General features: G+C 45.1%; 1 protein-coding gene and 2 long non-coding RNA genes across 9 annotated transcripts; 1 reads left to right on the top strand and 2 right to left on the bottom strand.

Moving 5' to 3' along the window:
• Positions 1–37,157: 37,157 nt before the first annotated feature.
• On the bottom strand, positions 37,158–53,982 carry LOC125079115 (uncharacterized). 2 transcript variants are annotated; one of them, XR_007121042.1, is made up of 5 exons: positions 53,746–53,982; positions 48,935–49,049; positions 48,079–48,254; positions 40,146–40,392; positions 37,158–38,214 (listed from the first exon to the last, which is right to left on the bottom strand). It is a non-coding gene; the product is annotated as an uncharacterized LOC125079115 (long non-coding RNA). The 2 variants fall into 2 exon arrangements; XR_007121041.1 differs by lacking the exon at positions 37,158–38,214 and having other exon boundaries at positions 39,476–40,392.
• Positions 53,601–71,005, top strand: E2F8 (E2F transcription factor 8). Of its 4 annotated transcripts, none has more exons than XM_047692510.1 (13): positions 53,601–53,856; positions 55,050–55,177; positions 57,378–57,656; positions 58,015–58,171; positions 59,884–60,198; positions 60,664–60,825; positions 62,866–63,003; positions 64,662–64,865; positions 65,170–65,257; positions 65,516–66,035; positions 69,570–69,702; positions 69,821–70,209; positions 70,542–71,005. In XM_047692510.1, exons 2-13 carry the CDS (start codon positions 55,163–55,165, stop codon positions 70,722–70,724), a joined length of 2,583 nt encoding a protein of 860 aa, XP_047548466.1. In that variant the 5' UTR covers positions 53,601–53,856; positions 55,050–55,162; the 3' UTR covers positions 70,725–71,005. The 4 variants fall into 4 exon arrangements, with proteins under 4 accessions (XP_047548466.1, XP_047548464.1, XP_047548467.1 ...); XM_047692508.1 differs by having other exon boundaries at positions 53,601–53,868; XM_047692509.1 differs by lacking the exon at positions 53,601–53,856 and adding an exon at positions 54,351–54,723.
• On the bottom strand, positions 60,470–65,520 carry LOC125079116 (uncharacterized). 3 transcript variants are annotated; one of them, XR_007121044.1, is made up of 5 exons: positions 65,344–65,520; positions 64,245–64,387; positions 63,758–63,894; positions 62,140–62,254; positions 60,470–60,803 (listed from the first exon to the last, which is right to left on the bottom strand). It is a non-coding gene; the product is annotated as an uncharacterized LOC125079116 (long non-coding RNA). The 3 variants fall into 3 exon arrangements; XR_007121043.1 differs by lacking the exon at positions 65,344–65,520 and adding an exon at positions 64,487–64,672; XR_007121045.1 differs by lacking the exon at positions 65,344–65,520 and adding an exon at positions 64,487–64,672 and having other exon boundaries at positions 62,140–62,250.
• Positions 71,006–71,358: the final 353 nt, after the last annotated feature.

Below are 71,358 nucleotides of genomic sequence, written 5' to 3'. Positions count from 1 at the left end.
TATCTAAGACAGGAGTTGACAAACCGCAGCCTGCGGGCTAAATCCAACCTGTTGACTTTTCGCACAGCCCATGAGCTAAGAATAATTTTTACATCTTTAAATAGTTGGGGAGAAGAGATCAAAAGAAGAATTTGTCATGACGTGAAAGTTATATTAAAGTCAAAGTTCAGGGACACCTGGGTGGCTCAGTTGGTTAAGCAGCTGCCTTCGGCTCAGGTCATGATCCCAGCGTCCTGGGATCGAGTCCCACATCGGGCTCCTTGCTCATCAGGGAGCCTGCTTCTCCCTCTGCCTCTGCCTGCCATTCTGTCTGCCTGTGCTCGCTCTCTCTCCCTCTCTCTCTCTGACAAATAAATAAATAAATAAATAAATAAAATCTTTAAAGTCAAAGTTCAGTGTCCGTCCAGATGGTGGCTACATTTGCGGGCACAGCATAACTTACAGAGAAGTGAATCACCGGTTGTACATCTGAAACTAATGTAACAGTGCCTGTCAACTATGGTGAAACAAACACTGTTGAAACACAAAGTTCAAATCCATAGATTTTGTTTGGAGCTCAGCCGTGCCATTCCTTTTTCAGTAACGGCAAAGCTGAGTAGTTGCTGTAGAGATCATAGGACCTGGAAGTCTCTAAATATTTACTCTCTGGCTCACTACTGGAAAAGTTTGCCGACTCCTGATCTGAGACAACAATCCTTTTCAAATGGGCTCTTTGGAGACTGGATCAAGGGCATCAGGGAGAAGTGGGTCTCCAGACTTTAGCTCTTTATCAGTTATACCCAACATGCTTTTGTTGGAAGAAAAGGATTATTAGCTGAAGATGGTTCAGGATACAGATGAGAGTTCAAAATGTTTTCCCTTTGGAGAAGCACGTGGTGGGCTGTGAATTATGGGCTGTAGGTAGATCTCCAGACCTCCAAAAGATCCCAGACTAGGCCAAAGGGGTGTGTGTGTGTGTGTGTGTGTGTGTGTGTGCGCACACGTGCCCTCGTGTGTGGACATGTGCATGAATTCATGTTCCCAACCAAGGAGTTTGAAGTCAGGGGCAAATAAATAATGAAATATATTATAATTGTCATGAAGCACATTCCAGGATTTTCCTATATACACAGACATCCCTTTCCCTGTGCCTAGCAAACACCTACTTAGCCATTTTTCATAAACTGGGATATATTACTAATTCAATTAACCCATTTGTGGTAGGCAAATATCTACATCAAATCCCTGGGACCCGTGAATGTTGCCTTTTCTGGAAAAAGGGTCTTTGCAGATGTAATTAAATGAAGAATTTTGAGAAGAAGAGATAGTCCTGAATTATCCAGGTGGGCCCTAACTGCCATTCCAAGTATAGTTATAGAAGAGAAACACAGAGAAGAAGGCGATATGACAACAGGAGCAGAAACTGGAATGTTGTGGCCACAAACCCAGAAGGGCCAAGCTTCAGGAGGCTGCATTTTCCTCAAGAAATTGCCAACCTCTTCAGCCCTCTGCCCCCCAAAACTGTTGGAGAATAAATCTGTGTTTCATTCAACTAGCAAGTTCGTGTTCATGTGTTACAACAGCCTCTGGAAACTAACACACCATTACAAAAGGGTTCTACTGTAAAAGGTCCCACGGTCCTGAAACAATTCTTTTCCTTACTTTGCGTTGAATACCCACATATCACTCAGAACCCCATTCAAAGCTCTCCTGCCTTATAAATTATGGCATGGGAAGGGAAGGGCAGGATGAAATGAGGGAACTTACTTAAAGCAGTTGGCACATACTAGACACTGTGCATGCGAATTCCCTTCTTCCTGTTCTCCCAGCAAAATCCGTTGCCCCTTCCTCTGAGGTCCCATAGCACTTCATACACATTTTTGTTTAATTGAAGTATAGTTGACATACAATGCTGTATTAGTCCCAGGTGAATGGTGCAGTGATTTGACAATTACATACATTACAAAATGCTCAGCATGGTAAATGTAGTTACCATCAGTCACCGTACAACAGTATTATAATATTATTGATGACGTTACCTATGCTGTACTTTTCATCTCTGTGACTTATTTATTTTATAGTTGGAAAGTTATACCTTTAATCCCTTTTATTTCCTGGGGCCCTTCCCTCACCCACACCAATCCTCTGAACTGATGAGTCTGTTTGGGTTTTTTATTTGCTTTGTTTTTTAGATTCTACATGTAAGTAACATTATACTGTATTTATCTTGGACTTAATTCACTTAGCATAATACCTTCCAGGTGCTTCCAGGTTGTCATGAATGGTGAGATATCATTCTTTTTTGTGACTATTAGTCCATTATGTACACACACACACACACACACACACACATATTGTATATATAATATGTATATATATAGCACATCTTTATCCATTCATCTATGGATGGGCACTTCATACATATTTTAATTAGCATTTACTTTCTCAAGTATATTTCTGTGGGTTTTGGTTTTTTTTTTCTTTAAAGGCTCTATGCCCAGCATGGAGCCCACCATGGAGCTTAAACTCCTGACCCTGATATCAAGATCAAGATATCAAGACCTGAGCTGAAATGAAGCCCCAGATGCTTATCCGACCGAGCCACCCAGAGGCCCCTATACTTCTGTGTTTTCAATGTCAGGCACCGCCTGGTGGGCTCTGAATGTCTTAGAAGCAATGTTCATACCTCATTCTTTTTTATTGTCTTTTATTAACTTTTTACTGAGGTTTAGCGTACATACAGTAAAGAGCCTATATCTTCAGTGCGTATTTCCAAGAACATTTAGAAATGCCTACCCCTGAGGAGCCAGCACCCAGATCAAGAGATAAAACACTGCCCACACTTCCGTGCCCCTCCCAGCCAATACCTCCCAGAAGAACCGCCGCTATACTGACTTCTTTGACCATAGACAAGTTTTATCTATTCTTGAATATTTATAACTGAAATTATACAGTATCTGTCCTTTGGAAGATGGCCCCCCTCACACACCATAATGATTCTGAGAGGCATCCATGCTGTTACATATGGCAATAACATTCTTTTTTTTGGGGGGGATGCCTGGGTGGCTCAGTTGGTTAAGCGGCTGCCTTCAGCTCAGGTGATGATCCCAGCGTCCTGGGATCGAGTCCCAGGTAGGGCTCCTTGCTCATCAGGGAGCCTACTTCTCCCTCTGCCTCTGCCTGCCTCTCTGTCTGCCTGTGCTCACTCTATCTGACAAACAAATAAATAAAATCTTTTTAAAAAAAAAACATTCTTTTTTTTTTAAGATTTTATTTATTTATCTGACAGACAGAGATCACAAGTAGGCAGAGAGGCAGGCAGAGAGAGAGAGGGAAGCAGGCTCCCTGCTGAGCAGAGAGCCTGATGCAGGGCTCAATCCCAGGACCCTGGGATCATGACCTGAGCCGAAGGCAGAGGCTTTAACCCACTGAGCCACCCAGGAGCCCCGGCAATAATATTCTTATCTGTTGCGTGAAATTACCACAACTTATGGGTTCACCGTACTGGGAACGGACTCCCGGGCATTGGGGGTATGACTGTCACCAGCAGGGCCACTAGGAGGAGATTCCTGTGCCCATCCTGTCGTGGAAACAAGCGTTTGTTTCTGGTGAGTATGAGCAGTATGAGCATGAGTAGAACTTCTGGATCACAGGGTAAGAGTATGGCCAGCTTTAGAAGATACTGCCTAATGGTTTTCTAACTAGCTATGCAGATTTTCATTTACTCCAGAAACATATGAAATCTGGAGCAATGCACCAAATCCTCAATCCTCACCAAACTCTGTCAGTCTTTTTGATTTTAGTCATTCTGATAGTAGTGACTTCCTCTTCTTTTTTCTGGCTTTACTGAGGTGTGATTGACATGCAAAATGGTAAGATTTGAAAATGTACATTGTGGTGATTTGATATATGTATACATTGTGAAAGACTTCCCCCATCTAGTTAATTAATGCATCTCATCACCTTATATATTTATCTTTTGGGGAGGGAGGGAGAATATCTACGTTCTACTCTGTCAACAAACTTTAATTATAAAATACAGTGTTATCAACTATCGTCACATTATGCATTAGATCTTCAGACCTCATTCATCTGATAGCTGGAAGTTTGTACCCCTTTACCAAGCTCTGTCCCCCTGACCATTCCTGGTCCCAGGCAACCACTTTCCTACTTTCTGTTTCTGAGTTTGACTTTCTTTCTTTCTTTGTCTCCTTCTCTATTCCATATATAAGTGAGGCCAAAATTTCTTCTGGTGATCCTACCTTCCTTCCTAGCCAAAATTGGCCAGATACAAACATTTGGCGGAAATCCAAGTAAATCATCAGTCAACTACAAACTGACAAAATCTTGCATGAAAAAATTAGCTGGACCAATTAGATTCCCTCTTGCAGAAAGTAAAGTAACAAATAAATAATAGAATATAACACAGTCTTCAACAGGAAAAAATAAGGAAAAGCTGGAATGGCTATGATAAATCAATACAAGCCAAAGACATGAGAAATTATGAGGAAGCAGAAACAATAACAGAGAGATGATATAAGGTAGAGGGCGTGGGAGCCTGCTGAGACCAGGACAGAAAGAATCAGGTACCATGAGAACAAGCAGTGAACCAGAGCATAGAGCCCAAGGCCAAGTTCTGGGGTCACTAGAGTAGCCTTGGACCCAGAACCACTCTCCTGCCTGTAGCTCCATAATGCCCTGGGATGGGGCCCATTCTGGAATCCTTGGGGGGGCATCTGGGTGGCTCAGTCAGCTGAGCGTCTGATTTGCGATTTCAGCTCAGGTCATGATCTCCTGGATCGTGGGATCCAGCCCCAGGCATGGGAAGTCTGCTTGAGATTCTCTCCCTCTGCCCCTTCTCAACTGGGGATTGGGCACACTCTTTCTCTCTCTCAATTAAATAAATCTAAAAAAAAAAAAAAAAAAAGGAAGAAGAAGAAGAATCTCCAGGATTGTCTACCTCCCTTTTCTCACAATAAATACCCTTAGCATAAACCCCTCCTCACTGTAGTTGAACTAACATGAGTGAGTGTCTGCTTCTTGTAACCAAAACCATCCAACTGCTTTACCCAGTAGGTACCGTCAGTGGTGTGCTGGGAGAAGTTTAACAGCCATCGCTCCAGGAAGGAAGGAGATATGCTTGCCCATATCTCTGGTGTAAATACTCTACATGCTTCTTCCAATGCTAATTGCCAGCTACCGGTATGATACCACTGAAAACAGAAGGCAAGAGATGGGAAAGAGCACACCATTAGACCGTCCTTTCACCACGCAGGTGCAATACATGGAAATAACCTCAAAAGCATAGACAGTAGGAAAATAATTAGTTTAGTGTTGATATTCAATGTGAACATCATTGTTACCTTTATTTTTAATACAGTTTATTTAGTTTTAAGTCTATCTAAGTTTTTAGAAATGCCTGCATTTAATAACTCGTTTGCAAAGCTCCCAAAAATTTGAGTGTTGAGCCCGCTCCAGCACATCCCTGAAATAGATGCTCAGTCAGTGTTTGAATCTTTTCCTGCCTTCTGTGCAAAATGCATCCTAGCAGACTCCTGGCTATGTAGGGTTCCGCCACGTGGTTCCCAAGCCAGTGAAGTAGCCAAACATGAGTAAAGCGAACCATGTGGTAAAAGTGTTGTACTCAATTTTCCAGTGTAGATCTCCACCGGTGATATTCTAAACCATGGAAATAGACATGTCATGGCTATATTTACCCAGACAAAAGCGTCACAGCTTTCTGGTTCGGAAATCTGGTTTGTTTTGTTTGTGCTTTGCCTAACAGCAGGACCCAAGAAAGTATGTACCAGAGAATGTGAAACACGCACGGGAACTTGGGACTCATCAGAATGGCTCCTGGAGCAGAACCCAGCAAAGAGCCAAGTTTCTACATGCCTACCACAGTGCTGGGTATCATGGTCGCAGGAAGTAAAGCAAGAACTGTAGCTTTGCTCTTAAAAAGGGCTTTCAACAATAATATTCTGATGATGAGAGTTAATATTTATTAAGTGCCCATCTGTAACAAGATTCCTTTAATTCTTGCCATTTGCAACGACATGGATGGAACTAGAGGGTATTATGCTAAGCGAAATAAATCAGTCAGAGAAAGATAAATACCATATGATTTCACTGATGCGTGGAATTTAAGAAACAAAACAGATGAACATAGTGGAAGGGAGGGAAAAATAAAATAAGACGCAATCAGAGAGCGAGACAAACTACAGGAGACTTAACTACTAGAAACAAACTGAGGGTTGCTGGAGGGGAGGTGGGTGGGGGGAGGGGGTTACTGGGTGATGGACTTTGAGGAGGGCACTCGATGTAATGAGCACTAGATGTTATATGTAACTGATGAATCATAGACCTATACTTCTGAAACTAGTAATATACTATATGTTAATTACTTGATTTTAAATAAAAAGAAAAAAAAAGATTCTTTTCTAAGTGCTCTATGTGGATAAATCCAATTAACCCTCACAACCACCCTTTGTGGTAGGTGTTATATTATCTCCCCAATCTTACAGATAAAGAACATGAGGCACAGAGAGGTTAAGAAGAAGTCTGAAGTTAATGTCTGAACCCAAGTATCCAATTTCAGAGCTCATGCTGCTACCCACTGGGCCACCTCACCTTAGGAGAATAAGATACAAACACAGTTGTACGAGTAAACAAAGAGGACTTCAAGAAGCTATTATAAGTATGTTAGTATCAGAAAAGAAGTAGCAAGTGTAAGCTGGATTCTTCTCAAAGAATAACTTTTTAACGTCCCATTAGCTATTTGGGGAGTTAAAAGAGAGACTTGAAAGATAGGCCGGGAGTGGGCAGACCAAAAGGACAAGGTGGGGTAGCTTTGCAGGAGGAAGACTTGAGAGTAGGAACAAGCACCAGATGCCAGGGAGGGTGACAGGATCAGCGAGTGCGGCCCAGGGCAGTCGGGGTGGGGGGTGGTGGAGCTGAGGAAGCGGCTGAGGCCAAATGACAGAAGGGGAGGATCACGAGGGAGTGTGAGGACACTTCACTTTTAGGGTGGTGACTATGTGCCCTACCTTGATGTGGTGATAATATCAACAAATGTATACATACATCAAAACTTATCAAATTGTATACTTTAAATATGTACAGTACACTGTATGTCAATTATACCTCAGTAACACTGCTTTTAAAAACTGAAAAAAAGATAAAGATTACATACTATATGATTTGATTTATAGGACATTCTGGAAAAGGCAAAGTAGAGGCAAAAAACAGACAATAGTTGTCAGGGGCCAGGGATGGGGGAAACGGTCAGTGATGAAGAAGCAGGAGGGACTTTAGAGGAGGAAGGGTTAATAGATGGGAGAGCCGATCTGTTCACCTCAGTAGTTTTCCTCCCCAAAACCCACAACCCCAGTCTAAGCATCAGACAAACCCGAACTAAGGGCCATTCTCTTAAATACCAATACTCCCCAAAGCGATCAAGGTCATCAAAAACAAAAAAGACTGAGAAATCATCACACACCAGAGGAGACACAAGGACTAAATGTATATAGTAACTAGATGAAATTCTGGAGCAGAAAAAGGTCACAAAATGGACACACTAATGAAATCTGAATAAAGACTTCAGTTAACACTAGCAATGTGCCAATGTTGGTGCCTTCCTTCCAAAGAATGTTGTAAGATGTTCACAGCAGGAACACAGGGCAGGAGCATATGAGAACTCTTCATACTATCTTTGCAACTTTTCTGAAAACTGAAATTATTCCAAAAATTAAAAGCATATTTACAAACATCTTAGTGGAAGCAGTAGATGCTTTGGTTCTTCTTGTTGAATCTTCACCCAAGCAGTAAAGAGCATAGTTTATTTTTCAGCCACCAATTAATTTCCAAGCCAAAGGTGGGAGTTTCTCTGCTCCATAGTTTCTAAAAACTCCACAGAGTTTCTAAAAACACAGTTTCTAATAACTCCACAGAGTTTCTACCCTCCACAGGGCGGCCTAGCAGAGTCTGTCTTCCAACTCCTCCCCCACTCCCAGAACCCCTCTGCCTTCTCCCCGCTCAGCAGCCCCAGTGGCGGTGTGAACTCAACAAAGGCATCCTGGTCACCCATGGATCCAGACAGCCAAGGGTCAGAGGGCAGTGTGCATCCCCCCCAACTCCTTGAAGCCCCACTGGTCAGATCTGGGCTGGGTGGCATGGCTGCTGGGGGGAAGGGGTGTCCCAGATGAGGCCAGGGGATTTCCAACACTCCCTGTGTATGTGTGTGTGAGAGACAGACAGGCAGACAGCTGACAGAGACAGGGAGACAGAGGAACTGAGAAAGGAGCGAAGAGGTTACAGCGAGTGACCTGAACCAGGCTCCTGGAAATAATCTCTCAGCAGGGAAGCAGTGAGTCCCTTTGGAAACCACTGAAGCAAGAAAGTGGTGTTGACCAGCCTATTGTGCAGGCCTTTTTTTATTATGTGTAAGTAAATGAAAGGCCGAAACTATCCTAATAATCTTCAGGATGCCCTGCCTCTCCTCACCTCCAGCCTCAGCCAGCCCTTGGGGGACAGCCTTCCACCTGGTCTTCTGTAACACTCCCCCCCACACCCTCCCCGAAACTGTCATTTTTTACTCCAATGATCACAGCAGCTCTCCTCTCACAACCAGATTTCCTTCTTTCCTCTTCCTTCTCCTCTACCCGCCCTCCCAGTGTGGTCCTTCACATCGTTGCTTTAGCTCTGCTTGCCCCCAGAGCAGCCCTGGCCCCTTGGAGCACAGTCAGGACGCAAGTGATCTCTCACGCAGCTGTTCTGCACAGGGCATCAGGACGAAGAGCAGACTCCCGGCATCCCTTGTTTAGGGCAACGCTGACATCTTTGCTCATAAAATGAAGGTATCCCTCTCAAGTGACTCATTTAGGAAAAACCAAGTTCATATGTAGTATTAGACAGGGTCTGGTAAAAAAAAAATTAATAATTTTAATAGAGATAATCTAGTACAAAAAATAGTCCTCAATTTATTGTGGTAATCACGGTAGAATATATACATGTATGTAACCATTACATTGTACACTTTAGGCTTGTACAATGTTGCATGTCAATAATCTCAGGATAAAACTGGGGTGGTGGGTGTGGGGTGGGGAATTGTTCTGTCCACCGGGAATTGGAATATTGAGACAGCAAAGAGAGAATACCGAAGTTTCCCCAAACTGGATGCAGGAAGCAGCTCTGGCCACCAAGGCTAGAGGAGCAAAGGGAACAGGCTGGGGCTCTAGGACCCAGAAACAGGAAGGAGGTCCCCAGAGACAGAACCCAGACCTCTGAGGAAGGTCTGCCAACTGGCTGGGGATAGGGTCTCCAAGGAGGGACAAGGAGACTGGTTTTGAGATTGTGAGGAAAAAAATGAAACCAGTATCAACTGTTATATTGAAATCAACTGCCATTGCCAAGGTGAGTGGAGTGATGGTGACAGGAACTGAGAGCAAACGGGAAGAAGTACTTTTTTCCCTCCTCCTCCTGCCTTCCAATCCCCAGCTAGCACCCCCTGCTGGCAGAGCCTAATACCGTTCCCGCTGGCCAAGGAGATAGGGGTTTACCAGTCCCAGCCCAGCTTTCCAAAGCCAAGTATAAAAGCAGCATTGAGACACAACAGCATTGTAATAGTAACAGAAGGAAGAAGAGATATAAAGTGATACTTAATCAAGTGACTGTTCCGCAGATCAACAGTGTGAATGTCCAAGCATGTGTGAGTATATGGGTAGAAAAAGTAGCTCTGATTATGAACCTCATATTTGACAGCAGCTTCCCATTTCTAATAATAGTATCTAATATTTACTAAGAGGTTGCCAGGTACAAGGCAAGTGCTAAACTCTTCACATCAGTGATCTAATTTAGCACTCACAAGAATCTAAGGAGGTTGATACCAAAAGAATCCTAATTTTGCAGATGTGAAAATTAAGGTGTAGAGAGGTTAAGTCGCTTTCTCATGAAGATCAGAAAGTAGCAGTTTCAAGATCTTGTTCCACAGAGCTCATGTGGTTAGTCCCTGTATCACCTCTTACCCAATGGGCACCAGCACCGCAAAATCTACCCTCTCCTCTCCCTTCCCCTGACATCGTCAGGACCTCTGGCAGGAAAGCAGGTAACAGATTCCTCAGTTCTCTTCGCTTAGATGTACGTACAACTCCAACCCTCTGGTTCATGAAAACACAGGATTAAAGCTTGTGCAGCCTTGAAGCACACACACAGTCACAAAACCAGTGGAACAGCAGAAAAGAGTGCTCACATCCCAGTATAATAGTGCCACGCATAGACAGTATAATTATGAGGTCAACACACATGTATTGACATGGAAAGGTAATAATTGCTAACATTTAATGAGAGTTTCCCATGTTCTGGGCACTGTATCATGGACTTTTTTGCACGGACATATTTAATTCTCACAACTAGATGTAGCAGATTCCATCACTAACATGTCATTTTACAGATGAGGAAATTGAGGCACTGGAGAGGTTATATAACTTACCCAAGGTCCATATAGCTAGTAATTGATAGAGTCAGTATTTGAAACAAAGCAGTCGAGCTTCAGAGGACATGATGTTGAGCCCACACTATTTTGACTCCAGCAGAGTGTAAAAATGACATGACAAGCTATTCAGCCAAAAAGAAAACCGATTACAGACTAGTGTGTCCCATATTTTGCCATATCTATTCCATGTCTATTTCATATATATATATATGAATTTTATGTATAATATATTTTTAAAATTTTAGTCCATAAGGGAAAGTGTGGAAGGGTTTATAACAACATATGAACAATGATTACCTCGGAATGGTAGTTTGACTTTTTTGCCTTCTTATTTTTATTTTTATTTTTTTTATCATTTGTTTTTAATTTATTTTCAACATAACAGTATTCATTGTTTTTGTACCACACCCAGTGCTCCATGCAATCTGTGCCCTCTCTAATACCCACCAGCTGGTTCCCCCAACCTCCCACCCCCCCACCTCTTCAAACCCTTCAGATTGTTTTTCAGAGTCCATAGTCTCTCATTGTTCACCTCCCCTTCCCATTTCCCCCAACTCCCTTCTCCTAACTCCCCATGTCCTCCATGCTATTTGTTATGTTCCACATTCTTATTTTTAAATAACTGTATGTTCTGGTTTTTTCTACAGTAAACATATTCTCTGTTGGAATAAACTTGCCATTTTCTTTAGGAAATGAGCGTCATTTCGGGGAAAACGATCTGGCAGTGTAAACAGCTTCCTAATATTTTGGGTGGATAAGGAAAAAAAACCTTGGGCTCCCACTAGACATGTATAAAAGGAAAGATTCAAAAGCATCTGCTTCATCCTGGCAAGGCAATCAAATGCCCCCTGACAATCATCCCATACCTGAGTAAGCCCAGGAGGCACGTCCATGCATTGTTTCGAGCATGTTCCCTTCTCCACTGCACTATATGGAGGGCTTGCAAATGTACAGAGCACGGGCACGATTATTCCGCTTTGAAACTCCAGCCTCCTAGATCCTAATCAAGACGACTTGGTCCCTCTGAACATCGGACATTTGCACGCAGGATAGCATTGTTGTGGTAGCTGTGATGTTATCCCTTTGCATCGGGAGTATTCTCTCCCATTTCCCCAAGCCATGTGTTGCCTTGGAAACATCATGATTCTTATAGAGATCTAAGCAAAGGGAAATAATAAAAATAATAAAATCTTACAGTTGAAGTCTATCTTTCATGCCATCAAGGCATGTTGCTAAACCCATCCTCTAGATAAAAAGACAGACAGGCAGAATGGCTCATACCATGTGTCATCCCGATAATTAACAATTAGAGAAAACACATTGATCTCTGTTCTCTGGATAATTCAGGTCAAAGTATTTTTCCACCTGAATTAAGCAGATTGTCAAGGCCAGCAACTTTATGAATAGGAAGATTGAGTCCCATATCTAAAGATGCTGGCCTGAGAGAGGTCTCTGAGCTGGGAGGCAACAAAGCCTCTTGCCATCCTGGCATCAGCTCACGTGGGAGAAAGGTCTGAAGCCATGCAGAGAATCTTACCTTGTAGAGCAGTGGTTGGCAAACTTTTCTGCAAAGGCCCAGCTGGTAAAAACATTCAGTGTTGTAGGCCCTCTGTTCTGACTCACCAACTTAACTCTATTGTAGGGTGCAAACAGCCATAGAAAATAGGGAAAGGAATGAGCACAGCCATGTTCAATAAAATGGATTTACAAAAACAGGTGGTGGGCTAGATGTGACCCTGGAGCCATAATTTTGCAGACCCTTATTCTAGAATATAGACTGAGGATCTTCAAGGTGTGCCTGTACTAGTCAAGGATTACCCTCAGAAGAAGTATGAAGTTGGCGAAGTTATTCTCATTCATTTATTCAATGGATGTGTATTATATTCCTTTAGTGAGCTAGGCTCCAGCTTAAGTACTGCAAGTCAGAAGTAGGAAAGCAAATAAAGTCCCTAGAGTTTGCAGTTGATGGAGGAAGACATACTAAGTCAGTAAACAAGCAAATGAGAAAATTCCTAGTATTGATGAGTTATATGGATATGATAAATAAAACAAATAGTGAGAGAGGGGAGAGCCCAGTTTAGCTAGAGTGGTCAGAGAAGGCCTCCTAAGGAAGGTGCTGTCTAGCTCACATTTGTCTGCAGAGAAGGAGGTCACATGCAAAGACCTGGACAAAGAACAGGCCATCAATGTAATAAGCAAGGAGAGTACGGTTTGGGATGAGGCTAAGAGGTGGTCAAGGGTCATAGCAGACATAGTGTTCTGAGGCCTTCTGAGCCATCGGGCCTGAACTTGACCTCACCTCGCCATTGTCCAGGAGTCCTGGCTCTTGCTGAAACCTCACCTGGACACTCACAGCCTCTGGGCCTTGCTCAGGTCCACTGCATTTGTGGTGAGCTTGGAGGTATTCTAAAACTAGTATGAGCAGGCTCCCCTGCCAAAGAAAACACACCTATTTTCATTGGCACCAGTAAAAGATTGATTAAAGCAAAATAAATATCATGCAGTAGTAATTTTTTAGGCACCTGATCAAGTGACTTCTTAGCTTCCCCTTTTCTTAAAATCAGTGTTCAGACTAGGAAGACTAAGAAGGTGACTGCTGAGTGTGTCAGGGCACACTCACAGATGAGAAAAAAAGAAGCAAAATCTACTTACCTCCTTTAGCTCTATCAAGGACAAAAATCTTCACACTAGAAAGCGTAGACTATACATGCTTAGGAAGGCACTTGAACACAAGGTAAAGAGAACTAATAAGACAGGTCTTCAGCTATTTTCAATGAGCTGGAGGCACCAAGCCCACACCAATGAACCCAGGGTAGAGAGGCATGTCCTGTCCCAGAGTTATAATATACCAGGATCTGTAATACCAGGAGAAAAGCCAGAAAAGGCAGTGTTGTTCTTTTGAGGAGTAAAGAGGCATATTCCAAAAGCACAACCCATGAGTTGAATATCCTTCCCTACAAAAATCCTATAAGGGATAATTAAATTATAACATTTCATGAGTGAGAGGAAAGTGGTGAGCATTACACCTAGAGAGGGTTCCTGGAAACAAATCTCACAGGATCACCCTCATTTCTTTTCTTTGATGTGATGGTTACATTCAACCAATGTTCATTATATAACAACTAAGTTCTCACGCATGGGCTGTAGCATGAACAAGACAGACACAGTGCCTAACTCATCAGTGGAGTTTTTAGGAATATGCCACTGGTCTTTCTTCTGGATCCTAGCTTATGCAACCTTCTTATCCATTAGTTGGATGAAGACATGGGACACATGACACAGTGGAATCCAAAATGGGTTAAATCTAATGAAAAATGAATAAATATTCAACCTTGTACAAGTTAACTCTGAAAGCACAGAGTGTAGACTTCTGGTTAAAAATGATCCATTGAGGGGCGCCTGGGTGGCTCAGTGGGTTAAGCCGCTGCCTTCGGCTCAGGTCATGATCTCGGAGTCCTGGGATCGAGTCCCGCATCGGGCTCTCTGCTCAGCAGGGAGCCTGCTTCCTCCTGTCTCTCTGCCTGCCTCTCTGCCTGCTTGTGATCACTATCTGTCAAATAAATAAATAAAATCTTTAAAAAAGAAATGATCCATTGATTACAAACATTTATCTGCTTTCCCTCCCAGGCAAAGAGAATGGGAAAGGGGGCTTCAGCAGACGAGAGATCTCATTAAATTTTTGAAAGGGGAGAAGTTATTGAAAGAGTATTGAATGATAGAGCAGGACAGAGAAAGACACAAATTAATTTGCAGAGGAGGCTAAGGGCAAAGATCCCCAGTTTGTCTCACAGAACACTAGAGAAGCTCTAGACTTGATTATAACTGCCTTGGAGGGGCGCCTAGGTGGCTCAGTCGGTTAAGCGTCTGCCTTCCGCTCAGGTCATGATCCCAGGGTCCTGGGATGGAGCCTACATGGGCTCCCTGCTCAGTGGGGAATCTGCTTCCCCTCTGTCCCCACCCACCACCCCCCAACCCTCCACTCCCCACTCCTGCACTCACTCATGCTCTCTCTCTCTCTCACAAAAATAAATAAATCTTTTTTAAAAATAAGAAGTGAAGCTGCCATGGAGAGGGCAGGGGCAGTGCAGAACTACAGACCTACTGTATCTGAACACTGAAATCCCTCATCCTTCTTTCCCACTGGATATGTCTTCCCCCAAGGAAGACATCAGGAAATTCTTCTCTGGGAAATCCAAACAGTCCCAAGGAAAAAAATTTCACAGGCTGTTACTTGGGTTTCCCCCAGTGCCAGCCTCCCACCCAATTGCCCACATGAGGTCTGAGAATTGACAAACCCCTATAACCATACTCATACACAGAGCTATCCATCAGCTTTATAATGTCTTATAATTAGATAGGAATGGACAGCCAACATCTTTGACAATGTGAAGAGAGGCTGAGGTCAATGAATAGAGAAAAGGAAACTGAAGGAAACAGATTTCATGCAGGAAACAAAGATTTAGCAAAAAAAAAAAAAAAATCTGGTCAGTATCCTCAAAATAAGTGATTATTACATACCCCCCCCTAAAAAAGCAAAACAACCAAGAAGAGAATATTATGAAAAAGAGGCAACCGAAAGGTAAGAGTGAGTTTTTGAAATTAAAACAATGACCATATAGGAGTGCTGGCCAGTCAGTAGAGTGTGTGACTCTTGATCTCAGGGTTGTAGGGTTGATTCCCATGTTGAGGGTAGAGATTACTTAAAAATAAAATCTATAGTATACATAAATGATAAATTATAGCCTAAATAAATAAATGAAAGCATTGGAAAATAAAGTTGAAGTTTCTTATAAGAAGTAAAACAAAAAGAACAGACTGAAAATAGGGGGACAAATAAAAAATTCAACATATGAAACAGGAGGACCAATATCCTAAAAAGAACTCCAGAAAAAGAGAACAGAGTAAAAAGAGGGGGAAGAAATTAATCTGAATGAATGAATGAATGAATGAATGAATCTCCAGGTCAAAGGACCCATAGCAGGCCCAGCACAATAAGTGATAAGAGGCCGTCACTAAAACTTCTCATAGTGAAATTCTGAACCTTAGAGATAAGGAGGAAACCCTAAAAGCTTCAGAGAGAAAAACTCACTGCTTAGAAAAATACCAAGGTCATGGGACACCTTGGTGGCTCAGTCCATTGAGCGTCTGCCTTCTGCTCAGGTCGTGATCCCAGGGTCTTGGGATTACATCCTGCGTTGGGCTCCTTGATCTGCAGGGAGCGAGTTCTGCTCACTGCCTGCTGCTCCCCCTGTTTGTTCTTGCTTTCTCTCTCTCTCTCTAATAAATATTAAAGAAAAAAAGAAAAGACAAGACCAGACTGAGATCAGACTAACAAAGGACTTCTCAAGAACAATACAGTAAGCTAGAACAGTGCTTCTCAAAGTATTAGGAGGAGATTTTACTCTGTTTTCAATCTGTCACTGACTGCTACTTTCATAAAACAGAGTAGAAATAATTCCTACTCAAAAAATTACAAATTAAAAGCCAAATTAAAACGTTATCATCAGAGATGCCTGGGTGGCTCAATTAGGTGTCTGCCTTTGACTCAGGTCATGATCCTGGGACCCTGGGATGGAGCCCCGCATTGGGTTCCCTGCTCAGTGAGGAGCCTGCTTCTCCCTCTTGCTCTGCCTCTCCCCTCTGCTCCTGCGTGCTCTCTCTCTCAAAAAAAAATATTAAAAAATAAAACTTATCATCAGCTTCAAAAGACATGAAATGCCGTGGTTAAATTAGTTTAAGTTTTGAAAAGCTTACTCTCAATTTCTGTATTTAGCTCGTCACAGATGAAGGGCAAACAGTTTGCTGACTGACACCGGTCCGTGGCCACACTTTGAGTAGCAGTGTGGGACAAGAAATGCCTTCAAGATTGTAGCTCTCAGCCCGGAATTATATACCCAAACTATAACTATGAGAGAGCAGAACAATGGAATGTTGAGGCTGGAAAAAATAAAGGGAATTTATCCTCTTGGATCCTTCTGTATAAAGCTACGAAGAAGTGTTCAAGCAAAATGAAGGAGTAAATGCAGAAAGTATAAGACAAGTCCAGGGAAGGGGGCCAAAGGGTGGTGTCCTACCCACGCCCACCTGGACCACTGGGATCAGTGACACCCACCCTGCGCCCCGCTGCTCCCCGAGCCACTCTCTTCCCTGTCTCTTGGCAAGCATCTCCTTTAGCCTGCCGAGTTTAAGCCCTTGAACCTGTGAGGGGCTGAAGTATTCATACACGTATCAGAGAGAAACTATGACAACCAGGCAAGAAAAGTGCCAGGAAAAGCAAGGACCTCGACTTCACCTGTGCCTTTTTGACCCGTGAGTGTCCCCAGTGATTTCCATGGGCTGCCGCCCTCCCACTACCACCCAGACTCAAACCCAGAGGTGGCTTCTCCTGGAGACGGTCAGAGGGGCCGGTTCTTGGTGCCTGCTCTCTCCTAATGTCTGCTGGGGTTTAGCTCACCCTCTTCCTTCCACTCTGGCGGTCCTGGGACATAATTTAAAAAATCGAAAATATTTGCATTCCATCCAAGTTAACACCACATCTTCTGTAATTATCCCTGCTGCTGAAATCATTTTCTCATGTGCTTTTTGAGCAAGAAGGGAGGGGCAGGGGGAGCAAATTAATTCCTTGGCAACAAAAATCTAATTAATCAAAAACAGGTCTGAGAGACTCAGAGCCTCTTCAGCCCATGAAAGCAGCAGCCATAAGGGGAGCAGGAACACTTAGCTTAGTAGTAAGAAAAAAAAAAAAAAGTAGGCACCACTTCAGAGGGCAGTTTTCCTGAATGTGCAAGTGACAGGCAAGGCAGCATGAGAGTTAGAGCAGGGGGTTGGAGTCAGTGTGAGTTAGGCTGGAATCCCAGCTCTGCTGTTTCCTGCTGCATCACCTTGAGCAAATTACCTAGTCCCATGAGCCTCAGTTCTCCCATCTGTAAAGTGGGGATAACAACACTGTCTCATGAAGGCAGTGGGGAAACTGAGATGATATCTATAAAACCCTTGCACAAAGCTGTCATCATTAAGACAGTGTGGTACTGGCACAAAAACAGACACATAGATCAGTGGAACAGAATAGAGAACCCAGAAATAGACCCTCAACTCCATGGTCAACTAATCTTTGACAAGCAGGAAAGAATGTCCAATGAAAAAAGACAGCCTCTTCAACAAACGGTGTTGGGAAAATTGGACAGCCACGTGCAGAAAAATGAAATTGGACCATTTCCTTATAGCACACATGAAAATAGACTCAAAAGGGATGAAGGACCTCAATGTGAGACAGGAATCCATCTCCTTGAGGAGAACACAGGCAGCAACCTCTTCGACCTCAGCCGCAGCAACTTCTTCCTAGGAACATTGCAAAAGGCAAGGGAAGCAAGGGAAAAAATGAACTATTGGGATTTTATCAAGATCAAAAGCTTTTGCACAGCAAAGGAAACAGTTAAAAAAACCAAAAGACAACTGACGGAATAGGAGAAGATATTTGCAAACAACATATCAGATAAAGGGCTACTATCCAAAATTTATAAAGAACTTATCAAACTCAACACCCAAAGAACAAATAATCCAATCAAGAAATGGGCAGAGGACATGAACAGACATTTCTGCAAAGAAGACATCCAGATGGCCAAAGACACATGAAAAAAAATCCTCCACATCACTTGGCATCAGGGAAATACAAATCAAAACCACAATGAGATACCACCTCACACTAGTCAGAATGGCTAAAATAAACAAGTCAGGAAATGACAGTTGCTCGCGAGGATGTGGAGAAAAGGGAACCCTCCTACACCATCGGTGGGAATGCAAGCTGGTGCAACCACTCTGGAAAACAGCATGGAGGTTCCTCAAAAAGTTGAAAATAGAGCTACTCTATGACCCAGCAATTGCACTACTGGGTATTTACCCTAAAGATACAAACGAAGTGATCCAAAGGAGCACATGCACCTGGATGTTTATAGCAGCAATGTCCACAATAGCCAAACTATGGAAAGAACCTAGATGTCCATCAACAGATGAATGGATAAAGAAGATGTGGTATATATATACAATGGAATACTATGCAGCCATCAAAAGAAATTAAATCCTGCCATTTGTAACAACATGGATGGAACTAGAGGGTATTATGCTTAGCAAAATAAGTCAATCGGAGAAAGACAACTATCATATGATCTCCCTGATATGAGGAAGTGGAGATGCAACGTGGGGGGGCTTGGGGGCTAGGAAAAGAATAAATGAAACAAGATGGAATCAGGAGGGAGACAAACCATAAGAGACTCTTAATCTCACAAAACCAACTGAGGGTTGCTGAGGGGAGGGGGATAGGGAGAGGGTGGTGGGGTTATGGACATTGGGGAGGGTATGTGCCATGGTGAGTGCTGTGAAGTGTGTAAACCTGGCGATTCACATACCTGTACCCCTGGGGCTAATAATACATTATATGTTTATTAAAAAATTTAAAAATTAAAAAAAAAAACCTCGCAATGTTTGTCACACAGAAAACACTAAGTGTCAGTGATGAATTATTAGCACCCTCAAGCACCAACCCTGTTATATAAATTGCAAACTTTCAGGAGACATTTTTTTTTTCAGCTTTTTCAAAAGCTATTTTTAAAGAGCTTCGGGTGCCTGGGTGGCTCAGTGGGTTAAGCCGCTGCCTTCAGCTCAGGTCATGATCTCGGGGTCCTGGGATCGAGTCCCGCATCGGGCTCTCTGCTCAGCGGGGAGCCTGCTTCCCTCTCTCTCTCTCTCTCTGCCTGCCTCTCTGTCTACTTGTGATCTCTCTCTGTCAAATAAACAAATAAAATCTTTAAAAAAAAAAATAAAGAGCTTCAACTAAATGCATTATATTTTCCGGAAGACATACGAAAGAAATAATAAGAGAAGTATGAAGACATTTAGTTGTAGGAATGCCCATCAAGCTGTTCATTCTAATAGAAAAAAGAAAACTGTCTAAATGTCCTGAAATGGGAGTTAGTAAAATAAATCATGGTACACCCATAAAATGAATAATCACTCTTCAAATCGGGTATCAAAAGAGAACGCTGATGGATGGAGATGTGGGGGCTAAGGGGTAGGAAGGTGTAGGAAGCCAGTTACCAGTTTGTAAAGTATAAACCATATTTATTTACTTCAACACATTTTCCACCTGTGTGTGTATATGTACATAAAAGAATTTCTGAAAGGATGACCGAGGCTTTGTTGTTTTGTTTTTGTTTTGAGCATTCGCTCTCTTCTTTAAACCATCTGTATTTTTAAAATTCTTTTATTGTGAGCATACTCTTTGTGATTTCAAAAAAATTTGAACTTTTACTTTTTATAGAGAACCATAGATTTCCTCATTCTACCCTCAACTGTAGAGCTCTCTGGACATGACCCTTGGATGATTTAAAGGCCGCCTGGAGGCTCTGTCAACACAGAAGACACACAGGTGTCTGGGCCCCAGTTGTCAGCCAGACACCCCAAGGATGACCACCAAGGCGGCCAGTGCTGGACCTCCCCAGTTAACAGGCAATAGCCCCTGGGAAAGAAATCATCTCACACAGATGTTAACTGGGGTCACCAATGGATATTGGGGCTACTTTGCTAGGCCATACCTGCTGGCTTTTTCCTCTTTGGGGACGAGGAGCAGGGGACCCTGTCTACCTGCCCTTTGCTTTCTGGTTATGCCCCCAGGGAAGGTGTCCATTCTGTGGCAACACTGGGCTGCCAGCCCATCTGATCTCTTTTTCCCCAGCTTGCAGCTGCCACCCACCTGTACAAACTCAGTGTCACCAAGGACGACAACCTCCTTCTCCCCTCTGGTCCTCGCCAACCTGTGTCCTGTGCTCTGTTGAGGAACAAGCAGGCCTTTTCCCGCCCTCTTCCCACAAAAACACACACCCATTCCTGCCTGGGAGAAAAACAGCTGTGACGTCCATCTCTCAGAGCCACCCCTGCAGTCTCGGGGGCAGCAACGGGAAAAACATAAGGCCATACATACCACCAGCCCTCAGATGTCCCAAGACAAGCCTCAAGACTTGGGTCTCAGGTCCCCTGTCACCTCCTTGTACAGTCTGTGGAAAGTTCAAGGGGAAAAAAAATTCCCCAGGCTTTGAGCATGGCTGGGCAAAGCAGAAAGGCGATGTTGTCCTAAGAGTTGAAGGCTCTGCCGAAAGTTCCATGACATGCCTCCAAGGCTTTCAAGAGCTTTCCCCCAGAAATTCCCGCAAGGTATGAAGCAGATGCTCGTGATGCAATGGCATCCTAGAACCTCTGATGGAAGAAACAAACCTTGAGGCAAAACAAAGAAATAGAACATTTTGGCTGCAGAAGTTAAAGAGAAAACAGTAAAGGAAGAATTGGAAGAATAATAATAAAACCCTCAAAACAGCTTGACTTGGATTTTTTGTACTTATTCACCCAATTCAACAACCATGTTGTGTGTCTCCATTTGTTGGGTCTCCAAGCATTACAAAGATTGGGACAAAGTCACCCTGGTGAGTCTCCCATCTCCTGGATGTATTCCTTCGGGGTCCATCATGTGGCTGGTTGCGCTGTCCAAAAGTAGCCAGCCAGGGCAATGTGTCCCATCATATGTTTCCTTTCCAAACCTTGATACCCCTCCAGCCAAATGGGGAGCTGATCTCCCCTTGGCAGGGGTTCACACAGTCCCCTGTGATGGCCTTGACAAGTAGGACCCGGCAGAAGTGATACTGCTCCCTTCGGAGGAGAGCTCATAAAAGCAGGTATGATGTCTGCTTGGTTCTCTCTCTCCTTTCTGGCCCCTTAAATGTGGGGGCCACCATATTGGGAGGAAGCCCAAATTTGTCCACACAGAGACAGCTCATGGGCAGGTCCACGTGGAAAGGAATTGAGGCCCCCAGCTTCAAGTCAGCCTCAGTGGGCAGAGTGGGGCAAGTGAGCCTTCCAAGGAGCACGGTCTCCAGGCTTCGAGTCCTCCAGCTGAAACTCTAGACACTGCAGAGTTGAAGCAAGCCCTTTGTGCTGTGCCCTCTCAGCATTTATACATGAGCCCAAGAGACGGTTGTCTTATGCCACTAAATTTTGTGAAACTGTTCCTCAGTCATAGGGACTGGAATATCTTGTTTTCTTGAACAGAGCTTGGGTTTCCAGAGCCGGGCAGACCCGTTTTTAAATCCCAGCCCTGCCATGTCCAAGTTAAAGGATGCAGGCAAAGTCACTTAAAGCCCCTCTGTAATATGGGAATAATACCAAGACCACTAGCCAGAGCAGAGACTGTGGAGAGAGACCCAAGGAGTAGAGGAAGGGGAGTTCGAAAGTCTCCGATCACAAAGGTTAGAAGTGGTATTGAAACAAATGAGGCCAAGAGTCTAGAAGGAAAGGAGAGGTTGCTCAGGGAATAGAGAACAAGCAAGGAAGGGCTAAACAGTTGTCTGGGAGAGGAGCTCAAAACGCCAGAGTGGGCATGTGGCCACGAAAGGAACAGGAGCAGGGAGATAAAACCACAGGGCTGCCGACTTTCACTCAGCAGCAAATATTTTTCACACCCAAAGATGGGATAGAGTAATCGAGAAGATGGGCGTTTCCTTCAGCAGGGGTATTTGACCCAAGGCAGGATGCCCTTGGAACAGACCTGCAGAGTACACTGAATCTTCACCAGGAGCACTGGATCCAAGGAATTTTAGAGTCCGGCCCACCCTGAGACACCAACTCTCACCAAGCCAGCCTGTCACTCTTTAGTACGGGGCCCTTTATTCATGCTCAGCACCACCTTGTCACCAGTCAATATTTTCTTTCCGCACTTAATTCTATTCTATTCTATTCTATTCTATTCTATTCTATTCTATTCTATTCTATTCTACTATATTAACAGTTTATCATCTCCTCCCTCTACTACATATCGAATTGTCCCAGAGTTCAGCAGCTTGCAAACAACGTTTACTATCTCACAGTTTCTGCAGGTCAGGAATCCAGGGGGGGCAGCTGGAGCCTCCAGCTTTGAGATTCACAGGCTGCAGTCACGGTGTCGGGCAGGCCACGTGCCCCTCAAGGTCAAGCTGGGTGGGTCGGCAAACCGGCTCACTCACAGAGTCGTTGGCAGCATCCAGTTCCTCCCGGCAGGAGACTGAGGCCCCAGTTTCTCAGGAGCCATCAGTCAGAGGCCACCCTTGGTTCCCTGCCAGGTGGGTGTCTCCATAGAGCGTCTCACAGCCCAGCTGCTTGCTTCAGCAGAGGGGGGGTGGGGTGAGAAAGAGCCAATAAGATGGAAGTCACGATCTGTGTAACAGAATCAGAAGTGACCCCCCCCATCACTGTGGCTATATTCCCTGTCTTAGAAGTGTCTCACTGGATCCAGCCCACACTCAGGAGTGGGGGTTTATACAGAGCTGTGACTTCCCAGAGTCACAGCTGCCATCCCCCTTCATCTACCCCTCGCAAAGGTCCATGACAGCGGGAACCTCACCTGCCTTCTTCACCTCCTTATGCTGGCGCCTAAGACATAGATGTTCGAAGCACATTTTTAACAGAGTGAACAAGGTAAGCCCCAAGAGCTCCAGGTGCTGCCCTGTAGAATACATGCTCGTTGAATGGATGAATGAATGCGTGGATGAATGAGCTAAATGTCCCTCGGTAAACATTTGACACAGTCCCCAAATCACGATTAAAAAATAGATTTAGAAGACTGAGTGGCTTAGTAGGACCCATGAATAAAGAGGGGTTTTCAGGCTGAATTACGCATAGATCCTATTTCCAAACCATGTGTCCACGAGGCCATCTTGAAGATGCGTAAATAACACAGGAATCCATCCAGAAGACATGTGGCAAGAAGGCTACTGCCTCCAGGGAGTAAGATGGCAAGCAGACCTTTATCCTCTTGCCAGGTCGTGGCAGGGACTCTGGAGAATTTACATTTGCATAATTGTTTCCCCCTGACTGGCTCCCCTCCCTGCTAAGTCTGATGTCCTGGAGATGCCTTTCCAAGTGACAAGTGTATTGTCAACGCAGAGCAGATCCATGCACCAGGCTTGCTGATAGGCAGGCCCATCAAATCACAGAGGAGGCCCCAAATGGGGAACTTGGGGGACCAGACCTGCAGGAGGAGGCGGGTGAGAACATGTTCTCTCCGCCCCCCACCCTTACCCCTACTATGGCTGTTAATTGAGAAGGGGAGCCTCAATAAATTATATTGAAAACAGATAAACAACTCAAGCTGTGTTTATTAAAGAAATAGCAAATGGCACAGTGCCAGCACGAATGAGCTTTGCTGTAATCAGTGTATTTATTTCACTGAAAAAAAGCCTGTCTGGGCTTCTTTTAAGCCTGATAAATTCATTATGCTAAGTTTCAGTCTCTATAGAACTGAGGCTTTTCTATATGTTAATTCATTTTAGTAAATAATTATTCTGTTTGGCTGAAGGAATGCATGTCTCTATAATTTAATAATTGGGAGGGTTATTACATGTGATTAATAGGAATCATAAGCAAATACTGAGAGTATAATAAAGAAGGTCAGTGGGGAAGAAAGTGGGAAAGATGCTCCATCCCCCACCCTTCTCCCTTGGCAGAGTTAGGGATTCAGTACTTGGAGGAGAGATTGCCTTCTTATCCATCTGAGAGCCATTTCCCATACATGGTACATTTCTCTTTGGAGCTTTGCAGTGTGTCTCCATGCGTCTGTATTTCAGAGGTGAGAGAGGAGGAGAGAGAAGACCTGGAGAGAGAAACAGGGCCTTGAGTGGCTGGAACCTCCAGACCAGAGCCTCCCAGATGCCCAAGGGAGCCCCGACCTGTCCCTTCAATGCTAACCAGAGACGTTTTCAACAAACCTCAGTGAAATGAGAACAACTGACACCAGGTGACGGCTTTTCCAATTTTTTTCAAAATTCTGGAATCATCCCCTACCCAACTGGAATATTTAAAAAATGTCCTTTTGTGAAATAAGGATGACCAGCAACCTCTTTCTCTTTCTTCTTACTTGGAAAAATGAAAATCTGGCAACTTTTGACCTCTTCCCTCCAATGGGTTTTGGCATTTTTCGTTCAGAAATGTACCAATCTGTGAAACCCCAAAGTCTTAGAACCTCTGCTGTAGGTCAGAGTCCTCTGGCCTCAAGTGTGAGACCATCCTGGGATGAGAGTCCCATACCTGATTTTCCTGGGCTATTTCCTCATTTATTAAATGGAGAAATTGATTCACCTACATAGGAGTCCAGCAATTCAAAAATATTAATTGGGCATCTATATGACAAGTACTCTTCTTAGCACTGATGATAAAGCACCTGATGTCTTTTAGCAAATAAGGGTTTAGTTGAAGAACTGTTACCCCCATCAATGTAGAGATTTGTACATGACCAAGGCAACAGGGGTAATGTGCGGCTCTTAGTAAGGGATTAATAGTGCTTGTTGACCATACAAATGACTGAACTACATTCATAGTTGTTACAAGATCATAGATATCAAGGTTCTTTACATATTTCAATATTGTTGTGTTGTTCTTATTCCTGCGGAAAAAACAAAAAAAAAAAAACAAAAAAACAAAAAACAATGGATCTTCCGGGCCCAGCCAGGCCAGCTGGGAAGCCCTAAGGAATCAATGATCAATGGGTACTAGGAGACACATGAGCAAGCTCCCCATGATCCTTCCAGACACAGCTACTGTGCTGCCCTATCCATTGCCTCCTCACAACTGCTTCTCCTGACCTACACACAAGACCTGCTCTCCAACCCCTGCTGTCCTGATCTTGACCCCAACCTCTCTCTCCTGATCTTCCCCAGCCCTGCCCTCCCGTGCCTGCTTTGGCTGATAGGTCCACGTCCAGCCTCAGGGAGCTTCCACCCCTGACCCCACTGCTGCTTCCCAGACTGAGACACAATGATCCCGGCGGAGGTTTCTGGGGCTGAGGCTGTCACTTGCCAAACATGTCTCCTCTCTCCAGGAGAGGAGGTACAAGTCCTACTGCCTCGTAGGTACTGGTGGGCTAGGCCCAGATCAGTGTTCCTGGAACGTGGCGCACCTGAAGCCATGGAGAGGCCAGAGCTTCAAAATGTATTAATTCCTTCAAGAAATAAGTTGAACTTGTGCCTAGTGTATGCCAGTCATTATACAAGGCGCTGAGCAGACAGCAATGAACAAACAGGCAAAAGTCCCTGCCCCTGTGAGGCTTAATTTTTGGCAAACAGATGCAAATATATGTGATAGAATTCCAGAGAGTGATCAATGTTACAAAGAAAAATAAAGCAGGACAATGGGATAAGGGGGCAGAAAGGGCCTCTTTGAGGAGGTGACATTTGAGGTGGACTGCATAACATCCAGGAGAAAGGCCTCTGGGGCAGAGGGAACAGCAAGTGCAAAGGCCCTGAGGCCTAATACTGGGATGTTTTAGAAATAGCCAAGAAGGTTAATATAATAAGAACTGGAAGGGTTATAGACTGAGAGAGGATAATGGGCAGCCACGTCATGTGGCACTTAAAGACAATTGTGAATACTCTGGATTTACTCTAAGCATTTAAGAAACTACTAAGAAATTTTCTGATAAATGGAAAGTAAGGGGAGGCCCAAGCTGAGGCCTGGCCTGGCTAACTGCATAGTCATTAAAAAGGGCACCTGCCTTCAGAGAATTCCTTCAAGCCTTTTAGTCCTATACCCTCCAGCCCCACCTAATACCACTCTTATTACTACCAGCCCCCATACCAGATCTTTTATCATCTCTCATCCCCACTACTTTGGGTCCCTGGCTCATCAACAAACAATCCTGAAGGTGGGGATGGCTACCATGTGCTGAGAATCAGGACATGCCCTGGGTTGGTGGCCCAGATGAACACTACCAGAATATTAGCCTGCTTTGATAGACCGTACCAGACATGGGATCAGAGGTGTCAGGTCCAGTCTAGCTTTGCCATTTAGTAGCTGTGTGATCTTGCACAAGTTACCTAACCTCTCTGGTCTTTGTCTTTAAATGACAATTATAATAACTGCTCTGCTAACCTCCTGTGGTGGCAAGGACCCAGTGCTTCAGGTAAACTGTTGAGCAATGTACCCTTGTCAGCTGTGCCTGCAAGCCAATTATCACATTAAACACTGAGCCTGCCTATAGGCTCGGGCCCTCATGGCTAAATGGCTTTCAAATACCATCCTCCCTGACTTCCCTGGGTCCCGGGCCCCAGAGCCATCTCATCTCCATTCCCTCCTTCAAATAATACATTTCACTGTTCCTCGGCTCTCTAGGAAATAGTGACCCTTGAAATCGTGAAGGGCCCAGAAAACACATTTGGCACAGGCAGGGCATGGCTTCATGTCTGACACACCCAGTGCTGGGCCAGGATCCCCTCCGGATGCCTCCCCCAACAGCCTCCCCTACAGACACCCACACACGCACAAGTCAAGAGAGCCGTGGATCACACTCCTGTCGGGGATGATGGGAGATCCTTGGTTTGCTCGTTCACTCAGTCTGGTGGTCAGGCAGGTAGTCACCAAGCATGTGTTCTGGGCCACACTCCATGCTAGGCCCCGAGGCCCCACAGTGAACTAGGCAGGCCTGGCCCTGGCCTGAGGGGAGCTTAGGCCAAGCTGTGGTCAGTCTACCAGCACCCAGGGAGCTACAAGGGACTGGATCCGTCCAAGGGTTCAGGGCGGGGGGTTCCTCTGAGGAAATGCCTGTGTTACCTCTCTCAAAATCGTGCTGACCACTTTGTGGAGTGGTCCTCGGGGCAAACAGCCTTTATCCAGAGAAGCGGCTGCCCTGCAGCCTGGCGGAGACTGGGGATTCTGTCCTGGCTCCAACATGCCAGGTCTGTTTATAACTTTGGACACATGCCTTCTGCTCTCTGGGCTGCCTGGTGCCCCGTCTGTCACAGGAAGGGCTACAGCAACAAAAATTCCTCACAAACTTCAGTTGTCCTGAAACCCTCCTTGTCATTTCTGTCCCACACACCCCTTCCACCTCCAATCCACTCACTTTTATGAACGGTAACTTAGACCATGCTTAGTATGCGCTGGGAAATGCTGTAAGAGCTTTATATGTATTCACTTATTTAACGGTCTAGATACCCTTCTGAGGTGGCTGCTGTTTTACAGATAAGGACACAGAGCGTAGCAAAGTGTTTGCCCGTCTCATCACGGCTCCTAAACGTGGGGCTGGGAATGCTGCTTGGGCCATCCGGCTTCGGGGCTCATTCTCTTAACGCTTGTAGTATGCTACTTACTGCTCTTAATATCTTTCTTTCAACCGATCCACTTTCTAATGTCAGTTTCTTTTTTTTTTTAAAGACTTGCATCATATCCATCAAGTGAAGAAGTATGTGACTTGTCATAAATAGAAGAGATCCGTTAAAAATGCATGACTACTCCATTGCGAACTCAGTATTTCTCCATGCGACTCCTCAGATCAGCTCTCAGACCACCAGGGGACACTTGCGGACACCTGGAGAGGACATGCTGAGGGCTTTTCCAGTCCAGTTACACCATGACTTTCTGTCACTTCCAGGCACCTGCAGGCTTCTAGGGGAGGAAAGCCTCATGGCTCTCTGACCCCACCCCACCCCACCCCCCAGGATTGCCACTCCTTGCACACCTCGAGGACTTCCAGGAGATTTGGCTCCTGCCAGCCTGGGGCTCCCATGACTCACCCACCTCCTCCCTTGTGGGTAAATCGTCCACACAGGGGCTAATGATGCCACCAGCTGAGGCTCCCTTGGTCCTTTGCTTTTTCCAAAGACAACCCACTGGAGGCATGTTCCACCTCCTGCCAGAATAAATAGATGATTTTCCATTGCTCTGGGTCCAGCGGGACCTCCTGAGGAACATCAGCAACAACTAACTTCGGGGGGCGGTGGGGGGGAAAGCCTCACTGCCCAGGCCCCTTCCTGAGGGGGATTTGCAGGGTAACAGGCGTTAATCACACCTCTGCTGCTCCAGCACTTTCCAGACCAGCATGTCCCCCACCGCTCATCCCCCTACCCCTGCACCAGTTTCTTTAAAAAACCAAGCGTTTTCCTACACTGACCATGGAAGGGAAAAGCAGGAAATTGACGGCCCAGGACAAAATGCCTCCCTTCACCTTGAATACTTTTCTTTAACTCAAGGATACAACTTCACTTAGAGAAGATGGATCGCTTAGGAGAGCCCAGTCCTGCAAATACTCACAGTGCCCAGCTTGCTATCACTCCAGGGCATAGCTGAGTCACAGAAAAAAGAGAAATGAACTTGGAACCACCGCCACCCCCACTAAAGTTTGAGTCCTCTCTCTACCACCCTGGCAAGTGGGAGTGTGTACTTGGGCTAGTCATTTACCTACCCTCTTTTGGGCCCCACCTCTTCATCTTCAAAATGGGGATAATATCTGGGGGTCTGCCCAGCTCAAGGGGCCATGTGGGGACAGAATGAGAGGTGGCTCTGAATGTGTGGTACAAGCAAGGAAACCCGGTATGGATGTGGGAATATGACATGACAAGGTGTTAGCCACTGTCAGCTGCTGACAGGAAACCTAGTGCCAGGGCAGGGGGTGTTGGTTTGAGATGTGTCCTCTGAAAATGAAGGTACAGTCCTCCCTACCTCCGTGGCTATAGGAATTTGTCAAATGAGGCATCATTTAACCCATAAGACAACCAGACTCGGAGAGCAGGATGCTAATGAAATAGAGTCTTAACCACTTTCAGGGTTGAAACTGTTTTCAAACTCCTTCTTTTGTTCTAGAACAAAATGAAGGTTTGATTCCCATTGAATCTAGTTTACCAAGTAAAATTTGGCTTGGGCAGGAGGGAACAAATTTAGTTCAGTTGGAAATTCCAAGAGATGGCAGATACTTGGGTTAGGTTTAGGTTCCAAGCAGGAGGGCTATTTGCCCTCATTTGGGTTTTGAGTCTGTTACATGTGGGTTGCCTGGCCTTTCGTAACGGGGTCTGGCTGGGCAAATGACATTCATCACACTGTGCTTTTCCAGTATGTTTATGAGTCAGAAGCCGTCTGATAGACGGCATCAGATTTGGCTATCCCCACTAAGAGAATAAGCTGCCCCAGCTGCTTACCCAGACAGATGGAGCATCCCCCCATGGCTTTACTCATTCATTCACTCATGCATTCATTCAACAAACACGTATTAAACTCCTCCTGTGCCATGCCCTCTCCAGAATGCCGGGGAAAATAAAGATAGGACTTAGTCTCTGACCTCAAGAAGCCCATAGTCAGGTGAGAAACAAGCTTGCAGAGAAATATATTACAATGTTGCATGTCAAGAGCTAGTGTCCAGAACACAGAACACAGGAAGAAGACAAGAACGAAGGATTAAAGCAGCAGTGTGGGCCAGTGCTCCTGGATAAGGTGGCCCCTGGTCTGGACCTTGAAAGATGAATAGAAATTCACCAGCTGCATGACATTACTGCATTCTGATTTGTATTTATTTTCATGGATGTGTTTATTTCTGCACACACGTAGACACACACACACACACACACAGATACTCCACTACCTCGATCCTCAGCACCATGAAGGCAGGGAGCTGGTCTTGTTCACTGCTGCATCCCAGCACCTAGACAATGAGTGGCACATTTTTGTTAAGTGAATAGTACGTAGGAAGTATTCTAATCAAAAAGCAAAGCATTTTCCAAAGGGACATTAAGAGAAACCGAGTTAAAAAGGAGAGAGAAGACAATTTTCCACTGATGGTGGAAGAGAAAGTTGGGCTTGGCTCAGGATTACTCAGGATTACAGTTACTCAAACACTCCGCCGGTGGGCAGCTGATTTGCAAAGAAGGGAGTTACCCGACAAGGAACAGGTGGATATGGCTGTGGCCTTCAAAGTAGTTGTATATTTTTCAGAAGGGTTCAGGGATCCCATGCCACCCACCCACCCACAAACTCCATTTCTGCACAAAATTTGCCTGGAAATAGGCAGGTAGAGGAGGGTGGCACCAGCCGGGGGCAAGAGCATTAACCAGTGAGCAAAAGAACGATTGCTGGTCCCTAGTCATCCTTCCTCCCCTGACAAGCCAAAGCCCTGGGTGGGCCAAGGTGACAGCCACAGAGCTAAGGTGGCCATTCTCATCGAGGTACCGCTTGGAATGGCAGCAACATGAGCCCCAAGAAGTTCACTTCTGGTTCTGCAGGCTGAGGACTGGCGGCCTTCCAACAAGGGAACAGCTAGGACTTGGAGGGAAAGCAGAGTCTAGACTTGAATGCCCCGTTTATTTATCATTTACAACCGAGCCAGAAAGGTCATCAGGGCGTTTGGTCCACAAGTGCCAACAGCAAACTAACTCCGGACCTTGCCCAAAAGTGCAGATCAAGACACGAGGGCGTGTTACCCACCACGAGCTTGGCTTGCAGGGATCAGAGAGGGGAGGGGAAGGAAGGAACTTCATTCTTCAAGGGGAGAGGCGCGCAGACGCCCCCGCGTCAGCCGTCGGGTGGCCCGATTGCTCAGTACGCAGCCCAAGTCCCCAGGAAGCCTCCCTCCCAGCGGCGCCCTCAGGAGAAGGAAAAATGCCAGCGAGAAGGAGCACAGAGCAAGGGAGAAGGAAGCCCCCAGCGCTGTTCACAAAGGCAGGCAAGAGCCTCCAGCCAGAACACAAGCCTGTGTGGCAAGGACAGAGGGCTGAAAGTCACCTGCGCTGCGGACATTAGAGGAGGGGTGATGCTCGGAGGAGTTGAAGCCTCGGACAGCAGCATTGGGATGGAGGTATCTCACACACCACCAAGATGTGCCTACTGAGGGAATGAGGTCCCCCAGCACACGCCGCTTCCTCTCAGGGGGTCGCGCACCTTGAGCTGGCAGGGGCTGGATGGCCCTGGAAACCACTCGCTCACCTTATCCCAGGGACCTTGCTGATGCAGGAAGAGAAGCCCCACTCTGGGAGTCCTGAGCTCTTCTGGAAGCTGCAGTTTCCACATCCATAAAGCCTATCCCATGAGTGTTGTGAACTCACATGGCAGGGGTGAGGTCGCCCAGAGATGGCAGGCGTTTGCCTGTATTTTCAGCAGGTGAAGGCACCGGGCTTCCTCGGGGGTGAGGAGATTTAAGCCCAAGAAATCAGCAAGTGGGAAGCCAAACTAAAATTCCTGTGTGAAAGAACAAAAATTCAACTGGGTAAATCTGAAGATTTAATTGGCTTTATTAAGCCGTTCGCAAAGCAGGTAGCATCTTCCCATTTAGCAAGAAGGAGGGAGCTCCAGAAGAGCTGAATACAAAGGGAGACTTTTTTTTTTTTTAATAGGAATAAGGGTAGAGCAAGGAGTTATAAAAGAAAAGCAAGGATCTTTTCAGGCAAGTTTAGCTTCCCTTGGGGTTCTTATTAGGAGGATGACCTCATCTTCTTTTGGAGGCTGGAGAGGGCCCATTGGGACAGATTACCTCATTGAGGCTCATCAGAAAATTCCTGAAGGACCAGCTAAAACTACATTCCAGGGGGGAGATTGTTAATTACAATTAGGTTAGCTATTAAGTAGTGGGTTTGTGACTTGGCCTAAGTGACCCTATTTCAGGCCTGAGATTTTAACACCTAACTGTTCCTTCAGTGCTCTTTCTTCAAAGCCATGCCTACCCACAGGTAAAGAGTTTTAATTATTTTGTGGGTCCACATCTTGTCTCCTCAGTAAGTTTCCCTAGGACGAGGATTATGTACTCTACATGGTTCCTGATACTTAGCAACAGCAGCCAACATGTATGGCATCATTACAGAGCACTGGGCTTTATTCTAAGTGATTTTCCAGTCTGAACTCATTTTATCCACACATGATATCTACAAGGTTAATTATTATGATCTCTGTCATTACAGAGGAGGAGGCAGCAGCGCACAGGTTAAGATACCAGCCCACGGTCATCCAACCAGTGGGTTGGTGATATTTCCTGACAAACCAAGGCAGTCTGACTGGAAAGCTCGGCTCAACCACCAGAAGCAGAAACACGGGTGTCACAAAGAGTTGGCAGTTACCCAGGGACGTGTGTGAGTGCCAGGGACTGGGACAGTGGTGGTTTCCCTTGACCTGAAGAAAATCTTATGATAAAATGATTTGCCATGTGCAGCCCTGGTGCTGGCTTCCTGCCATCGGGATGACCAGGAGGCACCTCCATCTTTCCTTCCTCTCACAAAGGACACGAGGAGATTTGTACTGAAATGTGACAGTGACCAAGAGATGTCAACAAGTAAGGAGAAAACTTCAGCCTCACCAGGAGTAAAAACAAAAACAAAAACAAACAAACAAAGAAACCAAATTAGAATTAGGTACTCTTTTCATCCATCAAATTAGAAAAGAATTTCTATTTTTTCATTTTTTTAAGAATTTATTTCTTTGTAGAGAGAGAGAGAGTAAGCACAAGACAGGGGGGCGGGGGCAGAGGCAAAGGGAGAAGCAGGCACTCCCCATGCAGCAGGGACCCTGATGCGGTACTTGATCCCAGGACCCCAGATCACGACCTGAGCCAAAGGTAGCTGCTTAACCAATGGAGCCACCCAGGTGCCCCAGAAAAGATTTTTTTAAGTGATCAAATCTAATGCTGCCAGATGTGGAGTAACACATGCTTTCTCACACCCTGCTAGTAACAGTGCACATAGGTTGTACTTCTCTGGGAAATTACATTTCATAAAGTCACCACAAACTCTGAATTAGCAAATACTGAACCACTAAGGACAAGGTTAGACTACTGTGAGCCTCTCATCCAAGCAGTTTGGTCCACCAATCCATACATGCCTCGTTTTACATGTTTCTATTTAAAGACAGCTTACTCAATATACTGTATGTCAACCAACTAACTCCTGAACTCATAGCCAACAGCACTGTACCCCAGGCCTGAACAAAGCTTATTGAACACAAGAATTTTCTCCATAAGGCATATCACAGCCTTCTTGTGCTTCGAAACACCAGCCAGCACTTATGCACTGTGGTTGGAAGACATGTTGTGTTGTTGTTGTGTTGCTTGCTTCTCCTCCGCTCACCAGAAGACACATTTTAAGGCCTACTCACTTCGATTGAGATTAGTGGAAGATTGGGGGGATGGGTGTGCAGGGGCTTCTCCTTTTTCTCTAAAACTTTAAACAAAATTTCATTGAAATATAATTGGCAAATGACATTGTATTAGTTTCAGATGTACACATTTCAAAATTTATATACATTGCAAAATGATCACCATTGTATACACTGCAGAATGCTAAGTCAAAGTAACCTCCATCACCACGCAGAGTTACATTTTTTGTTTCTCATAATGAGAACTTTTAAGATCTACCCTCTTAGCCCCTTTCAAATATAAGATATGGTATTCCTCACTATATTCACCGTGAAGGTAGTTTTAAAATAGAAACTATTATGCTTTCTATTTGAAAACTATTTCTCTTGTTAACTCTAATTTTAAAATTTTTAGAAAAAAAAAACCGTTAGGAAAATGGCTGAGAAATGCTTCAACTTTTTGTATTAGTCGTGTAGCTACTCTTGTTCTCACCTAATGCTAGACTTTCTTAAGGCCTATCCTCCAAGAGCTTTCGTATAATGGGGATAAACTATGGGCACTCTCCAGGTGTTGCCCCCTCCAAGAGTCCTGGGTTTGTGGGAAGCACAAGGTGAGGGGAGTAAGGGGGAATGAAGCTGCTGAGGTTAGTCCATCAGATTCACTGGCTCAACCGAACCCCTCATCTTTAAAACTACTGGAAATAAATGAAGGATTTTAAACTGAGTCAATTACATGATCATATTGATCCCTTAGAAATATAATTCAGAAATCACAAAGGAAGATTAGTGAGAGAAGACTGGTTCATCTCAACCATATAAGTAGAACCTTATATTTCTAACTATATAACCCTAAAAATTTAGACAACATAAAATTATTTTTTTACATATAACCAATGGAAGAAATTATCTGTACATGTAGATTCTTCTCTGTAGTGTAATTTACCTACTTTGGGAGGGGCAATAGTAAGTACTTCTTTTAGAAAAATTTCACTTTTGTTTATATTTGGGTTTTAATGTAATTAAAATTGGACATATAGCTCATCCTTAACCCTTACTCTTCATATCTTAAATGATTTCCACTCCCTTACAATTTAGAGAAGTACCTGATTTTTAAAAATATGACATTGGAATATAAGTTAGGTACATTCAGGTTATGGTATGCAGTGATTATGCTACTTACAAAACATTCAAGTCTGCAGATAGTTTCATTCACCATGCTTATGCATTAATTGTCTAAATTTTTAGGTTTAGTATACATATTTATTGATTTACAAATAAAAATATTAAATGATTTTTAAAAAGATGGTTGAGAAATCGATTTTTAATATTTGCATCTTTTTGAAGAACTGCTATTTCAATGGAAGATATTCTCTGTTCTCTAATTATAGCATGTAAAACAGATATAAGTTTTTTTTCTTTCAACCTTTGATACCCTTTGCCCATTTCTCCCACCCCCAGACTCTAGCAACCACCACTCTGTTCTGAGTCTGTGAGCTTGGTTTGGGGCTGTTGTTGTTTTTTGTTTTTGTTTTGTTTTTGTTTCTGTTTTTGTTTTTTTCCTGATTCCGTATCTAAGGGATCATATGGCATTTGTCTCCCTCTGTCTGGCTTATTCACCTGGCATAGTGCCCTTGAGCTCTATCCACATTGTAGCCCAAGGCAGGATTTCATTCTTTTTTATGGCTGGATAATATTCCATTTGTCTATCAATAGTTTGTTTCCTTATCTTGGCTATTGTAAATACTGTTGCAATAAACATTGGGGCACACATATCTTTTTGAGTTGTTTTCATTTTCTTTGAATAAATACCAAGAAGGGGAATTTCTGCACCAAGGGTACTTCTATTTTTATATTGAGGAACTTCCATACTCTTTTCTATGGCGGTTGCTACAGTTTGCATTCCCAGCAGCGCAGGAGGGTTACCCTTCCTCCACACCCTCACCAACACTTGTTATTTCTTGTCTTTTTGGTTCTACCCATTATGGCAGGTGTGCGGTAGTATCTGATTTTAGTTTTGATTTGCATTTTCCTGATGATGGGTGGTGTTGATCATCTTTTCCTGTACCTGTTGGCCATCTGTAGGTCTTTTTTGGAAAGATGTCTATTCAGATCCTCTGTCCATTGTTTAATGAGATCGTTCGGTGGTTTTTTTGTTTGTTTGTTTTTTGCTTTTGAGTTGGAATTCTTTTTATTTTGGATATTACCCCTTTATCAGATATATGATTTGCAAATACCTTCTCCCATTCAGGAGTGCTTTTCCTATTTCGTTGATGCTTTCCTTTGCTGTGTAGAAGCAATGCAACATTTGTTGCTTTTGCTTTTAGTGTCTGATTCAAAAAATCTTCACCAAGACCAATGTCAATGAGCTTACCACCTGTGTTTTCTTCTAAGCGTTTTATGGGTTCAGGTCTTACATTCAGGTCTTTATCCATTTTGAGTTCATTCTCGTGTATGGTGTAAGAAAGCGGTCTAGTTTCATTCTTTTGCATGTGGCTGTCCAGTTTTCCCAACACCACTTACTGAAGACACAGTTTAAGCAGGAAAATCACCAAAAAAGCACAAAAATGCAAAACACAGAGCCCTAAGTAGACTGCAAAAGGATACTTGTTCATGGTGTAACTGAAACAACAAGGCAGGGCATTACCTTGTTCCACCTCACTGGGAATAGGCATGATGGCCAACTGCACCACACAGACACCCCATGTTTAAAAAAAATTTTCATTGAAATTCAATTTAATTAACATATCGTGTATTACTAATTTTAGGGGTAGGATTTAGTGATCCATCAGTTGCATAAAAGACCCAGTGCTCATTATATCAAGTGACCTCCTTAATGCCCATCACCCAGTTACCCCATCCCCCTCCCATCTCCCCTCCAGGAACCCTCAGTTTGTTTCCTAGAGTTAACAGTCTCTTATGATTTGCCTCTCTCTCTCTGTTTTTGTCTTATTTTTCCTTCCCTTCCATTATGTTCATCTGTTTTGTTTCTTAAATTCCACATGAGTGAAATCATGTAGTATTTGTCTTTTTCTGAGTGACTTATTTCACTTAGCATAATACCCTCTAGTTCCATCCACATCGTAGCAAATGGCAAGGTTTCATTCTTTTTGATGGTTGAGTAAAGCAACCTCTTTGACCTCGACTGCAGCAACTTCTTGCTAGACATGTCTCCAAAGGCAAGGGAAACAAAAGCAAAAATGAACTATTGGGACTATCAGAATAAAAAGCTTTTGCACAGCAAACAATCAACACAACTAAAAGGCAACCTACAGAATGGGAGAAGATATTCACAAATGACGTATCAGATAAAGGGCTAGTACCCAAAATCTATGAAGAACTTACCAAACTCAACACCCAAAATACAAAAAATCCAGACAAGAAATGGGCAGAAGACATGAACAGACATTTCTGCAAAGAAGACATACAGATGGCCAACAGACACATGAAAAAGTGCTCAACATCACTCAGCATCAGGGAAATACAAATCAAATCCACAGTGAGATACCACCTCACACCAGTCAGAATGGCTAAAATTAACAAGTCAGGAAACGACAGATTCTGGCGAGGATTCGGAGAAAGGGGAACCCTCCTACACTGTTGGTGGGAATGCAAGCTGGTGCAGCCACTCGGAAAACAGTATGGAGCTTCCTCAAAAAGTTGAAAATAGAGCTACCCTACGACCCAGAAATTACACTACTAGGTCTTTATCCAAAGGATACAAACATAGTGATTGGAAGGGGCACATGCACCCCAGTGTTTATAGCAGCAATGTCCACAATAGCTAAACTACGGAAAGAACCCAGATGTACTCGACAGATGAATGGATAAAGAAGATGGGTTATGTCCATTTTATTGATGAAGGCACCAAGACACAGGGAGATTTTACAATGTAATTAAGGTCAACCAGGTAGAAAGAGATTGAGCCTCATTAAATCCCAGATTTTTCTGATTCTATAGCTTCTATGCCAATGCTTCTCAATCTACCTGGAGGGGAAGGGCCACTGGGTGATAACAGAAAAATGAAATGGGAAAAAAATTATAAAATACCATATGTGCTTAGATGTCATGCCAATATCAGAATTTTCAAACACTTGCAGCATTTCTACTTGTCTCACACAGCCTGGTAAAACACGTCCAGACCGGACTCTAGAATAGCTCTGCATTACCCCCCAAAGAGTTGGGTATTCCTGACTTTCTAGGTGGTCTGGGGACTGGTGTTGAGGCTCCATGAGAAAAGTTCATAATCTCTTTCACCTGCAGGGAACTGGATAATTTCACAAATCAACTTTCCATTGATTTCCCCTTAAAGTTCTGGGAGGTGGGGGTTAGTTTTCTGACCCCCTCCTCCACCCCCACCTTGTTTTCAGATTTAAAAAACCTACTTTTCCCTCTGGCCAGGACACCCCTTCCCTGGGCTCCTCACCAGGCTGACTCCTCGTCAGCCTTGGGGTCTCTACTCAGCACCACTTCCTCAGAATGGCCCTCCCCTACCACCTTATCCCGATAGCACCTCTGACCCTTCTGGTCACCATGCCCTGTTTCACTCCATCACCATCGAAAATTGTCTCTATTTACCAGTTTTTCTCTTCCCTTTTTATAAGACCAAGTCCAGAAGGGCACAAACCTCTCAGTTCATCGACTTTCTCCCCAGTACCTAGCAGAGTCAGGCTCCCTGAAGGATTTGTTGAATGAAAGCAGTAAGAGCACAGAACCACAGAGTGGTAAAAGATAGCTTACCTCAGGTCAAAATCAAGTACGTGCAGGAGCTGGAAATCAAATCCAGTCAGCGATTCCCCAGATAATGTTTATGTGTCTCCTTCTCTGAGTTGGGCTCAGGGCTCAAGCTGGGCCCTAGGGGGCTGGTGGTGGGAGAGAGAGGCCAGCTCCCATCCTGCTGGGGGCTTACAGATCCAGTGCCAAACCTAGGGGCTCCTCTCTGCGTTTCTGGCTCTTTCTGGTCTCTTCCATTTGTATGTACTCTTCTGCCTACGATGAACAGTTTCTCACAAACAACTGTGTTATCTTGTAAGTAGGGATTATTATTACAGCTCTTTCTAGGGTTGCCAGTTAAAACACAGTTCTATTTGAATTGCAAATGAACAATGAGCAATCCTTCAGGATCCGTGTGTCCCATGCAATACTCAGGACATATTTATATTGAGAAATTATTCGTCGTTATCTGAAATTTAAATTTAACTAGATGCTCTGAGTTTTTTCTTTCTTTTTTTCTTTTTAGTCTGGTAATGCTACACATTTATAGACAAGGAGACTGGGGCTCAGTGAGAGCACGCTGACTTAAAAAGCTTGTCCCTGGGGCACACCACCAGTAGGAGAGTCACCACCAGCCTGTCCGAAATTGGCTGACTCCTCATTCTCTCTCAAAGACCCTGTGCTTCTGTGGCCAAGCCAGCTCCTGCTGTCCAAATCAACATACTCTGAAGATCAGCTTGAGGTTGAAATACCTCCTTCACCTCCAGTAAAAAAAAAGCAGTTTTCATATCTGTATTTGATTATTTTTAGTGAATCTTTTCTGATTATAGAAACATGCCTGTAATACATTCACACGATGGAATACTATTCCTCAGTGAAAAAGAACGGGTTTCTGCTACACACAACCACCCAATTAGTGAGTTTGGGGGTACACATTACACACATTGACTTAAATAAATGATATTGAACAGGAGTCCAGATAGAGAGGAGATCCTAACTCCATAAAAATAAAGTCCCAAAATAGGCAAAACCAACCTGTGGGGACAGAACAATGATTCCTGGGGGGGATTGAGGGTGACTAAGAAGAGACATGAGGGGACTTTCTGGGGTTTTGGTAATGCAGAAGGTTACACACATGTATAAATACATGAATCCAAACTGGTTGAGATTTGCACACTTTCCCATTTGTATGTTATATGTCCATGAAAAACTAAAAAAGTAATAATAATACATGCTCACTGTTAAAAATGAATTAAGCATGGACAAATCTAAAAGAAAAAAAGAAGTCTGTATGTACCACTGGGAGACTGCACAAGCAACATCTTAAAGTGTATCCGTCCAGATATTTTCCCAGCAGCATTAAATTTTGACGAGCATTTCTTACAAAAGGACTTCAGGATCTACTACCAATCACCAGAGATGCTAATTTATTTAGGAGTCTAAATTTCTGGACAAGTCTTTCACTTACCCAGAAAGCCCTGACACAACTAGATTTAATTTGAACATTTTTAGAAGAGCATGGAACAATTAACATCAAATAAATGGGATTAAAATCAAATTGAACACAGTCTTTCAATGATACGACTTAGAATTTGATTTTAAGTACAGTAATGAATATAAAATGAAAGCGTGAAGGCGGAAAAGAGCTCAGGGGGCCTCCTGGGACCCAGAGTGCCACCTGCCGGTCACGGTCTGCAATGACATCCCACCATCCTCTCAGGTGAAAGCATGGTCTCCCTATTTTTAAGCCCCAAATTTTATTCCCCCTTTTCTTGTATAAGTTTGTACCTGTCCCAAGAGTTTCCCAGAAATCTTTGCTTCCCTGATGTATTTCACATCTCCTAAAACAGAGGAGTAAGTTAATAAATGTTTGTTAAAGAATGAATAAAAGTATGGATGAATGGACGGATGGACAGACAGAAGAACAGATGGGCGTTCTTGAGCGTCATTGTTGAAACAAGAGAGTAATCTCTGCCTTACCCATCTCTTTGTTTTGTTTTTAATAAAAGTGATGATTTGATATCCCAAAATACAGTAAAATGATTAGTAGCCAAACTAATACACATCTTCACATAGTTACCTTTTAGTGATGAGAGCACCTGCCCTCCACTCTCTTAGCGTATTTCCATCTCCACATTAGGGATCTAGAGACAGTCATCCTTCATTACTGCAACTTTGCACTCTTTGACCAACATTTCCCCCATCCCCCAGCACCCGTGAACCATGGTTCTCCAACGCAGCTTCTATATGTTTGACTTCTTTAGATTCCATATTTAAGCGAGACCGTGCAGGGTTTTTCGTTCTTTCTTTCTTTCCTTCTTCATGGGCTTTCTTGGGAAAGAGGATAACCACTGGGTGAGACCAGATGAATGTGAGGGATTATTATGACACCCAACAGCAGGGGGTGGAGGAGTCAAATGGTGACCAGGGTAAGGGTGAGGCTGTAGAAACAGGCACCATGTAAATAACAGGAAACAAATATATGTGAAACGTCTTGAGCCCGACACTTAATAGGCATCTGACAGGTGTCACCTCTTTCCCTTTTCCTCTTCCTCCTTCGCAGGCTGGCTCACAAATCCTTTCTGCAGGACCCGGTGAACTAAGGATGGAGATTTGTCCTCTCCTGGGCTCACTCACAGGTGAGGTGATGTTCGAGGTCTGTCTGGTACCAGTTCTGAAACAGGCCAGGGTCCCCAAGCCTGCAGGTGTGAGCTGGCCTGTCAAAGCCCTCCTGAGTTAGGAATGGTGGTTCCTGAGACATTGCTATCCGGCCATCTGATAGCAAGGTGCCCATCTGAGCGTGTCTACTGTTGACAGCCCCTGACAAGCGTCACGCTGGTCCTGCTTTTAGACGCCGCACAGTGGGTCTCTGGACTGCAGCGGAAAGAGTGTGACAAGGGGTCAGAAGGCTGGGCTCTGCCACTCGCTAGCTAGGTGACCGTGAGCACATTGGGTTGGCTTTGCCAGGATAAAAGGATATAATCCTCATTAGGACAGTGTAGTGAGATGATGCCTGGGCAAACACTATGTAGAAGGGTGTGGCTGTTAATAAAACCCCAAATGAACATTATACCCCAGATGTGACCTGAGTGAGCTCAGAAACTACGGGAACCGTCGCCTGCTTTGGTCTGGATCCAGCTTCCCTTTATGGAATTGCTTCCATTTTAGCAGTTACATCACCATCTTAATCACGTGGAGCTTCTGGCCCACCAAGACCTGCTGGCTTCTTAAAATCTGGGCTGCGCCCCATAGACCACCCTTCATTTGGGCAACCGACCTTTCGAAACTAAATGGAGACTTTGTGCTCCATTTCCCTGAGTAACCTTGATCTTGCTGCTCTGGCCCATCTACACAGGCTGTTAAAATGTTTTTCATAGTACTTTGGCAATTCCATACGTTCTCTCTCCCTGCCAACTTGATGATAGCCGCACATTTCAACAGTGTACAATCCGGGCATTTGTTCATTCAATATACATTCACTGAGCACCCACTATTGCCTAGACACTGTAGCAGGAGCTGGGAGACACAAGGGGTCTATCTGACAAAGGGTGGCAGGCACCAGGGTAGTAATCGCAGTGCTGTGGCTGCTGGGGGCTCAGAGAGTGGGGCATTCCCAGTGCTACCAGTAGCAGTGGGAAGGTTTCCCAGTTCAGAAGATGTGGCAGTGGTCAGTGGCCATTCTCTCTTTTTTTTTTTAAGATTTTACTTATTTATTTGAGAAAGAGCATGAGCAGAGGGGGCGAGATAGAGGGAAAGGGAGAAGCAGACTCCCTCCCGAGCAAGGAGCCCAATGAAAGACTCGATCCCAGTACCCTGGGATCACGACTTGAGCCCAAGGCAGACACCCAGCTGATGGAGCCACCCAGGCACCCTTTCTTCTTCTTTCTGAGCACACCCCTGGACTCTGCTTTCCAGCCCTGATAATTCTTGGTGCTCCCACAGGAATGACCAGATCTTTCTTCCTGGGCAGGTGAGGACAGGCAGTCCACTGTGATGAGTCCCTCATGATTTCCTCTACCTTCCCAGCAAAGAAACTGCAGGTAGCAATGGCCTCCTCTTAGCTTTCTAACCTCCCCACCCCATCCCCCAGCCAGTGCACACGCTCATTCTGCAAATATTGACAGATTGCCCACTTTGGACCAGAACCATGCTGGGTTCCACGGCGTTCTCTTAAATCCTCTGAGTTCAGAATCTCCACGATGGGGAGCAGAGTGACCCTTCTCCACAGGGAGAGCCTTTTCCGTAGCCCTTTCATCCCAGCCAAGATGTAGATCTGCGTCTCTGCATCCCTACCCCCCTGGCTTAGCGCTCCCAGGCAGTGTGTAAAGGTGCCAAGGGAGGGAGGTGTGAGGTGACACTGCATACCTTATCGTCTTGGTCCCTTCCTTAGCAGAGTGCTGTGATGAGAAAAACCTGAACTCTGAGTAAAGAGACACAGACTTGCGTCCCACACCTGCCACCAATCAATGCTGTGATTTTAGATCATAAAGCCAGCTTCGTAGACCAGACCTTTGGGTCCCCATTCATCTCGAGTATTTTGATGCTTTCTATGCTAATCCCTAATTCCTGGATGGGTCTTCCACTCTCTTCTTGTCTAGCTTTATAGAGGAATAAAAAAGTCTTACAAAAAAGAGGCAGAAGGAAGGGAAAGGAGGTTAGCCAGCCCTCCTTACAACGAAACCCGTGCTGGCCATAAGCAGCCCAGGGGTGAAAAACAATCGCGAAAGGCTGTAACCTCAGAATATCCCCAGAGTCTTCCTTGCCAGAAACTGGATTTCTTTTAGGCCTGGCCTCATCTTGACCAGACTCATGTTCCATGCTAATTGTCAAGACAGGCTCAAATTATTCATGGAATTTCTCCGCTGGAATGGTTTGGGGGGCTCTCGTTTGCAGATGCATTCCTCCTTCCCTGCCTTCAAGACTGCCTAGGACTGAGCTAGCTGGACAGGAGTCCCTTCACGTTCTCAGGTCTCGTTTCCTCAACTGTAAGCCAGGAAGGTGGTTCCTCCCAGCTCTCGAAGGTCTTGGTGCTGTCATGACAGTTGCCTCAGCCGGCAAGTTCACATGCAGCTCCCCACCAGCAGTAAACCGCGGAGACACACACATACGTATGCAGAAAGGATGCCATCCGCTGATTAAATGCAAAAGGAGTTATGCGATTAGCAAAAGACGTGGATCACACAGGTGAGTCTAACTGCAGCACCTGTGAACGTTCTCTAAATTAGATAAATATGGGCTTCCAGTCACTCTGGTACACAGACTGAACGGTAAAGTTGAGCAAAGTATAGAAGTTGATTATGAGATAGGAGTGATAAACACAGGCGATGTGCATGAGACCAATCAAGATTATTAGCCAAGTCATCATCTCACGCCTAAAGTGGCGTGTTCTAGAAGCCCCGGGCCCTATAGTTGACGACCGTGTAATGAAGTTACCATGTGTCCCAAAACACGAAACACATTCCTTCATTTTTACATCGCACCTGTCACCTGGGGAACTCCAACACCTGGGGCTGGTGATATTGGCTCGTCAACTGGCCCGGTGCACGTTGCTGAAGTGGGCAAGACTTCGTGTACTGACCTAGAAAAGGAAGCCTGGGTCCTACCATTCTCAGACTCTCCTGAACCTGTCACCCATGATAAATCTTTAAGTCCATGAGGTAGCTCCTGCATCAGGACCGTCCACGGAGAGTGACATGGTGAGAATCTAGGTTCTGGAGACAAACTCTGTGAATTTGAATCCTGTTCTATCATTAATTCTTTGACAAATCAGTTGAACTCATTGGGCCCTGGTTTCCCCATCTCTGTCAAGGGGATGATAGTATCACCTATCTTTTGGGGTACATGCAAGGAGTAAAGGAATTACTATCTGTAAAAGTACTAAGAACACTGTCTGGTACATAGTACACACCCAAAAAGTGGCTTATTTCTTCCCATTTAGTTTCCCCTCTTCATTAATTCATTTATTCAGCCAAGTAAGGGCCCACTATGTACAAGGCACCATGCTAATGACAATGTCCATAGTGGGGAACGCACACACACACACACACGCACACACGCACACGTCCCACCATCACACTGGGATTAGAGAGGAAGTGTTACGTGTGACGGTTCTACTTACGTGTTTACAAAATGCTCCAGGGTGCGTTACTCCTTCAAGGCAACCGGAGAAGTCTTCATTGAAGACAGGCCAGGATGAGATTTTTAACAGAGGGGAAACAGAGTAGAAAGATGTGTAACAGGGATGCCTGGGCGGCTCAGTCGGTTAAGCCTCTGCCTTCGGCTCAGGTCATGATCCCAGGGTCCTGGGATCGAGCCCCGCTTCGGGCTCCTTGCTCAGCAGGGAGCCTGCTTCTCCCTCTGCCTGCTCTGCCTGTTCTGCCTGCAGTTCTCCATGCTTCTGCTATCTCTCTGACAAATAAATAAATAAAATCTTAAAAAAAAATATGTGTAACATTCTAGGCAGAAGGTGCAAAGATGCTTAGTCAGAGGATCCAAGGCAGGAGCACCTGGGTGGCACAGTCAATAGGGCCTCCGACTCTCGGTTTCAGCTCAGGTCATGATCTCAGGGTGGTGGGATGGAGCCTTGCCTCAGCTCCACGCTCAGTGTGGAGTCTGCTTGGGATTTCCCTCTGCCTTTACCCCTCCTGCTCTTGCTGTCTGGGTGGGAGGGATGGGGTGGCTGAGTGATAGACATTGGGGAGGATGTGTGTTTTGGTGAATGCTGTATATTGTATAAGACTGATGACTCACAGACCTCTATCCCAGAAACAAATAATACATGATATGTTAATTTTAAAAAAAAAAAGGAAAGCATGTTTATGGAGAGGATAAATGACAAGTAGGTATTAGATTATAAAAACCAAAATTTGAAAAAAAAAAAACTGTGAATATGAATAGAAAAAACATTGGAAGAAAACATGTCGTGACAGTCATAGGTGATATTTTATATCTGTATCAATATATCTATATTTGTGTTTTTATATAAAATACATAAATAAACCTTTAAAAAAAGATAACACTAAAAAAAAAAAAAAAAGATCCAAGGCAACATCAAGTTATTGCCGGAAGTGATGGGTGAAGTTGGAAATCAGCTTTGCAGTCATTTGTGGCTGGGGGTGGGAAGTAGAGGGGTGGGTCTCAATTTCAAGCCCTGAGTATTAATTTTATCCTGTAAGCCACAGAAATCCCTGGAACATTTCAAATGACACATTTTAGGACAAAGAGGGGTTAAAGGTAGATGACTGTGGCAGGTGAGCAAAAAGGATGGACAAGGAAAAGACTAGTAACAATGTGAGCTAGGATGCTACTGCAAGAGTCCAAGCATGCTGTAACAGGGGTGAGAATGAAAAAAAAGGCAAGGGACATTGGTAAAGACAAATGAGAGGACTCAGTGACCTATGAGCTCACTCAGCGAGTATGTACAGAGCAAGGATAAAGAGGAGGAGGAGACGACGTTATGGTTTTGAATGTAAGTAGCATGGACAGAATAGGAGCCTTGCTGGTCAGCAAAAGATTCTGATTCCCAGTTGCACAGAGCAGAAGTTCAGAACATGGGCTTAAGAGCAGAATAGTTAAGGATACCTGCTATGGTATTTGCTAGCTGCGTTATTCTCAGCCTGTTTTAACCTCCCAGAGCTTTTCTCATTTGCAAAATAGGGATAAAAACGACATACTTCTCATGGATGTGAAGATTAAGAAAGAGAATAATGTGATGAAAACATCAAGCACCTGCAAAGTACCCGCCTGAAGAGAGCACAAAGTCAATGCCAAACGGAAGAATGCCAGGGCCCCCAGAGGATACAAAAGTATTTAATGATACTCTGCACTCGAATTCTCCTGAACAAATATTCACATTTTGATTATTTGGAAGCTCTTTCCAGATCTGGCAGAACCACCACCATCACAACGTACTGTCACTGGGTTAAAGCCCCGAAAGCACCAGTTGGCACATGCTTGGGTCGGGTTAAAAACAAACCAGCTCAGTGTACGGCTTTGGAGCCACAGGGAGAAAGAGGAAGGAGCAGAGAGGAAGAATCCTTGCTAATGGAACTGGACCATGAATTTGGGTAAATTCCTCCCATATTCTCATCAAGGACCCCATCGTTTTCCTTCTCACGCCTCTCGGGCAACACCAGCTTCCACAAACCTTTCCTGATTTCCTGTGACAGACGTGGTGGCGAAGATCCCAGGGGCTGCTGACCAGTCAGCTGTGGTGTGTGAACTTCAAAGGCCCTATTGACACAGCTGCAGGCCCCTGGGCCAGGGGCTGGCGGGGGCGGGGACAGGCCTGTCTGAAATGCTTGAGCCATACCTCGAGAGCAGCAAAACGGCAAAGGGACCCATAAACCATCCCCAGTTCTCAGAGGGAGCGCTGTTATTTAGGCAACAAAAAGTCACCATGCCAAAGCAACCTGGTTCTGTCAAATGGCCCCCTGGAGTTTGGAAATTACAGGCCTAAATGTAGGTCTAATCCATTTTCTCTCACTACAGAGCTCTGCTCACAGCTAATGTCTTACTACAAGCAAAACTGCCCTTCAGCCAAAGCTGTGAAGTTTTCAAAAGTACCAGGACCCTCTGTTTAAAAAAATAACAAAACAAGGGGCACCTGGGTGGCTCAGTGGGTTAAAGCCTCTGCCTTCAGCTCAGGTCATGATCCCAGGGTCCTGGGATCAAGGCCCGCATCAGGCTCTCTGCTCGGTGGGGAGCCTGCTTCCCTTCCTCTCTCTCTCTCTGCCTGCCTCTCTGCCTACTTGTGATCTCTGTCTGTCAAATGAATAAATAAAAATCGTAAAAAAAGATCTTTAAAAAAATAACAAAACAAAAAGAGAGCAAGCCGTGAAGCAGTCTGTTGGTCTACCTGTTGGATCTCAAAGCCTGTGCCTCTTCCAGTTTCCAAGAGAGACTCAGCGTCAGCATCGAATCATACCATGTTGGAAGATTCAAGGAAGCAAGTCTGCCACCACCACCACCCCCCACACCCTCAAATCACAGGGGAGATGCCTACAGCCCAGGAATTCTGTGGCATGTCTACGATCACACAGCCCGTGACGGTTCCTATGGTAGAAATACATAAGCTAGCAAGATATTGGATCCTATTAAAAAGACGATTTCCTTATAATCAAATAAAAATTAATGTTTTCAAACATTTTTTTGTTTTACATTTGTTGACTCCATTGGTCCCACACCATCAATGAAGTCTTTATGTCACTGGCATTTGCAGCCCCTTTCACAGAAAAGGAGTCTGAGGTTCAGAGAGGTACATGGCTTGCCCTAGGTCACAGAGCTGGTAGGTACCACAGCCAAGGCTAGAACCAGAGTCCCCAGGTTCTAAACCAGTCAGCCAGTATTAACCAAATCCAGTTCTATGCCCCAGGCCATGCTTAGAGAAATTAGGATGTATATGTGCTGGGAGAAGAGATACAGACAGCAGAAAACAGGAGAGGACATATGTACTAATAGAGCCAAAAAACTAGACAAGAAACCTTAAATTATGATGCACTTACTAACTCTACTAAGAGATAAGAGTATGTTATCTTAGAGGATTTTTTCTCATTCAATATATTTTTCTCAAGCATTCTATAAATTAAGTCCAAAAAAGAGCTAAGGCAGACCGAGGGTTGCAGGTTTCCAAAGACCTGCCCCCACAGCTAAGCACTGACCACAGCTGCCCTGTAGCAGGGGGTGGAGGGAGGCAGCAGAAGGGGACAGAGGATACAGACCCAGGCAGTCAGGAGGTATGATTTCCTGCCCCAACGGTCTGCCTCCTGGGAATCTCTTTCCCCAGAGTGATTACAACCAGAAAAAATAAAAACAAAAATGAATATTGATTTGTCTGGGTTATAACAATGTATAGTAAATAGTACTTAGTACTTATGCTAATGTGCGAATGTCATGCTCAGTCCTTTACGTCCATTATCCCATCTCACCCCCACGGCAACCCTTCAAGCTGGGTATTTTGATCCTTATTTCAGTGAGGAGAAGAATGTAGGGCTCAGAGAGGTTAAGTAATTTACCTAAGGTCACACAGATATCATGATGAGGTGACTTTGAACCAAGGCCTATTTCCCTCCAAAGGCCTGACTTGTATCCACATCCTATCCTTGTTCCAAGAAGATAACGGACTAGAAGATAACTCTCCTTCTCCCTTCTCCAAACCCTGAGTTCCTGAGTTTCCCTCAGAGGTGACCATCTAGGATATGACACAGATAGGACATTTTCACAATGACATCAAGATAACGAATACCTAAAGATTTTGGTTAACCAGTATCTTTCCCTTCTTTAATTAAAAAAAAAAAGGATCATTTTGCATTATTCAAACCAATGTAAAAACAATTCTCATTTCAGAGATTGAGTTAGGAATGAAGCTTAGCGCTGTTTAAAAAGCACATGTAAAACTATTCGTTTTGTGGGAGATTCTAATGCAATTACTGCAACCGATTTCCACACTGAAAAATACTGTGAGTTTTTATTGAGCATTTGCAGTTAAAGCTGAAAAGGGAGTTATCTCTTTCTTTACAGAAGATCCTAAGTATTTTGCCAGCAAAATGAATTACGTATGTCTTAAATAATCTCTGTACTGTGTGATAAAGCTGCACAGTGGGTAACGGAATTCTACCACAGTATCATGGGCTACATTAGGTCAGACCAGATCCTGGAAACCAGAAGCTTACGGGGAACTCCCAAGTGACAAGGAAGCAGAAGACACCTGCTAGGGGAAGAAGTGGGATGCTGGAGGGCTCGGTGACTGCTTGCAACCCTGTTGGGGGTGCCCCCCACCCTGGCCTGCCTTGGCTGATCAGGAACCTTCTGTCTTCTGGGCTCCCTGCTCCCGGACACAACAGTGAGCCAGCCAAGGTTTAACTGACTTACTGAAGCGGACCTCAGTGATCATTCTGGGAGAAAGCAGGCCTCCTCCTGGAATTCTGCAGCAGCAGTTAGACAGGACCAGAAAAGCAAGCCACTTCTCCAAATGAAAGCCATGTCCCTGGAAAAGAGAAAGGGAGAAAGAAGAGCGGTAAGTGAACCGCGGGCCTTGCTGCTGTGGTTTGAGGGCAGCTACTGTACCCTGTGGCTGGTCCCCAGTGCTCCCTGGGCTTGGAGCAAGTGACCCATACATGTGGCTGAAAGGAGGAAAGAAAAGAATGTGCGTTCTTAGGGAAGAAAGATACCTACAGAAAACTAACTAAATAAGTACAATAGAAGAAGAACACAGAAAAAAGTCATGTTTGCTAAATTGAGGAGTAGCAGAGAGGTCTCATATATAGGAGAAAAATAAAATAGTAACAACAACAACAACAACAATGTAGTAGTAGTAGTCGCTAACACTTCGTGCCAGACACTGTCCTACTGCTTGACTGTAAATTCCAAAAGGGCAAGGACCTTGCCTCTTTCACTCACTTGTACACACGAAGCACCTCATTCAGGGCTTGAGAGCATAGTATTCAGGATACTGTGCTTTAATAAATGACTAGAGCAAAGAGAGTCATGAGTATGGGAGGGGGGTGGAAATACTATTTAGCTAAAGTAAAAAAAAATTTTTATTTTATTTTATTTATTTATTTGACAGACATCACAAGTAGGCAGAGAGGCAGGTGGGGCTGGGTGAGGGGGAGCAGGCTCCCCACTGAGCAGAGAGCCCAATGCAGGGCTCCATCCCAGGACCCTGAGATCATGACCTGAGCCGAAGGCAGAGGCTTTAACCCACTGAGCCACCCAGGTGCCCCTAAAGTAAAAAAAATGTTAAAGCCTGATAATTATGAGTTCATTTTTTCCAACACTAAGAACCAACTAGGTGTCAGGCATTGAACTTGGCCCTGATGATAAAGAGGTTAAAGGCAAGGTATCTTCTGGGCTTGGTGAGATGGCACTCAAAATTAGGGCCTTATTCAATGAACCAACATTTATCAAGCCCCTGCTCTGCACCCAGTTGGGCACCTGGGGGAGAGAGAAATAAGGAAGTCCCCTTCCCTGCCCTCCAGGAACTCACAGAGGTAGAGGAGGAGTGTCTGTAACAGGGATAGATGTACAGGGCTGCGATCAAGACAGGACTTGAGAAATCTGCCCTCTGAAGGGGAGCAGAACAGTTACCCTTGATTACCAGACTTCAAACAAAGGGTAATAATTGCTGATCAGGGAGGTTATGGGATTCCTCCACTGATTGGGACTTTTTCATGTAATAAATTCCTGCCCCCAACTCCCAGGAATCTGTAATATATACTTTGTTTTGGGGTGTGTGTGTGTGTGTGTGTGTGTATTTTTTAACGTTCTAGAACCTGGAGGAAGAGGGGTACTTCCAATCAACAAATAAGCACTGAGACTACATGATCCTTAGCTCTATGTCAACTTTAAGCTCAGATGATACAGTAATAGAATGAGCACAGAACAATTCAGACTTGAATTCTATAAAAGGGTATTTGGTGTTCAGTTATCCCCAAAGCATTTAAAAAATTTAGATGCCGTAACTGCTGGATACATGGCACCAACTGTTGCTGCTGCAGCTGAGTCCAGGGCTGCAAATATCCATCCAGGGCTCGTTGAGGGAGGTTTCCCAAAGGAAGTCAAGGAGAGCTGAAGGGGACTTCTTACCCAGCTGTCTACCATTGCCAGCAGGCTCCAACCAAATCTAGCTCCACAGTGGGCACAAGCCAGCTCCAGGCTGTCCCACCTCCTGCATCCCTTCCACCCACCCGCCTTAAACCCTGCCCAGATCGGACCCAGCACAATTCATGTGGGGGCAGAGTAATTAACTAGTTAAAAGAACCTGGGAGGACTGAGATCTGGTAGTGAGCAGCTGTGACCTAAGCCAGCACATGGGGATTTGTGCCTTTTTAAGCTCTAGACAGCTGTTTTGCGGTGGCTATGCCAACTCACGTTGCCAAAAAAGCCCAACGCTTCATTGCCCCACCTGGTGGAATTTGGGAGGTGGGGCAGCAGGACAAAAAAAAAGGTCTAAGAGCCCAAGAGATAGAGCACCTCCCTTTCTAGCCCTGGGCCCGCCTGGTTGGGGGCGGAGAGCTGCTCTTTTCACACCCCTCCCCCCAACACCCCCTGGGAGGCTCTGGTGATGATGAAAAAACAGGATTCCTAAATCCTGAATGTGTCCTTTGAATCTAGACACCTTAGATGACACTCATCTCTCCCCCTTACTTCTTTTCTCCTTTTTTAGTGCTTGACATATTACACAACACTGCACCCTCCAAGTTGTGCAAACCATAAGCGTAGAGTTGAAAAACTGGTCTAACTTCAGTGAGACACAGATTATACTACATGGTGAACCTGAAAAAAAATGAATGAATGAATATAACTAGTAAATGGAAAACATGTTGGATGGGAAAGTAACAAAAAAGATTTCAAACCTGTCCCCTCCTCCTTCCTGCTGAGCTATGCAGTAAACATTAAAGTTTTCAGTGGTCTTATAGCTTCCCTTTATATTTGTGCCGAATTTCACATCAACATGAGACAGTGCCGAGTGGAAATGCCTTAGCTTGCTTTTTCATTACGTTTACATAAACGATCTGTTACAACTTTAAAAGTAGTTCATTTCACTCTTAGTAGAGCTACTTTTTTTTTTTAGTAGACCTACTTTTCATCAGTGACTTGGATTTTAATTTTACATGCTTCAATAAGATATGACAATTGTCATTCAAACAAGAATTACTATATCCCACTTTTCCTACTATTTGCTTATGCTGGGGTACCAGGAGGGGTGGAAGCTTACAGACCTGAAGAACATAGCTTTCAGTGGAAAGCCCTTAAGAGTAAACAGATTGGCTTCCAATCTGAGCCCTGCCACTTAGGGACCGTTCTGTTAAAATGCTCTTCTTCACTTTCCTGATCCCTGGTGAACACCTTTGCTGAGTATTAATGAGATGCCCTCTGTGCAGGGTCACCAGAGGTGGCTGCTCCTTGCACTGTTTGCCTTACAGATCCTTGGCACTCAGACACCTGGGGCATCAGTGGCGATATAGAGATGTGAACTCCTGAGTCACCGCCTTTGAACATAGGAGAGCGGGAGCACTCCTATAAGCGCTGGGGATGGGGAGTGGAGAAAGGGGGCAATAATCTGAAACAGATAGTGGCAAAAGCAGAAACAACATCGGCCCCCTTCTGCTGATGCATGTGTAAGCACACCTTTATCCAGAAAAGGTGTACCCGGGCTCAAGAAGAACCAGCTGCTTAGTGCTGTCGGTGGTGACTGCTGCCCAATGACCTTCTCTTTAGTTTAAATCTGAGACTTTCTGCACAGAACCCCGAAAGGCGGGCTTTCAGGTAGAAGTGCCCTCCTGAGCAACACCTGCCTGAAGTAGATGCGGCCCGTGCCCCCCCCCCCCCCCCCGCTGGCGGCAAGGGGAGGACGGGGCACCACAGCCCCTGCGCACCCCAGGATCGCAATCCACTGTTCACAACGCGGGCCCCGGCCCTACGGTCGGTCGCTGCAGCACTGCGACCCCAGCCTCTGGATCACAACATCCCCGCCTTTAAACAACGTTCTCGGGACTATGGGAATGTCCCGCGCTGCAAGTCAGCCCTGGTGATTCACTGACACATGAGTGAGCCTAGGAGATCGTGGACAAGGGCCTTGCCGGAACTTAGAGACGCGAGAATACAAAAGAGGGGGGAAGAACTCACACCAAACCGTCGGGAGATGGGCGCCCTGATCTAGGCGCGGTTGGGCAATACACGCTGTACCGCAACTCCAGCGCAGTTCCCCAGAAAAGGGGAAACGCTTTAAGGCTGAGAACCGCGGTGCGAGCCAACACCCGCGCACACAATTCAGGCACAGGCAAGGCAGCTCTGCCGCCCTGGGCCTCGGTTTCCCTGTCTACAAAACGAGGGCTTTGGACTAGAGCGTCTCCCAATCCTGCTATTAATCTAGAACTCTACAATATTCCATGCTGAAGCTGTCCGAGGCTCGGAAATCGGAAAAAGAGGGGAAATCGAGGGAACACGACAAGGGAGGGGAAAGGGAGGAGCGGGTGGGAGATCACCAGAGGGAAGACGACAGTCGCCCGGAGCACGCTTGGCGGGTTTTCAACCTTCCTACACCTCCTCCCACACCTGAGTTCTCACGTCTCGGCCGAGGCCCCACGCCCGTCGAGTTTGGGCACCAGTTAGCCAAGCTTCTCCCTCTGCACACCAGTTTCTAGAAGCCACGGGGCAGGTGGTGGGCAGCACAATGATGCATGCCAGAAATGCAAGGGGGAATGGTCCCGGCTAGGGTCCGGAGGGCAGGTGAGCGGATCCAGAGCTGAGCAGGGAGTGGGACGGCCAGCCTGGGAATCGCAGTGCGCCCGCGTCTCAGACCCCATGCTCCGGGAGGGCCAAACTTCATTCCCCAACTTTAGCAAGGGGAGGGGGTGTTCGGGGAAAAAAAAAAAAGGAAAAAAAAAGTTGCTGAACTTTTCCCCCAACTCTGTCGTGGAGGCGGGACCGGAGGGCGGTACCTACACCCTGATTCGCCGCCGCCTCCTGTCTGGAGGCTCCGATTGGCGCGCGGGGTCCGGGGCCTGGAAGAGCGGGCGTGGGGGAGGGGAGCGGCCCTCCCAGCCCGCGGGATCGGCTCGCGCCGGGAGCGGGTTAATTTCAAATCGGGGGCTTGGCTGCTCCTGGACGGTCACGCTCCCTCTGCCCGCCCGCCGGCCCGCCAGTCCGGTCCCGGCGTTTCCCTCCGCGGCACCCACCTCGGCGCGGCGTGAGGACCGACTGACGGCCCGACACGCGGGCTCCCGGACCTGAGCGGGGAAGGGGAGCCGAAGAGTCCCCGCTCAGCCCCCGCCGGCTCCAACCGTGAGGTGAACTGACAGGTCAGCGGGACGCAGAGGGATGCGGCGCCCAGCCCGCCCGGCACCGGGAGAGGGCTCGGGAGGGCAGCGGCGGAGACGGCCGTTTCCCGCCTCTCGCTCCGCCAGGGGCCGTGGAGGGAGGAGCTGAGCTCCCGCGCAGAGGGGAGGGAGAGAGCGAGGGGGAGGGGCGGGGATACCGTGGTTCCGGGCGCGGGTTTGCCCGCGCTCAAGCCCCGCGCAGCTAAGGGGCGGTGCCGGCCACGGTCCGACTTTCCGCGCCAAATTTTTAAATCGAAGGCGGAAGGTCCGGACCCGCCCCTGGAGCCGCCAACCAATCGCAGGCCCGCACCCAGCTCTCTGATTGGTTAGGAATCGTTGCCCTGGGAACCGCGGAGATGCTCTCCGGGAACTGCAGGGCTGGAGGCGCGCGGACTGGGCCCTGGGGGAGGGGTAGGTAGCGGGGCGGAGGGGGAAGTGCGCGGAGCGCGGAGCGGGTGGCGGCAGGGGGACTCTACCTGGTTGCTTTACTGAACAAATGCAGACTCTTCGGTAAGATCCAACATCTTGGCGTGAACTGGCCACCCGAACTGAGAGTACACAGGGCTCTGCATCTATAAGAATGTCTTAAAAGAAGAAAAAGTCTTAATCATAAGGCGCTCTTTAAATACCCAGAGTACTTTTGGAGCTTAAGGACTGAATTTGGGAGTTTTCTATCAAGCTATTTCCCGAGACTTTACTGCTGACCCCGTGCACGTGTGTGTCAGGGGAAAAATACAGGCATCTAGATGCAGACTTTTGTCGAGATGCTTGGGGTCGTGTCTGCTCTGCCGGAACCAGGGCTGGGGCTCTGAGTCCCGAGCCCTGACCTGTGAACAGGTGGGTGCTTGTGCTTACGACGGTCCATTTGGTGGGGTCCGGAGAATGGCGCGCCTTCTCTAAAGGTGGGAGAGGACTGTCACTGGAAGTTCTGTGGTTTGCTCTAAGTCTCCTGACAGCAAATCGGTTTGCTGAAGGAATTTATTGGCATTTGATGAAGTTCTCTGCCCAGTAGGGCTATCTCTGGTCGAGAATAAAATGTAAATGTAATTTGTCATTTTTCGTTAGTCTTTGTTTAAGTGGCCTGTGGTGTCCATGAGGGAATATTCAACGGATCTCCTGGTTTTATTTTTTTTTAACTTTTTCTATTTCCTTTTCTTTTTAAGGAAAATAAACTTTTCACTAGAATTGATTGGACTACTTAAACCATCAGGGTGTTGGGAGAAACTCCAGATTTTTCATTTTTAAAGAAACTCTAAATGTATGAAAAATTTACAGAATGGAGAATGAAAAGGTATCTTTTTAACTTTAGTATTCATCCTCGCAGTTTTAAATGCAATATCCTGATTTAACCCCATGATTTTCCATATCCAATATCTTATTAATGCCACCTCCCTTTTTAGTTAGCTTCTGTAAAAATCTAGAAGGAAGGCAAATTTAATTTTTAAAGAGGTGAAGAGTTTGGCCAGAGGTAAAGTAATCTAAAGTTTTTGATGGTTTGATTTCAAATGGAAGTCTCAAAGAGATAAGCAGAGAGAAAGGTATTTTTGAGAATAATAAAATTTGTTAGCTCCCTTATGATATTTCTAAGAATTCTTGAAGGATTAGAATTCAGAGAAGGTATTTGACATGATTTGAGATCGGATTTCTTTTTAAGATAATTTTCTACCAAATCGGCAGCTTCTTAAACTTGGGGGCCACAACACTGGATTTGTGAGCTAGACATTTTGTAAAATAACCAAAGAATTGTCAGTAGGGGTGTCTTGACTGATGTCCAACAGTAGTTGGTTAAAAAATGAAAAATGCAAAGTTCCTCAAAGGTTTAGATATCAGTCAAGTAAGAGAACTGCTATCTTTTCTGATAATCTGAGGCAAAGGACAGCAGCCTTTAGAGAGATGGCATTCTTGGGTAGCCACCTCTCAGGGCATATACTTAAGAGGGTCCCCCTTGTATCTATCATACTGATTTCCATGTAAGAACACCATAGTTGGACTGAGGATATTTGGGGTCAAGTCCTGTGCAACCTCTCTCAGCTGGGGTCTCCTCTTCTGCAGAGGAGGACTACAAGATTTGGTAAAAATTACAAATAATAAATCCCAAAGAGTCATAGACATGTTAAACAGTCCCATTAATCTTTGTTTAAAGTCACGGAGGAATTAGTAAGTCTCTGTGTTTTTTCACTTTATGGCCATTCCAAGCATCTTCTCTAAAATAGCCATAGGTGGTAAGAATGTGTGAAGTCCCCGGTGGCCAAAAGTAGAACAAACATGTATCCATTCATCTTATTTGTGCTGCTATTAACTTACCCTCATGTCTCAGTGGCAGTCCTGCCTCTGCCAGGAACTAGCTTTATGACTTTGAATAACTAATTTTCTTTTTCTGGGCCCCATTTTTCCTTCTATAAAGTGAAAGGGGTAGGGGCACCTGGGTGGCTCAGTCAGTTAGGCATCTGCCTCCGGCTCAGGTCATCATCTAGGGGTCCTGGGATAGAGCCCTGTGTTGGGCTCCCTGCTCAACAGGAAGCCTGCCTCTCCCTCTCCCTCGGCTCTTCCCCCTGCTTGTGCTCTCTCCCTCTCTCTCTCAAATACATAAAATCTTAGAAAAAATAATAAAACAGCAGAGGTAAATATTGAAAGAGCAGACTTTCCTTTGCTCTTAGGCACTCTGGATTTTGCTTCCTACTATGTTTTGCCTATAAGTATGACCGTAGGCTAGCCCTCACCCTTGTCTCCTTGGCTTTCTGACTTCTACATCAATGGTGTTTTACTGAGCATTCAGTGCATGCTGCCATCGGGCCGGGTGGACACACACAGAGGAATGGGATGTGGTTTCTGCCATATAGGCTTTTACTTACTGCAGTGTCATGTGTAAAAGTCATTTCTAGGAGTTTTGGATCACTTAAATCATCAGTCCCATTAGGAGAAGATGAGTGAAAGGTATATGAAAACTCTCTATACTGCCTCCAACACTTCTCTACATCAAAAATTATGTCAAGGGACACCTGGGTGGCTCAGTGGGTTAAAGCCTCTGCCTTCGACCTGGGTCATGATCCCAGGGTCCTGGGATCGAGCCCCGCAGCGGGCTCTCTGCTCAGCAGGGAGCCTGCTTCCTCCTCTCTCTCTCCCTGCCTCTCTGCCTACTTGTAGATCTCTGTCTGCCAGATAAATAAATAAAATCTTTAAAAAAAAATTATGTCAAAAAGTTTTTAAAATTAGGTCTTCAAGGTCTTTGTTTTTTTTTTTAATTCTTGGAACATAAAAATAAAAATGTAAGTGTGCTTTATTGCAAGATTTAAAATGGAAATTTAGCTAGTAAAAAGACAGTAAGTGTCATGAGATCATTAGAAGACAGTTACTAATTTAATCGACTCTCCAACCTCATTAGGCATGTTTTCCTTAGCAATATTCTATTTATTGTACAATTTCTGAAGTCTAAAGCTGTCTGATAAATCCTGTTTTATAGTGGGTTTCATTGTTTACTTGTTTTAAACCAGGAAAATCTCTTTTTTGAGCCACATAAAAGAGGACTCATGAAAACACCTCTGAAGGAATCCACGGCAGCAAATACAGTGTTGACAGAGATCCAGCCTGACATTGGCCCTTTGACCACACCCACCAAGCCCAAGGAAATCTCCCAGGGAGAACCGTGGACACCAACAGCAAACCTGAAAATGCTCATCAGTGCTGTGAGCCCCGAGATCCGAAACAGAGATCAGAAGAGGGGGTTGTTTGACAGCATGAATGGATTACCTGAGGCCAAAGACTGTTTACATGTAGGTTTGCAGAAGACTGGGTGGACACTGGTGGGCGTGCGTGTGTGTGTGTGTGTGTGTGTGTGTGTGTGTGTGTGTGTGAAAGCATTGCCACCTACAGATTGTTATTCGCCTGCTTCCGAGCACAGGAAAGGTTGGACTCCATCAAATATAGCACTAGGAATTCTGAAGCCTTTGACTTATTTTCAGTTTAATCTTCCTTTTTAGATCTGCCAAGCAGTTTCATACTGGTTCCCACCTGTTTCCCCCCAGTTCTGCCGCTTCGAAGCTAAGCGCGTTAGCCCTCAAGTGCAGAGGACCCTAATAAACCTGTCAACTTGATTTCTGGCTCAGACATTATTTACCTCTTCTTTTGCAGGAACACTTATCCGGAGACGAATATGAGAAATCCCAGCCGAGTCGAAAAGAGAAAAGTTTAGGATTGCTGTGTCATAAGTTCTTAGCACGATATCCTAACTATCCCAACCCCGCTGTGAATAACGACATCTGTCTTGATGAAGTTGCCGAGGAACTGAGTAAGTACACAGAGGGTTCAGGGAGACAGTTAGTAATTAAAGTGACTCCGTGGACTTGCTCCCTCGGACCCATGCTCATCTAGCCAGTGTGTGTAATGACACAGTCATGCCATGTGGAGATGATAAATCCCCGAAGCCCTATTAATTTAAGAAGGAACGCAGAGAGTTTCCAATTTCAGCTAGTCTTCAAACAGAAGGACAAGATGACAATGGAGATTTGCTTCTGATTGCATTTCAAAAGCTCAGAAGCTGTAAAGGAAGGCAACATTGTTTTAGGAGTTGTTTCATAAACGGCTACAACTTTGAACTTCTGTGTCGGTTCTCTCCTCAAAGAGCTGGGCTGAGGAACAGGATCTTCATGGTTTCAGATGGGCACGTGCTTCTGTGAGCAGAAGCCAGGCTTTAGCACGCCCTGCCACTCAGCTACGTGTTCGTGTCTGGCCAAAGTTACTGTGCTTCTCCTGCCCCTTGACTCCTTTCTTCAGATACTTGAATCTAGTGACAGCTACAAAGGGGTCTGGCCAATTGGGGATATCTCTGGAGTCATGAAAATATCATAATCTGAACCTGAAGAGAGGATGCAGGATATTTTAACATAGCACCATCACTTCCTCAAGGGAATTTTACTCTTCAGATACATGTTTATAAATATCAACTTGATTTCCCATTTTAAGAATATGCCTTTCAGATTCATCTATTCGCATATCCTTAATTAGAGCTACGTAGGCTGTACCTTTAATCTAGCGGTAGCTATTGACCCCGTACTGTGCGCCAGGCAATGTTAAAGCTTGGGATGCCATCCATGAATGACAAGAATAAAGTCTTCCCTCCTGTGGAACCTACTTTCCAGTGGGGCCTAATAGATAAGTATGCAAGGGACAGACAGTAAGGAGAGATGATGACAGGTATTATACAAGGCACATAGTAAGCAAGTAATAATGATGCCTGTTGGAAGGTAATACATGCTGTGGGAAAAATAAAAGGTAGAACAGGGCAAAGGGGAACCAGGAGTGCTGGGAGTGTGCTTTGCAACATTAAGTGAGGTGGTCAGGTCAGACCTCCTTGAGAAGATAACATCTAAGCAAGAACTTGAAAGAACGGGGAGGGGGCTGGGGTGGGGAGTAGGGAGGGCTTCAGAAATGGCAATTTCAGGCAGAAGGAATAGCTCACTCCAAAGGCCTTCGGACAAGGGCATATCTGGCTGTTTCCAGAAACAGCAAGAAATCTCAGTGCTTTGTGCCTATCATATGACCGCTGTGTGTGTGTGTGTGTGTGTTTGCACATGCGCGCATTCACATGCTTTGAAGAATAATATAAAAAAAAACAGGTAATGTGTGGAATTTCGATCTTAAAGACTTATTTTTGCCACTTACTGGCTCTATATCTTGGGGTGAGCTACTTAGCCAGCCTGACCTACTGTTTCCTCCTCCGGAAACTGAATAATAATACCGGCCTCACCAGTTTACCATAGACATTTCCTCCGGCTGCATGGCCCATAGTGGGCCCTCAATGAATGCTTCCTCTCTAATTCATATTCTTGGTACCCTGTGAGATCAGAAACATGTCTTCCTCGTCCTCACAGTCTTTGTCGAGTGTAATGAAATTCCCTCATCCAGACCCACTGATCAACAGACCGTGGGAGAAAAAGTTATTCTGTTCTATAAACATTACAAAGTCTGATCCTAGTACATACAATTGCTCATTCTTTGCAGATGTCGAGCGGCGACGCATTTACGATATTGTGAATGTCCTAGAGAGTTTACACATGGTGAGCCGCCTGGCTAAAAACAGGTACACTTGGCATGGGCGACATAATCTCAACAAAACCCTTGGGACTCTGAAAAGTGTCGGGGAGGAGAACAAGTATGCCGAGCAGATCATGATGATCAAAAAGAAAGAATATGAACAAGAGTTTGACTTTAGTAAGACTTACAGTATAGAGGATCATATCATCAAATCAAACACGGGCCAGAACGGACACCCAGACATGTGTTTCGTCGAACTCCCTGGAGTGGAGTTTCGGGCAGGTAAGCGATGGTTGGAGGCGCCGGGCTGCACAGCACTTCTCAGAGGCCTAGAGGCAAACGTTCCTTCTAGAATACTGTTCTAACGCTGCACTGCTGTGGCGGCTGCGGCTGCTTTTTTTTTTTTTTTTTTTTTTTTTTTTTTTTTTTTTAATTTTTTCAGTGTTCCAAGATCCATTGTTTATGCACCACACCCAGTGCTCCATGCAATTCGTGCCCTCCTTCATACCCACCGCTAGGCTCACCCACCCCCCACCCCCCTCCAAAACCCTCAGTTTGTTTCTCAGAGTCCACAGTCTCTCGTGGTTCGTCTCCCCTGACTCCGATGTCCCCCAATCCATAACATGTTAAAATGCAGCAGTTGTCAACTGTCTGATCAGGTTGTGGTATTTTTAGCCTTGTTACTTGAGAAGTGACTTGTCCCTTCATGAATTTTAATTCTCTAATCCTCCTCCTCCTTCTCCAAAGCTTCTGTAAACAGCCGCAAAGACAAGTCTTTAAGAGTGATGAGCCAGAAGTTTGTGATGCTGTTTTTGGTGTCAACACCCCAGATAGTCAGCCTAGGAATCGCTGCCAAGATCTTAATTGGGGAAGACCGCGTGGAGGACCTGGATAGAAGCAAGTTTAAGAGTAAGTGTCGTGAGGGGCACCTGGGTGGCTCAGTCATTAAGCGTCTGCCCTCGGCTCGGGTCATGATCCCAGGGTCCTGGGATTGAGCCCCACATCAGGCTCTCTGCTCAGCAGGAAGCCTGCTTCTCCCTCTCCCACTCCCCCTGCTTGTGTTCCCTCTCTCACTGTGTCTCTCTCTGTCAAATAAATAAAATCTTTAAAAAAAAAAAAAAAAAAAGTAAGTGTCGTGAGCACCGTGGACTTTTGGGCCACTTCGTAAACACCTACGAACTGACTGCCAAATACATTTGCTATCCTGACATCGTCTCTAATTACGCTTCTGTGCCTTCACTTCATCCCAGAAACCATGATCGTACTGTCTTTCGCTAACTTGTAGGGTTCAAAGATATGTATATAAGTGCTCTTTATATGTCTGGCACTCTAGCTTATAAACAGTTCCTTAAAAGCTAACTCCTTGGGTGCTGTAACTCTGTCCCCACTTTGTGCACGCGGACTCTGTGTTGCCCAAAGTCTAAACGAGCCAGTAAAATGTAAAGTGGGTCCAGACCCAGGTCTCTGCTCTCTGATGTAAGCGTGTAAATAACTCTCCTAAAATCGTTCCCTAGAAGTGACCTATCTGCAGCGCCCTTGGTTTGCCATTTTGAAAGAACGGTTTTAGCTAGATCCGCTCAGAGCAGGAAAGGGGCTTGGACAGGTTTCTGACGCTGAGCTCTGCCCACCCAGCAGGGACAGGCTTTGCGGGAGCCTCTAGGAAGAGAAGCATGTGGAAAGAGGGGCTCAGCACAGGGCGCTGGGTGGCTCAGTGGCATAAGGCCTCTGCCTTTGGCTCAGGTCATGATCCCAGGGTCCTGGGATCAAGCCCCACCTCCCCACCACCCTGCTGAGCAGAGAGCCTGCTTCCCTTCCCCTTTCTCTGCCTGCCTCTCTGCCTATTTGTGAACTGTCAAATAAATAAAATCTTAAAAGAAAAAAAAAGAAAGAGAGAAGACCTTTCTTTTAAAAAAGGCTCAGCAGATGGGAAGAGCCTGTTGCGTGCCAACCTTTCCTGGGGCCACATCCAGGCAGGACATGAGGCTAGCCTAATCGGGGCACATAGTGGGGAGTGCCCAAGAGCTCAGACTCCTTTCCCATCCCTGTAAAGCTACGCTGGTCCCGCGAGAGTATAGTCAGACATCCCCAGCTTCATAGTGTCTCTATAAAGACAAAATTAAGTCGAGAGTAAAGGCAGTAATACCAGCAATTGGCTTGGGAGATGTGCAATTTCAGAAAACAGTCCCCGTATTACCGATGGGCCGTCTGCTTTTTCTGACTCACCAGGCTGCTTGCAGCTCTCCTTTTCACTGGTTAGTCCCGGCATCAGAAACCATTCTGGGAACTGCAAATGTGTCATTTGCCAAATCGCCAGGGAATTCAGAACCTTCTGGCCTGGCTTTGAAGAAGGAGCCCAATTTGTGATTTTGTACTATCAAGCCAGAAGTAGAGACAGAATTCTCATAACAAAAGCTTTTAAGATACATTATGTAAGATTTGTAGATTTCACAAATCTCTGCTTTGCATATAATGTAAAGACAGTATAAAAATTTACAAATTTTATGGGTATAGAATCTCCCATGCTTATGATGCTAAATAAATCTCATTGTTATAAACTGTCACAAGCAGGGAAACAGTACATTTATCATCGGTGCTTTATCTGTTCATAAAACTCTTCTGAATCCTCATTAGAAGACGCCCAGCAATGGAAACTTTTTATTAAAAAATTTGTCACGTAGCTCCCGATAGAAGGATCTCATGAAGGTTTTTTTCAACTGTTGTCATTTCAAAATTCAGTACCCGCAGCAGCTGAAGTCTTTTCCATATTTAAAACTATTTTTTGTTTGAATTAAAGCAGTAGCACCAGAATAACTTAAAAGAGTCACATTTTCCTCTGTCTGACGTCGATGGCTAGGATAGCTCTCTGAATATACATGAAGTCCTTACGAATCAAAGTCCTTTAATCTTTCATTATTCCATTAAGTGGTATATATACCTTTTATTTTCCAGCAAAAATTAGGAGGTTGTATGATATAGCTAATGTTCTGAGTAGCCTGAATCTTATCAAGAAAGTTCATGTTACAGAAGAAAGAGGCCGAAAACCAGCTTTTAAATGGACAGGCCCAGAAATCAGTCCAAGTCCCAGTGGTATGTATTTGCTTCCCTTCGCTCCTTGCTTCGTTGTTCTGAATTAATGCACATTGGGAGCTATTCTCTCTTCCCCTCCCTGCCCACCCTCCTACATGGAAAGAACGTATATAAGTTGTTGGAAAGACAAAGACGGTGCCGATAGGGAAAGTTTGGCTATGGGTTCTATCAGCAACCTGCGGTCTAAAACACCTCCTACCCTGTACCCAAGAGGCAGAATCTGTGTGTCTAAAAGAGCCTGCACACACTGAGAATATGAAATGAACTCATTCCAGTATTAATATTCTAGTGTCCATCTTGACTCCGGGGCTCTGACATTATACATTCCACCAAAGATCCCACGCCGAAATGTTTAAAGTGGAAAGAACACCGGCCACGGAGGCAGAAGGGAGCTTAGCCACTTATTAGTTCTGTGGCCTTGAGCAAGTTGTATCTCCAAGGCTGTTCCCTCGCCTGCGAAATGGAAAGAGCAGTGGTACCTTTGCAATGTTACCACAATGCTGAATATGCATTGACTCTTGAACAGCACAGCGTTTAGGAGCGCGGTCAAAATATGCATATGACTTTGACTCCCCCAAAACGTAACTACTAATAGCCTATCACTGACCAGAAGACTTAGCAATAACATAAAGTCGCTTAGCAAATACTTTGTATGTTATATATATCGGGTACCATATTCTTACAATGAAGTAAGGTAGAAAACAGAAAATGTTACTAAGAAAATCATAAGGAAAAGAAAACACATTTACAATACCTCACTGTAAAAAATCCGTGTACTCATTGCCGTTCAAGAGTCCACTGTAATCTCAGAGAGAGGTCCCTTGGTGCAGGGATTCAGAGTGTAGGTTCAGGGGCCAGACTGACGGGTTCATATCCCAGGTCCATGTTCACCTGAGAGACCAAGGTCACAGTGTGTTAATATCTCTGAGAAGGGGTTGCATTTCCTAAGAAGTTGTTGAGAATGTCTTACTCCGTTTAGGCTGCTATAATCAAATGTCATAGACTAAGGGGCTTATAAACAACAGAAGTTTATTTCTCAAGTTCTGGAGGTTGGCAAGTCCGAGATCATGGCACTAACAAATTCATTGTCTTGCCAGAGCCTGCTTTCTAGACTGCTTTTTGTCATAACCTCACAAAGGTAGAACGGACTAGAGAGCACTGTGGGGCCTCTTTCATAAGAGCCCTAATCCTATTCAAGAGGGCTCTACCCTCCTGACCTAAGCACCTCCCAAAGGCCCCACCTCCTAACAGCATCCCATGGAGAGTTGGGATTTCATCCTGTGAACTTGAAGGGCCCAAAAGTCAGTCCATCGCTGTGAGGGTTGCCATATTTCATCGGGTTAGGACTCCACGGATTAGAAGATGCCCAATTTGGAGTGTGTATCTGTAAGAAAGAGAAACCAATAGTGATTACACTCTAGCACATCACTGGTTGGTTGTAAGACGCAAGGGATTTCAGCGATGTTAACATGTGAAATCTTACCTCAGATTAACAGGGTTTTGTGCCCAAAGACTTTCAGATAGCGTCTGCCCCAGGCTCAGTGCTCTGTTACTGTTGACACTTATATTCCTAAAATCGATCTTGACTACACTTGGGCTTCAGCACCCACAAGGAACTCAAGCCGGCTGGGTTTTGACCCCTGCCTTCTCTCTTTCAGGCCATGGCCCTGTCCTTCCTCTCCCCTGCTCCGATCTGGAAGCAAAGCGTCCTTCGAAAGACAACTGTGCCAAAAACCTCTTCTCCACGCGTGGGAAACCGAACTTCACTCGACACCCATCTCTTATCAAACTGGTAAAGAGCATAGAAAGTGACCGGAGGAAGATAAATTCTGCCCCCAGCAGCCCCATCAAGACCAACAAAGGTATGTTTTCAGGTGCTGCTCAGAAGAATTCCTTTTTATCGGCTTCTTCAGCTGACTTGATCCCTACGGTACTTGCTAGAGAACCATTTCAATACCCTTAGACCCGGACCCACTTGAAGCCTAACCCATGTCTGAATGAAAGGGTAAAAAGTAATTGGTGGGTTTTGTTGTTTCATTGCTATGTGATTTGCGGGGGAGGTGCGTGTGCTCTGTTCCTTTGGCTTCAGTCATGTTTCATCTGTGTGAGCATTCGTTGTTTTTCCTTGACCAGTGTCCCCCCACCACCCCCTTTCTGTTTTACCAGCTGAGAGTTCTCGGGACCTGGCGCCTTTCCCAAGTAAAATGGCTCAGCTCGCGGCTATTTGCAAAATGCAGTTAGAAGAGCAGTCAAGGTAGGTTAGTAATACTTTTTAGTGGCAGGATGAATTATTTCTACATTGCATCATTAAGATTACTTATTTTATGTAAGAATACGCACCAGCCTTGGAAACCAGGAAGATAATCTTTTCCATGACACTTAGGCATTCATTACAGACACTATCTGCTGGTTTCATAAACGCATGGTTTCAATGTGGACCAGTCTAAAGCGATAGAACATTTTAGAGAAAATGTGTTTCCATTGTCTCATGCCTTGAAATCTTGTCTCTTAGTGAACCCAGAAAGAAAGTGAAGGTACAGCTGGCAAGATCCGGGCAGTGCAAACCCGTGGCCCCCCCGGACACCCCAGCAAGTGCTGAGCTGGACCTGACGGCACCATCCCTCATCCAGCCCCTGGGGGTGGTCCCCCTCCTCCCCAGCCCACTGTCACCGGCAGTGCCAGTGATCCTACCTCAGGCCCCTTCGGGCCCATCCTATGCCATCTACCTGCAGCCAGCCCAAGCCCAGACCATGACACCACCCCAAGGCCTGAGCCCCACCCCCTCTTGTAAAACTACAAAATCAAAAGACGCCGCAGATGCCACCATTGAGAAGGCAGCCCGTGATGCCACCAAGTCCGGGGCCTCCACCAGGCCTGGAAGCTTGCTGCCGACGCCCGAGAGACCAGGTGCCAAGAACCGAGACAAGGAGCCTGCTGGAGAAAGAGGTTCCAAGAGGGCAAGCCTGCTCGAGGACGGTGGCTCCAAAAAGAAATTTAAAGAGGACCTAAAAGGACTTGAAAATGTCTCCGCAGTAAGTACAGCCTTGACCTGTATGAAGCTTTGGGAAGTGCACAGTTGATCAGAGGATAATGCAAGAGCTCGTGAAATTTACCAGAGCAAAGGGCAGTTTCTCAGAAGACAAGAAACTGTTCCTTAGCATCCCATAATCCAAACAAAGCCCCAGACAGCTAATCCCCTGACTGGGATGACAGCAGGGACATTTTTAACCTTTGGAGGAAGGGATTATTTGCTCTCTTTTTAAAGCACCACGGGTGGTTGTCCTTAAGTCCGTTTCTCTGTCACATACGGGAATGCAAACACCTGTCGTGAAAGTCTTAAATAATTTACAAGCAGACGTAACCCCAAATGAATGGATGGATGCATAGGGTTCTTTTAACTCCTACTCTCTGAGTCACTACCTAATGTTTGCTTGATGTCGTGTATCTGGCATCTGTTGCCTGGATGAGAAATTGTTCCCTCTGTTTTTACCTTCCCCCTAAAATTTAACCCTAGATTTCTGTTTTGTGTAATAGAAAAGTCAGGCTTATTCTGGCAGATTGTTGGTATGTTGGCTGCATTGGCTTGTAGGGATTGTGATGTTCCAGATCATTTTTCTTCCTAGGTGGAGTTAAGTTCAGGAAGGAATTAACATGTATTAGATGCCTACCAGAAGTATTAGGCACTTTTATCTATGTTATCTCATTTTTCTCCCTCAGGACAATTATATATGGAGGACATTAACACCAAACAAACACCACTAACCCCACGGTTAGAGGGCAGAAGTTAGTCTCCCATTTTGTCCCTGCTATTAGCAAGCTATTTTACTTTTCTGCATCTTCTTTTTCCACATCTATCAAGAATTTATTCCCCCAGTTCTTCCTGATCATCTCCTGGGTATAAAGCTCTGTGCTCTGGATACGCTGGAACCCAGCACCTGCCCTTGATGACTGTTGCTTTTGAATTCTTGCCTCAGGGCCCCGTACAGTTTTTGTGAGGTTAAGTGCATTTATTACATGATAATATACATAAAGGGGCTTGTGATCCTTTTAAGGCACCGTATAAGCTGAAGTGTATTATCTGTAACTGTTGTTATTAAAGAGGCTTTAGAGTTTGTCAAATCTTCCCGGAGGATGGCCTCATGGTAACCGTTCAAAACATCTATTATCTTAGCATAGTATCATTTTGCATTTAATATACATGCTAAGGGGGAAATCACCAAGCTTTGTCTTGATTCTATTTTCTGGGAGGTCCATAATCTCTTTGGGCCAATGGATATGATTTAATAATGGTCTCCTGTTGCTTACATCGTGATTTAGGATTAGGATTTTCAGTAGATAGATTTTTCCATGTCCCTCTGCTTCTTTTCTCATCTCTATGACTTCGTTTTGACCACTTCTCTTTAGTATGGACTGAGCTGAACAGAGAAAAAGAGAGATTAATATGCCAATTCATTCATCAAACATTACTGAGAATCTACACTTCCCACGGGTAGTACACAAATGAGAGGAGGCAGTATCCAATGTGTACACAAACGAACACAGATACATCAAGTAGTGAAGAAGCAGTAAAAATGAAACAGGCTGACGGAACAGGAAGGACGGGATAAGAGGGCTAATGTAGGACTAGATGCGTAACATGCAAGCGGAAACATACCAAATTCATTCATCCTGCTAATAGTACTTATGATTTAAAAAAAAAAAAAAAACCAGAAAGGAATCGGCATTTTAGGTTAAAAGATTTCGTGAAGAATGTAGTTTGTAGGAAATGGAAAAATAATTATTATTAGAGTACTATAGGTTTTGCTGAAGATTTGAAACAATTAAACCAGCAACCAGAGTAACTTGTACCATGAGAGAGTATGATTAATGGTCAGCCAAGAGTAGCTCTTTGTAAAATGCCTAAATCCACCCATTAAGTTTCTGTTCCTGTAGCTTTCAAGGAACCCAACCAGCAAAGCTAGGGAAGCAGCACCAAACCTTTAAGAAACGAAATAAAGAAAGAAAGAACCGTGTCGTGGAACAGTGTGAGCATTGAGGATTCTGAATTCACTGGTTCCCAAGGAAAAGATGGGACCTACTAACAGCTAAATCAAAGCGTAGACTGTTGTTTGGACAATGGTGAGAAGAAAGATCTGGAGGAAGGAAAAAGGAGGGCCCCCAGGTTACAAGAACTGCTTTTAGCTTTTGCCAGGCCTGCTCTTGGTAAGGCAGAAACGGACTTTTCAGGCAGCTCAGCCACCCGGGCAGGCTCTCTGGTGAAATGCAGAGACCAAGCAGGCTTGGTGAGGGATTCACCCAACCCAACACTGGCCATTTCTATTGCAAATAGAACTTTACTGCTTAAAGCTTTTGCTCTAGCAGAAACGGACTTTTCAGGCAGCTCAGCCACCCGTGCAGGCTCTCTGGTGAAATGCAGAGACCAAGCAGGCTTGGTGAGGGATTCACCCAACCCAACACTGGCCATTTCTATTGCAAATAGAACTTTACTGCTTAAAGCTTTTGCTCCATGACATTGGGTCCGCGATATGAATCAATCAGTTCTCTTTCTGATCTCCAGTTTTTGAACTCTGGTGCCCTGACCTTTAGTTTGTATGTTAAGAGCATTTTCTTGGTATCACTGGAAGCTAAAGCACTAGGGGGGAAAAAAAAATGCATAGTTGTATAATTACTTAGTTCTCAATGAGGGGTCAGCAAACTTTTTCTGGAAAGGGCCAGATAATAAGTATTTTTGGCTTCGTGGGCCATATGGTCTCTGTGCTGACTATCAACTCCGCCATTGTCAGAATAGAAGCAGGCAGCTATAGACAGAACATAAATGAATGGGCATGGCTGGGTTCCAATGCAATTTTATTCACACAGCTAGCCCGGAGGCCGCATTTTGGCCTGTGATTTTGGCAACCCCTTTCTCTAAATCACCATTTCTTAAAATGTTTCGCTTGAACACCAATACTACCCAAAATTTAGCTGCCAAATCGCCCAGGAAATGCTACACGCGTCCCATCATCAAAGCCCCTGAGAAATTCTCTAATAACGACAGCATTTTCCTTTGTTCGATTCAGCAATCCCAAGACCTGTTCCACCATGACTCAAGTTGGGCCAACTTGCATCCCATGGAACCAGAGTTCCTCGGAACACTCTTTGGGAAATGACCATCCTAACATGATTTAAGAACAATCCTATAATAATATGACAGGGCCTTTATGGCGTCCAACTGCATTAAATGTGGTTCTGACAGCACCACATCATACCAAAAATTCTGCTGGGGGGACTTGGGATGTCCGTGTGAGGGGGGTGTGTTGGGCAAATTCTACCCTTAAGCAGGCTCACTTCTGGCTTTAGGACACTTCCTAAGACCACCACATCTAGGAAACCAATGGCTTATGATATTCAGGACAAGTGTTGGACGAGGAGAGAGGGATATTGTCTTCCCCTAGCCCTGTGGCTGACCCACCCATAGCCCATACTGTTGGATGCTCTGATAAACCACCACAGAGGGATATGGCACAGGCACATGGCCATTGTCCTTCCATACTTGTGTGTAAAATAAATCTTCCCTTGTTTTCTAGACCCTGTTCCCATCGGGATACCTAATCCCTCTCACCCAGTGCTCATCCCTGGGGGCAGAGTCCATTCTGTCCAGTAAAGAAAACTCAAGTACACTGTCCCCAAACCACAGGATCTACAGCTCCCCAATCGCAGGTGAGTGTACCTAAAACACTATTCAAGTGTGGGTCAGGCTCAAGTTCACGTAAGCCTTGTAAGCTTCCAGGACAAATGCCTGTGCTTTTAAGATATCTTCCCCCCCTTTTCTTTCCAGGTGTTATTCCAGTGACATCATCCGAACTCACTGCTGTTAATTTTCCCTCTTTCCATGTAACACCTCTGAAGCTAATGGTCTCACCAACTTCTGTGGCAGCCGTCCCTGTCGGGAACAGCCCGGCTCTCACTTCGAGCCACCCCGTTCCTGTCCAGAACCCGAGCTCAGCCATTGTAAACTTCACCCTGCAGCACCTGGGACTCCTCTCCCCCAGTGTGCAGGTGTCTGCCAGCCCAGGAGCTGTTCCCGTGTCTCCAAGAATAGAGGCTGTTAGTGTCATATCAGACAATGCAGGCACTCAGCAAGGAAGGGCCACCAGGTACGACTCTCCTGTCCCAGGCCAGAACCAACCAAATGGACAATCAGTTGCTGTGATGGGGACACAACAGGTGAGAGCATTTCCATTTAATGGGCTTTTTCCCCCCCCTTGGGTTATTAAGGCCCAAATATCAGTATCATGGAAGACTCACTTTTGCTTCTCTTCCCTGGAGAGGGAAAGGATGGGAGGAGGAGGAGGAGGAGAAGGAGGAAACTGAAGGCCTAACTGCCTTCCAAACCCTGGAGAAGTACCCAAGGAGTCCATAGTCCACCCGGCCAATTGCAGAAGATGCCAGCTTCCTGCTCAGTGCCCTGCCCTTCCAGTTCCACCCTCCAAGGCTAGTAGGCCGTACCTATCTGTGCGGATTTGACATCTTTTTCCTATTCCTCTCTTTCTGATCAGCCTGTTCCCGTCACACCCAAAGGGTCAGAGTCAGTGGCTGAAAGTTTCTTCCGGACCCCAGGTGGACCAGGGAAGCCGAACGGCCCATCCTCTGTGGATTTTGATGGTGCTAATAAAACCTCCGTAGGAACTCTCTTTGTCCCACAGCGAAAACTGGAAGTCTCCACGGAGGATGTCCATTAATTTACAGATTGGACTCCATTTTAATTTTCTAAAGAGTTGTTCAATAGAGAAGATGTGATGAGACTTATTTGGAGAATATATTCTCTGAAAGTACTGTAAATATGTTGGGGGTTTACTTAATTTCAAAGCAGACACTTGTTTACCTACTTATATACATACATACACACACACACACACACACACACACCACACACACACACACACACATATTTGTACCAAGTTAATTTCAGCCGTCAGAGTTAATTTCAGCCGTCAGTCCTACCGGGTAAAAGCAAAATGTTGAACTAAGGTGTATTAACTTCCAGAGGAAAGGATTCATCGTCTCAGTTGTGCCTATACTATTATGCAATGTACCCTTATTCAAGTTTACTTGCCTTTGAGTGACTACGTGACTTGCGCGATGCACCATTCTCGTCACCTTTGCACAATGAAAACGCTGTGATGTATAATGTTGTATTTTTAAATGGGAGGTCTATAGCTATATTTTTTGTAATTCCTTTAAACTGTTTCTTGTTGCCGTGTGTCCTTTTGTAAAGTTTGCAAGAATCCTCAATCAAGTCTATGGAAAAATTATTTATAAACATATTTTTAATCATAAGTTGTTCAAATTAAAACTTTTCTAAAATGTATTTCA

Source organism: Lutra lutra, chromosome 10 (genome assembly GCF_902655055.1).
Source record: "Lutra lutra chromosome 10, mLutLut1.2, whole genome shotgun sequence".
NCBI lineage: Eukaryota > Metazoa > Chordata > Mammalia > Carnivora > Mustelidae > Lutra > Lutra lutra.
This window is presented reverse-complemented; position numbering and strand designations above follow the sequence as displayed.

Coding starts and splice junctions, on each gene's coding strand:
- E2F8 (XM_047692510.1), top strand. Junction 60,826..62,865: donor GGATAGAAGCAAGTTTAAGA/GTAAGTGTCGTG, acceptor TTTATTTTCCAG/CAAAAATTAGGAGGTTGTAT. Junction 70,210..70,541: donor CTGTGATGGGGACACAACAG/GTGAGAGCATTT, acceptor CTTTCTGATCAG/CCTGTTCCCGTCACACCCAA.